At 54.1% G+C, this 51095-nt stretch overlaps 1 protein-coding gene across 1 annotated transcript; it reads right to left on the bottom strand.

Moving 5' to 3' along the window:
• Positions 1-20885: 20885 nt before the first annotated feature.
• UBAC1 (UBA domain containing 1) lies at positions 20886-44735 on the bottom strand. Its single transcript, XM_063082436.1, has 10 exons — positions 44402-44735; positions 39280-39400; positions 38308-38381; positions 32312-32419; positions 31066-31168; positions 30664-30772; positions 29784-30006; positions 26917-27003; positions 26301-26439; positions 20886-21428 (listed from the first exon to the last, which is right to left on the bottom strand). The coding sequence occupies exons 1-10, from the start codon at positions 44537-44539 to the stop codon at positions 21313-21315; spliced, it is 1218 nt and encodes a 405-aa protein (XP_062938506.1). The 5' UTR covers positions 44540-44735; the 3' UTR covers positions 20886-21312.
• Positions 44736-51095: the final 6360 nt, after the last annotated feature.

The following is a 51095-nucleotide window of genomic DNA, read 5'->3' as shown; positions in this document are numbered from 1 at the left end:
GGAATAAAGGCACTGAACTCCTGAAACAGAATGAAGCACCGACACGTGCCACCGTGAGGATGAGCCTCAAAACACCACGCTTGGTGAGAGCAGCCAGACGCGACGACCATGTACCGCATGATTCCGGTTGCATGAAATGTCCAGATCAGGCAAATCCGCACGGACAGAAAGCAGCTGGTGCTTGCCGGGGGCTGGGGGTCGGGGGACAAACGGAAAGAGGCTGCTTCATGGGCACGGGGTTTCTGTTTGGGCTGATGAGAATGTTCTGGAACTAGACAGTGGTGGGGTTGCACAGACCCGTGAGGGTACTAAAACGCACAGAATTGCACACTTTAAAAGGGTGAACTTTACGGTATGGGCATTATGTCTCAATAAAAATTTTTTAAAAACAGCAAAACTGGTCTCGGTGCCAGAGTCAGGGGAGAGGAGGTGGCTTGAGGGTCCACGAGAGGCTTTTAGGGCCCGGTGCTGCCTGTATCTTGGCCTGCATGGCAGGCACGTGGCACTCGCTCTTCTGGATAAGCCACGTGGTGACGATCAGGCACTTCTCTGTAATTAATATTTCCATGAAAAAGTTAAAAAAAAAACAAAAGCATGACCACAGAGCCTAGTTTGGGCTGTTTTAATTGTAACATACTCGGGATAAAAGGTACAGGTTTGCTTTTGGTTTTCTGAGCCTCCTTCCTGACTCCTAAACTAGGGCAGACCCCCCCCCCCCAATTTGTCCCTTGGGCACTTGGGCTTTGTTAATCGTGACACAATTTCACTGTTAACCGCTGTTTACTGCCTGTTTTCTCACTGAGCCTGTGAGGGAGAGGCTGAGGCAGTCCTGCTCACAGCGCTGTGCCCTGGGCGAGGCCCTGGGGAAGAACTAAGCGTAACAGTGACAGAGTCATTTCTCAGCAGGAAAGGGGACCGGCACAGGTGCACCCGTGAAAAAATGCACCGAGCTGTTCACCCCAGACCTGCACCCCTTCCTGGATGTGAGTTGACTTCAGTACAAAGGAGAAGACAGAACTGGATCTTAAATATCCCTAAATGTTACAGAAATCATTTCCTCAACACAACTTGAAAAAAAAAATCGGAAAATCAACACCACCTAAAGGCCAGCTCGCGCCGTGGAGCGTCCAGTGCCGCTCAGGAGCCTGTGTCCTCCTTGTTAAATGGGACTGGACCCGGGAAGGGAGGAGGTCCGGGTCCGCTCCAGGATGTCCGGGGTTGGCGATTGCAAACTCTGGACACCAGAGTTGCTACCGAGGAAATCCCATCTCGTCCAGCGTCTCCAACTAACCAAAAAATACCCTTGACAGAAAATGGGAGAAATGCCTTTGCTCCTGCAGAGCAGGAAGGATACCAGCCTGGACCCCGTGGAACCTTCCACAGGAGCAAGGCCACGTGCCAACGTTCATTCTAGCATCTGGGCATGATTCAAGGGCATCGAGTGACAGAGCAAAGGCGAGAGCATGAAAGTCCACTGTGTCTGGCTGCCCTTGCTCCTTGCGGGGTGGCCTGGCTTTCTGGGGCATTGCCTCAGGCCGGTCCCCCTGGAGCTGGGTGCTGTCCCCATGGCAGCTCCAGAACCATCCGAGGGGCCCCCTTTCCCCTCATGAAGAATATAATTGATGTAATTAAATAGGGACAACCACGGTCCCACTCAGTTCCCAAGATGCGGTAACAGGTGTGGGGAAGCAGGGCTGGAGTTGGGCTGATGCAGGCAGAACGCAGCTGGAAAGTTCCTCCTGCAGGATACTGACGAGGGCTGTTGGAGGTGACTCTGCTTCCCCATGTGTCCTGGGGCAACATGAGATCCAGGGACAGACTGTGGTCCTCGTCTTGGCCTCTCTGCTGAGATGCAATCAGGGTCTCCTCCCCGTACAGCTGTCCCCAGAGTGGACACCAGGACTTCTAGAGTCTCCCCCACACGCGTCTCATGGACACCCCAAAGCTCACAGAAGTGACACCACCAGCCGGGCGGCCCCTTCTGTCTGGAAGCCACCTGTCCCCTATGCTGGGGAATTCCGGTGGATGGTCACCCCAAGGTGGAGGAGCCTGCAGCTGAGGCAGGCTGGGTGGGGCCCCCTTCCCTCCTGATACTGTGAGAGGATCGGGCTGACCAGAGTCCTTCCTGCCAGAGTGTCCTCTCTGCAGCCTGGGAGAACTGGGCACTCGGGACGTGACCCCAGACCCTGCAGCCCCCACTGAAAGTCTGCACAAGGGAGGTAGGGAGAGGAGACACCACCGAGCCCCTGGAGTCAGCCAGGCCTGGATGCTTCTGCTGTGGGGAGCTGGAAGCCTCACACGATCGCCAAGGCACAGGGACATTTAGTCCAGGGACACGGTGATCCATACGATGGCTCCAGCCACGTGTGTGCTCTGAGCAGCTGAAACTTGGCTAGTGCCATTTCAATGTGCCAGAAGTGTAAAGCACATGCCGGATTTCGAAAATTCGGAATACAGAAAAATGTAAAATAGCTCATTAATCATTTTTATATTGATTACATGTTGAAATGATAATATCTGGGATATATTTGGTTAAATAAAGTATACTATTAGAATTAACATCACATGCATCTTTTCTTTTTGTACCTGTGGCTACTCGAAAACTTTACACATGGACCTCGATGATCACAGTTCCCCCAATGATCAGAGGACACACGGTGGCTTAGGGCAGGTTGGGAGGCGTGGCTGGAGGGCGCGCACTTGGGCAAAGGCCCCCTACCCTCACCAGCCAGCGCCGCTCCAGAGCCCCTGTGGCCCCTCCCAGCCCTCCTTTCCCTCACTAACAACCTAAGCCAGGATTTAGGTGAACCCTGAGTTCGCCATGTGCTGAACCCCAATGGTCCCCCAGGAGCCTCCTCCTTCCAACGTGTTCCATTCACCGCTGCCGGGCACAGCCTCCTGGGCCACTTCTCACCTCCCCCCCAGAGAGCTGTGGGGGCTGCACGGCCTCCAGAGGACCAAACCCTGTGCACTTGGGCACCGCAGCCCGTGGGCTGTGTGGACAGTGCTGCCCTCACGGGCTTCCCGGCAAGGAGGTGCCACCGAAGCCCCCAGACCAGGAGCGTCCTGGAAAGGGCAGCTCAGAGGCAGGTTTCTGTCCCCTCTGGTCTCCATCAAAGTCACTCCAAACAACCACACCCATTAAATAAAAACAGGGGGACAGACCCAGCCAGCATGCTCCTTGGTGTTTACCCAAAGGAACTAAAAGCACATTCCACACAAAAACCTGCACACAAGTGTCTATAGCAGCTTTATTCATAATTGCCAAAATTTGGAAACACCCAAGATGCCCATCGACAGGTGACTGGATAAACAGTGGCCCATCCAGACAATGGAGTATCATTCAGTGCTAAAGAGAAATGAGCAACCAAGCCACGAAGAGACACGGAGCAACTTTAAGTGCACATCACTCAGTGACGGAGGCCAGTCTAGAAGGCCGCACACCGTGTGATTTCAACTCTATGACATTCCACAAGAGGCAGAACTACACAGAACATAAAAAGATGGGTGGTTGCCAGGGACTCGGGGGGAGCGAGCGGGTGGAGCACGGAGGATTCTTAGGGCAGCGATACTACTGTGCGTGACCCTACCATGATGGACACGTCGTTACACACGTCCAGACCCACAGAATGAACACCATCGAGTGACCCCCAATGCCATCCATGGACTCTGGATGACAAAGGTGTAGGTTCATTGATTGTAACAAATGGCCCACGCCAACACAAGGTGTTAATAACAGGAGCATGAAAGTTGGCTGTTCAAATCAGGTCATTCTTGTCAAGGCCAAAGTAAGTCATAGTCAAGGGGCCAGCAGAAAGAGTGCTCGGGGCACATCACACCAGCTCCTCGGCCAATCCACTCCGGAGGACAGACTGTGTCCGGGATGTCCTCCTGGTCCCCGGGACTCCAGCTGCTCAGGACGCTCTGCATTAACTGGCTGCCACGGCTGAGCAGTTTTATCAGTCAGATAACCACAAGGCAGGCAACACCATGTGGGGAAACTTGTCTGATCCAAAGTGGCCTAAAGGAGGATGCACTCACTTGCTGTCCCTCTAGTGAAGACCCCTACACATGCCCTGGCCGGCTCCTACCTCCAAGTGCTGCACAGCCATTCCGGGGCCCCAGGACGCTGCCCCCGGTCTCGGCCTTAGATGTGTGCAGGTCTGGCCCACGGTGTGCCGGGCGTCCCATGCGTGCAGGGTTTGCTGCAACCTCCTCCCAGCCCCGCTGTTCATCACAGCACCAGGAGAGGTGGCAAAGTGCCCCGACACACCCCTCCAGCGTGGGCACCGTGAAGGCCTGCGAATCAGCAGGAAGGGTCCCAGAGGCGTCAAGGCCCCCCCATTTCACAGATGAGGTCTGAGCCATGAAGGGGTGGTCTGCATGACCCACTGGGGAGTATAGGAGCCTGGGACCCAGCTTGGCCCCCAGCCCTGGCTCTGTCCCTGACCAGATGCCCTCCCTCTGTGTTATGAATCCGAAAAGACTGTCCAGGCCCAGATTTGGTTTTTCCTGCATCGGCTGATGGAGGTGGGGGTGTCCCTGAACTTGTCACCTCTGGGCATGCTGGTTGTTTTCGTCCATTTTGTGTTGCTATGACAGAAATACCTGAGACTGGGTAATTTATAAAGGAAAAGAGGTTTATTTGGCTTACGATTCTGGGACAGCTGCATCTGATACAGGCCTCAGGCTGCTTCTACTCATGGCAGAAAGTGGCAGGGAGCCGGTGGGTACAAGCAGATCACATGGTGAGAGGAAGTAAGAGAGAGAGGAGGTGCCAGGGTCCTTTAAACAATCAGGTCTCACGGGAACTAATAGAGCGAGAACTCACTCATTAATCCCCCCTCCCCCAGGGAGAGCATTAATCCATTCATGAGGGATCCGCCCCCTTGACTCAATCAGTTCCCAACACTGCCACGTTGGGAATCAGATTCCCGCATGGGTTTTGGAGGGGACAACACACCCAACCTCCACCACTGGTGATCTACACACACGTGTTCTGCCAGGGAGAGGGCGTTCAGAGCCTGGTGAGTCAGCCTGAGTACCCGAGCAGGGACCCGGGGAGCAGGGACAGCCGGGGTGAGGCTCCTTGGGGACCCGAAAACTAAGCTATGCCAGGGACTTTGGAGGTGGCCTTGCTGGCTGCCAAGTTTCTCTCTGGATGAACTCCACTCTCTACTAACTGTAAGTATGGGGTCCTCACTGCACTGGGAGCCTTGGAGGCCAGGGGCACCTCCTCCTGAACTCTCAGGCCAGCCCAGAGCCTGGCACATGGTAAGCGCCACTGCAGTGATCTCTGGCTGCTCATGGGCACTTACCGTCTGCCAACCCAGGCTTCCTGGGAGCTATATCCAGGCCCCAGGATGTCCCCTGCTTTGCAAATGTGGAAACTGAGGCTCAGAAACTCAGAAATGTACCTGCTCCGTGCCTGCCTCTGCTGATCAGCAGGGCTCCCTCCCCTCGAGGGCTCGGCCCTTCTCCTGGGGGCCTGGCCAGGCCCGCAGCCGCTCCCGCTGTCCAGATGGCAGCAGCACGCCCCAGCAGGAGAGCTGGATGTGGGAGGACCCAGACATGGTGGGCTCACGGATCCCCCATCCCACGGCTCAGCCACCGCTGCGGAGAGAACCTGTGGACGTTTCCACTGAGGGGTGTTGCTCTGGATGTGGGCAGGGGGTCAGACCATTTCCAAGTCAGACCCAGCCGCCCACCCAACACCACGGCACCCAACGCTCCTCCCAGGACGCTCGCGGGCCACACTCAGCGGGGCCTCCCCACCTTCCCGTCACGGTCCTTGCCCCAAGGAGAAAACACTAATTTCATTTAAACTCAGTTAAGTGGATTGATTAATTTAAATCCAATATCGCTCTCTTCAGAAAAATCAAATTCTGAGGAATGAGATTGTGTGGGGCAGGTTGAGATTTTGAGCCATCCATACTTGGTGGGCACTGAGTGTCAACCTCACACACGTTCCTCGCGAGAGAATGGCCACACCTCTGTCCTCCTGTCGTCCCCAGGACGCCACCAGGTCCCCTGGACCCCTTCCCACATGCCACTCTTTGCTCGCTCCACGGCTGTTGTCTGGCCCTCAGGCTCCTGGGACAGGCGAGCCCACATTTGGGGCCCACGTTGAACTTAGCACACTCCCTCAGTTCCTGAAGGGACAGTGTAACCCGACAGCCAGCTGGGCCCAACCTCGTCCCTGGGCAGGCTCGGCTCCAGTGCTATGTGGCCTGGACAAGTCACTTCTTTCGCCTTCTTCTCCATGGGCTGTCCAGCCTGTGTCCCAGGATCGACCCAGAGACTGGCCGTGAAGAGCATGGGGGACCCTCACAAGCTCAGAGGACGCTCAGCACCGGGGTCATAGCCTCTCGGCTGGAGGGGCCTTTGGGGTCCAAACCAACCCCTTCTTTAAGGAAGAGGCCCAGAGGCCCAGAGGGGAAAGGGCCAGTTTGTGGTTTAAGACCACACAGTGGCTGGGGGGTCTCCTCTGTCTACCCCAAGGGGTCTACAGGGCACTGGGACCTCACACCTCCTGTGTCCAGAGGCCAAGAAGTGAGCAAGGTGGGTGGGGGGACTTAAAGAACGACCAAGCAGGCAGATCAGGGCGGACCAGCCCCTCTTTGCTGGCTGAGCTGGAAGCTTCAGGCCCTGACGCTGTGGAATCCACACCCAGCCCGGCCACGTCCAGCAGGGGCCGGGCCCACCACCCACAGGGTCCTGCATTGCTCAGCCCCGCCCAGCCAGGCTGGGGGATTCCCGTGGGTGCCCCCTCAGGGGTGGGCACCCTCTCACGCAGGGGGCTCCCTGCTGAACTGGCAGCCATGCAAGACAACAGCCTGGCCTGCCTGCATAGCGACATTGCCCCGGCCCCCCCTAATCTGCCGGCCCTCCAGGACGCTGACACCGTTCCTGTCCCCAGGGAACACTACCATTCGCCCTCAGCAACCCAGCCTCACCCAAAGGAAACAAGTCCCCGCGGACAAGGCTGCCTCCTGGGCACCCGCCTGTGTGACAGGGGTCTGCTGCAGCCACACCCAAGCCCCACCGCCCTGGGCCGCCCCTCAGTGCCCAAGTGTCACCAAAAGAGAAGGCAGGGAGGGGCTTCCTCTGCTCCTACCGCGGTCACAGAGGTTTCCAGGTAGAAGGGACAGCAGCACCCCGACTTCTTATTGTGGTAAAATACACTCAGCATAAAGCTTGCCACTCAGCCGTGTCAAGGCACAGCTCAGGGGCATGGAGCGCCCTCCACTGTCATGCAGCCACCAACCCCGTCATGTCCAGAACCTTTTCATCACCGCAAACTGAAACTCTGTCGCGTGAAACACCCGCCTCCCTTCCCCTCCCCCTGCCCCGGCACCCACCCCTACCTCTGTCCCTATGACCCGACTGCTCCGGGGACCTCACAGAAGCAGACTCCTACAGGGCCTTCCCTTTCGTGTCGGGCTCATTTCATCAGCACGATGTCCTCGAGGCTCACCCAGGCTGCAGCACGAGTCAGAACTCCCTTCCTGCGCAAGGCTGAGTGGCACCCCTATGCAGACGGGCCGCCCCGTGTCATCTGGCCTCCTCTGATGGACATATGGGCTGTCCCCCTTAGCTACTGAGCAGTGCTGCTGTGAGCACGCGTGTGCACGTGCCTCTCTGACACCCTGCTCTTGGTTCTTCAGGGGATGCACCCGGCAGCAGGCCACGGGGTCACACTGTGTGCACAGGGCTGCCGTCACCCTCCCCGACACTCGCTAGGTCCTGTTCTTTCGCATCCCTTTTTCATAACACCGGGTCGTGGAGTCTAACAGCCCTGCTGACGGCTGTGCCGGGAAGTCCCCCCTGCTCGTGGGTGCCCTGGGCCTCGGGTTCTGGAAGGGGGACCCTCACCCTGTCCTCCCGGTTCCTCTTGTCTTGGGCACTGAACACTGGTCCCTCTTTCGTCACCCAGCCTCCTCCTCCACCCCGGGCACTGCCCGTGCATAGGTGTGCAGCTGTATCTTCCTCTCTGTCCCCCACTCCCTGCAGCCCTGGTCCCCCCGGGCGGCTCTGCAGGTGGCGGGGGCACCTCCTGTCTGGCCTCCCATGATCAGGCGCATGTGGGTGCTCCACATCGGGTCCATCCGACCAGCAGGGGCCTGGCCAGCCTCGGCCGGATGCAGCCAGCTGGACACTGCCCTGCTGGGCTCACAGGGGGGTGCAGAGGCCCAGGGCTGCCCAAGACCAGGGCAGTGAGGACCGGGAGGCTGGGGCTGTGTCCGTAGCAAGGACAGGAAGCTGATGGACCAGCTGAGGCAGGAGAAGGATGTGTGGGCCCACACCCAGTGGCCTCAGGGATTCAAATGGCATCGGGGGGACATGCCTCCCCTCCATCCTTTTTCCACAACCCTTGCAGCCCACTGCTCTGCTGCAGCTCCCAGCCCCTCACAGTACCTGTGGTGACATTGGTCTGTCCTGCACCCCCAGGTGGGCGCACCTGCTCCTGGATGGGCCCTGCCCCTTCCTGGCCTGGGGGCGGAGGGTCCACGTTCCTCTGTCCTTCCCTCCTTCCCTGCGGCTCCTGCGGTTTCCTGGAGATCCCTGCTCAACCCCCCTGACCTGCATGCCCCTTCCCTCCTCCACCCTTGGCCCAGCACAACCCCCCACCCGCACCCCGCTCCTGGCCCCTGGCTTATCTCCCACTTGGCCTGGGTGCCCGGGTGCAAGTGCCCATCCACAGAGCTGTCTGGCCCCTGCTCTGGGTCACCTCCAGCCCCCTGCAGACACCCCCTGGGCATGGACCAGGAGCAGGTGGGGAGCCGTGACAGAGCTCCAGGAGACCCTGGCAAGGCTGTGTCCCCATGGCCCTCACCTTCCCAGTGGCCCCAGAATGACTGAGCTGGGTAGAAACAGCCTGTGGCCTAGATGTCCCTGGTGGGCCCACCCTTCAGACCCTCACCCAGCAATGGTCACTCCAAACCATGGTGAAGGTTGCACTGTCCAGCCTTCAGCCTGGACCTTCCAAATGGGGCCATGCACTCACGCAGGAGCGTGCCTCGGACTTCTCCCCGGCTGGTCCCCAGGCCTGTCCAGAAGCCCAGATGGGGCTGGGCCTGTGCTACTGGGCATCCAGCCTTCATTCTGGATTCTTCGAGTCTGTGGGTAACTAAGGCAGGCCCTTTAGGAAAGACAGGCTGAAGCTCAGTCACCTCCTCATGAGAAGGCAATCTCAATATATTACCATTTTTTCTAATATAGTACTTTAACAATATTAGGCAAGTGCATTCTTGGTTTGAGTTGTGCTTTTAAGGGAACTGAATCAGGTCGCTGGAGACTAAATGCGTTTCTCATGGAGCAGGCAGGGCCTTCCCAGAAGCACGAGGGGGGCCAGTCAGCACTCGGCAGCTGGTTTGCCTTAGGAATCCCCTCGTTCTCTCTCTCTGCGGCATGTGGGTTGGGTGGCTGGCTGCCCACCCTACACAGGAATGCTGCACAGCTCCAGGAGCCGACACCCCATGATCTCCTGCACCCCAGAAGCACCATGGCAACGTCTCTATCTCCAGTTACTTCCAAGTTTGAAGGTGCTGAACCCCAACCAACACATGCCTGCCTGATACTCTTAAAATACCACTAATGGGAATGTATCACTATGTGGAAATTATTATTTTATCATGAAACACAAAGATTGGTTTTCCTAAATAAACTATTCTGATTGTATCGGTACCACAGGCCCAGAGTGGAAACTTGGAAAAATCACAGATGATAGAAAGAAAAAAGAGACCAGGCTGCAGCGTAGCCCTGGAAGCCACCGGCGAGGTGCAGCGGCTTCTCTCCAGACTCTGCTGTGCACATCTGTCCCTCCGTGCAGAGCGGCCCCGCACCACGTGGGCCTCCCAGTCTCCTCACTGGGTGTCCTCCACTCTGGACACAGGCTGCTCCCATCTTTCAGGACAAGTGACTCAGCGATGAAAAGCCACATGTGGAAGATTTCAAGGAGCGATCCCTGGACGCTGCATCCCTGGGTCACGGCTCCTCCCAGGGGCTTGGGTCTGACTTTCTGCTCCTTGGCATTTTTTTTTCATAAACTTTCTGGGAAAAAGAATCTATTAGTTTGGTGGCAGCAATAGAGCAAGTAAAAAAAGATGGAAAAAATGGGATAAATGCTTTAAAAATCATAATAGTTATAACTGGAAAGCAACTTGGAGGCCATTTAGGGGATGAAGCACATGTGTGTATGGGTGTGTGCATGTGTGTGTACATGCATGTGGGGATGCAGGTGTGTGTGCATGTACATGTGAGTGCACATGTGTATATGTGTGTACATACATGTGTGTGGTGTGCATGAATGTGCGCATGTGAGTGTGCAGGTGCACAAATGTGTCTGTGTGTATGAGAGTGCAGATGTGTGTACATGCATGTGAGCATGCAGCTGCACATGTGTGTACATGCATGTGAGTGTATAGGTATGCATGCATGCACATGAATGTGCAGGTATGTGCATGCATGCGTGTGTACAGGTGTACACACGCATGCATGTGAGTGTGCAGGTGTACTTGTATGTACGTGCATGTGAGCATGCACTTGTGTATGTACGTGTGTGTACAGGTTTGCATGTGAGTGTACACATGCTGTGCATGTGTGTGTCCATGCATGTGTGATGTGTGTACATGCATGTGAGTTTGTAGGTGTACATGTGTGTACGTGTGTGTGTGCATGCATGTGAGTGTACGGGTGTTTACAGGTGTGCAGGCATGTGAGTGTGCATGTGAGCATGCACGTGAACATATGCGTACATGCGAGTGTACAGGTGTGCGTGCATGCATGTGTGAGCGTGCTCACAGGCAGCGGACTCTGATGGAATGGAACAAGCATTCCCAGGATGCTAGAGAGCAGAGAGCTCATAAGGGCAGCGGGTTTGGTTCAGCTCTGAGGGTCCCCGTGGTGTGGGGGGCTGAGAGCCACTTTATGGGTGACACCTGGGCAGCCTTATGCGGCAGCATCACAAGGTGCAAGCAGGCGGTGGGTGGGGGTGCCACTCTTTGGGGACAGCGACGTCCTTCTGCAGCAACTGCCTCCAGCAGGAGCACTTGCGCATGTATCTCATGTGCTTTTGTGCATATCTTCACGAGAAAGGTCAAAGGCTTCAGAGAAAGTCCCCAGCCATAAGGGGCACACATTGAGGCTCCTCTGCCCCCCACATCCTTACCTCACCCACTGATGCATCTGCCTGGAGAGCCTTTGCAGGGCCCACCCAGACCTGTTGGCCCAGGCTGGCTTCTCCCCTCCCAGGGGCTGCAAACCCTCACCAGCCTCTGAAGGGCCTGGGAGCACAGAGGCCCCTGTCCCCACCTCACTAGTAACCAGGGCAGAGAGCTCCAGGGTTGTGAAGGCGGGGGAGTGGCTGCATCATGGGAGGGGTTGGGGCCAGCCTCAGGCAGGGAGTGGCTGGATGGAGCGCCCTGGTGTCTCTGAGGTTCCCCCTGGCTCAAGGCTGGCTCCCAGGGAGGGCCTGTGGAATCAGAGCCCCTTCCATGGGGAGCCCCAGCAATGACACAGGGCTCCACTGTCTCCAACCTGGGACCAACTTTGGAGGCCTCAGTGCTGGGTGGGCAAGGGAAGCACTCAGGGACTCTGATTAATTCAGGAGCAGAACACGTGCGTGGGCGTTGCCAGGAGCCTTCGGGAGGTTCAGGAGTTTGGGGGTGGAGGGAAAGTAGCTCATCCTCTTAAAAAGCAACAAGAGCCCCTCAGCCCCTTCCTCAGCCATGCCACATGCTCTCCCACACTCATCTTGGGTCAGCCCCACCCCGTGCCCCAGGGTGTGCCAGGCGGGGCTAGTCTGCAGATGCCCCTGAACTGTTCCAGGCTAATAAAGTCCACAGGAAGTCGCTGCCTGTTCCTGCAGTCCGGGACACCAGTTGAGAGGCTCTAAGTGGAGCCCAGACCTTCCCTCCTAAAGGTCATGCCTAAGCCTGGTGCTGCAATGACGCTGAGTGACCAGTGACCCCAGACACAGCAGCTTCAAACAGCCATCATCACGCCCAAGGACTATGGACAGGAGCTTGGAAGAGGCCAGTGGCAATGGTGGTCCCTGCTCCACCAGGGGAGGACAGCTGGTGGCCCCATAGCAGGGGGCTAGAACATTGGAACTTTCTCCACCCCCATGTATGGTAGTTGGTCTGGCTGTCACCTGAATGCCTCCACGTGGCCTCTCCACATGGTCCGGGCTTCCTCGTGGAGTGGCCCCATACCCCATACACACAGGCCATGCAGCAGGCAGAGCCCCACAGCCTCTGGCAGCCAACCCCCGCCTGGCCTGGGCAAGCCCCCTTTGGAACTCACCTTAGCCAGACTGAGGAGAAAGAAGCTTCCAGTGAGAGAGAGCCAGAGCTGGGGACAGGCTGAGCTGGACGATCAGGCCCTGGGTCCAGGCACTGCCTGAGCACCTCCTACTCGGTGGCACCGTACCCCCGCCCCGGTAAAGTTGTTTTTCTTGATTCTGACACCAGACCCTGGAAGTCAGACTCATGTGACACAGTAGTCCCTGCTGCAGCAGGGCCAGGACACTCTCGCCCCGCACCCATCTCCACTCGAGCAGGAGTTTGTGGAGCTGATTTCCACCCAGCCTGCTGCAGTCACAGGGCTCAGGGTCCAGGTGCCTTCCCCATTGTGGTCCTCTGTGGTGGCCCTGACCCCCTGATCCCTCTGATGCGCACAGCTCAAACCATGGCAAGTGCTGCAGCCACCTGCACACAGCTCTGCAGAGCAGGCTCACATTCCTGGAAGCAGAAACCAAAAAGGAATCCCACCACCTGGGATCTGGCCCCTGTCATTCAAGAACCCACACGGGGCCAATCAGAACCCCCAAAGGGAAGGGGACATGCCTGGGCTGTGCGGCCCGCAGCCTCTGGCCTGGTGAGGGTGTGGCCAGCCCAGGCAGGGACTCCCAACGATGCCCCACTGCAGTTCTCAGGAGTGGGGGAGGTGGCACAGGAAGGGCAGGTGACACCAGTGTCATCCCCGCCCACCCCGCAGAGAGGCCAAGGGCTTGGCGCGCGGGGCTGCTGGGGCAGTGGAGGGCATAGCTGCCGGAGGTGAGAGCAGAGAGCTGCCCAGGGGAGGCCCGGTCCGAGCAGGGCAGGACCATCCCACCGCCAGCCAGGGAAGCCAAGCTCATGCTCCACTAGCCTCTGACTCGGGCCCCAGCACGGCCTGGACTCACTCTGAGCCCTGAGGACAGACCGTTAGGGAGGGGCGTGAGCACCCCCTCTTGCAAATGGGGAGAAGAGAGTTCAGGGCACCTGGTGTCCAAACAAAGCCCTCACCCAGTCCCGGGGTGCCTGGTGGGGACGAGAGTGCGGGACAGGGCACTCAGCCATGCCCCCTGCAAGACTTCTGACCGTGCTGAGCAGCCTAGGCTCTGGTCCTACCAGCCTCAGAGAGCCCACCGTGCCCTGCCGGACGTGGGGCTGGCAGCCCTGGGGCCGGGGCAGGAGCCATCCCTGGAGGACCTGCGAGTCTAGCGTGGTGGGAGGGTGTGCAGACGGGCTCCCCTGGAGGGAGCGGCCCTCAGGAGCGGGGAGCTGACCCCGCCTGCCAGCACTCCCAGGCCCCCCCGCACAGACACCCTCGACTTGCGTACTCAGGAGTGGGGCTGGCGCTGACCTCACCCTCTCCAGGTGATTCATAGGGAGACTCAGGCCTTGAAGGGCCACTCACCTGTTCATATGGGCTGTGGAAGTCTGCAGACACCCAGGGTTTGGGAAGCACCCACCCCATCCCCAAAGGCTCTTGTCCCCAAGAGCCACACGCCTCCTTCTCTGCCCTGCTGGTTTGTGGCAGCCACACCCAACCCAGCCCCCATCCCAGGAAAGAGCCCTGGGGGCAGATGGGAGTGTGGCCTGGCGCAGGCTGTCTTGGGAAGTGGCCCTGGCCGTGGGTGGCACGCTCTGCACAGTTAGGGGCCTTGGGACCAGCTCGGGGTCACTGCGTGTCCTGTCTGCAAAGGCACTTCCTTCTGACCAGCAGCCCCCCGATGCCCTGCCTCCTCAAGAGGCTGCTCTGCCCACCCTGCACCCCACAGACAGCAGTACCCTCCGCCTTCCCACGGGCCTGTGGGGCAGAGAGAAGACAGCAAGGGCACACCTCTGAGGGCAAGGCCGCCACCCGAATGTCCTGCCTCCACTCCTGCACCGGGACTGTCCTCTGGGCAACAGGCCAGGGCCCTGGTGGATCTGGAATGCCACAGCCCATGGCTCCCACGTGCTCTTGGTATCACCCCTCCTCCCACTGTCCGTTCCCTCAAGTGTTTCCCAAACGGCCACCCCAGCCGGCCAGTCCTAGAACTGGGAGCGCAGCAGCAGCCCTGCCTCTGAGAAGGCTGCGTGCCAGGGACACCCAGCCGTCCCTGAATCCAGTGCCCTCCCTGCCCCACCAGCTAAGAGTGAGCCCTAGCCTCGCCCTCCGGTACCCGGGAGTCCCTCTGGCCGGACCACCTCGCTTCAGTGGCCGAAACAGCCAGGCCACCTCCCTCCATGCCTGAGAAAGTCACCCCCAAACGGCTGAGTACTGTCCTGAAGTCTCAGCTTTCTCCCAGTGTCGCAAGGAAGCACACATGTCACCGCTGAGAATGGCCACCTGGGCGGGGAAGATGCTGACCAAGCGAGCCACCTTGTTCCCTCTCCACTTGCCCAAGTCCACACAGGACGCGCCTCAGCTGCCACATGGTGGGAGTGCCACGGGGCCCTGCACAGGGAGGATCAGTTCCACGAGCCCCAGGAGGAAGGAGAAGGCTTAGCAGCAGCTCAGAATGACACCGACGGCCATCACCGCCATGGCGTGAACGCGCAGCAGCACATCTGTGCTCAAGCTCGGGCCCCGCGTGCCTCAGTGTCCCCAGAATCAGGCCCGTGCCTCACCACCAAGGGCCATGACTCAGAGCCGACCACCTGCCCACACTGGCTGGGCAGTCACCTGCCAGTGGCAGTCAGAGTGAAAGGGACCTTAGTCAGAAAAACAACCATCTTTGGAGTAACTAAGACCAAGGAGAGTGTCTCAGTCAGCCCTTAACTTGGAAACTGATAACCATCGATTCCTTGAGGCTGGCAGAACTGAGACCCCGCCGGGAGATGAAGCACCCCTCTTACGCTGAGTTACTCCAGAGGGGGTGCACCTGCGACTAAGGACTGGAATCAAGTTCCCTGTTTTCCTTACCTCTCTAATCGGCTGCAAACAGGAGGAGATGAGAGAGAGGCAGGCAGCCGAGCGGGCTGTAAACTCCCCCCTTACTTACAGGAAAACTGCATCCACGTTAATTAGAAGTCCAAGGCAGGTATATTTATGATGCTGGACTGAGGTTATTACCCTTGAGCTCTCCCTAGGAGACAAGGACTCCAACCTCGAGGTGACATCAAGGACTTGAAGCTGACCACAGACTGTGATGCTGAAGTTTCCAGTCCATCGTGGGACCCCGACATTTGATTCAGACCGTCCGCTGCTCCCACTCCCCCGCTTTTCTCTTTAGAACGAAGACCCTCACCTCATCCTCCTGCCTCGTCCCCTTTATAAACCAGAACAGGCATCAGAAGTTGGGACGATATTAGCCTGGTCACCCCCCAGATGCTGGTATCTAAATAAACCTTCTAATCCTTGCACCAACTTCTGGACTTTCGAGTCATTTGTTTAATGCGCGAGGGCAGCTGAGCCTGGTCTGGCGGTCACAAGAGCACCAGCGTCAAGCCAAGCTTGGGCGCTAAGGCTCCGCCTCTTCTGCAGTCACTGTGACGGAAGCACCTGGAAGCTAACAGTGTGACTACTGGTCACTGAGCTGAACTCCTGACTCAAGTCCACGGGAAGAAATATGAATTCCAGAGTTGCCGGTTGTTAACTCTCTAAAATATGACTTTAACCCTAAAATGTGCATGTCAGACACAGACTATTTTCATGTGAGAGGCTCTGCACACACTGTGGGCCCAGGGGGCCTGGCACCCAGGAGCAATAGGACCCTGACGTCCCTAGCACTCCCCGGCGGCCAACGCTGGTGGGGAAGTCATGCCCCCAGCAGCCCCAGTAGCAGCAGCAGCAGCAGCAAAGAATGATTTTCTAGAATCCCGCCTACACCCTGCCTGCAGGTGCTGGTAAGGCCTTGACGGGCAGATGCTTATTCACCGCTGTGGCTCCTCCCACAACTCCGCAACCAGATTCGAACCACAACCGGATTAAAGCACAGATCCACACTTCTCAGAGGACAGGCCCAGGGCCTCTGGGCCTGAGGGTGGGCTCCGGCAGAACACCAGGCCCGCAGAGGAAGCACAGACGGGGAGAAGCTGCATCCTCAGGACCAGCCGGCAGGACAGGAAAGACGCGACCTCTGTAGCCAGCATACGCCTAACTCCTCAGCAAGCCACACTGCCAACCTCGTGGGCACTCAGGTTACAGTAGGAAGGCCCGAGCCTCAGACGCCACCAACCCAGATCCCAGAAAGCGCAGGGTTTAGTCTGCAGCGTCGGCGCCACCCCGAGCACAGGGACGCGCCCCAAGGACTCTCTGCAGAGTTGCTGGGTGGCCCGCCGGCAAGAGTCGGTCCCTCGGAAGAATTCCTCAACTTGACTCCTAAATCTACTGAGGCGAAAGTTCTTTTTCCAGGTTTTTTTTCCAGTTCTCTTTTCCAACCCAAAATCTGCTAAGAGGGCAGCAGAGGGAGTCTGAGGCCCCACTGGTGTGGGGTGGCGACAGGGAAGGAAGCAGCCTCGCTGACGGAGCCTGGATCCAGGCCTGGAGCAGCAGGCCCAGGGCTCACGGGAGCAGCTGCACCTCGGTGCCTCCTGAGCAGCCCCTGCACGGGGCAGATGACTGCAGGCAAGGGTCGCCGGCAGCTTTCTTATCTCTCCTGCTCCCCTGACCAAGTAACCACAGTTTGGTTGGAAGATGTCACTGGGTTTCCACATTGGCTGCATTTCTTTAAAAGCAAGTTGGGGTATACACGATGTTTTGAGGGGAAAACTCTGCAGAGAACATTCCTAGGAACAAATGCCAAGCGTCCTGACCTGGAAAGCGGAGGATCCACCTGTCGTCATTGACAGGCCTCCTCCTGAGGCCCACCTCTCCTGGTGTGTGCTGCACAGCAGGGAGGTCAACGACTGACCCACTGCTCTTGTCCATCTTGCTTCTTCCAACAGATCCTCAGCAAGCCTGGCACTGCCCTCGGGCATCCGACACCTGGGTGCCACTCAACAGTGCCGAGCGGCCTCCCTTGCACGGCCTTCCAGGGCCTGCCCGGCCCTCTGGTACCAAGACCTTGTAGGGCACCATGTGAGCCTAGGACATAACTCCATTTTAAACAAAATCTTTTTTGCACACAGTCTTAACACTCACTGAGTTTCCTAGGGTGCTACTTACTAGGGAAACTGAGAGAAAATCATACTGTGCTGTGTTGGAACACTGTCCAGACTGATGCCCACTTCTGAGCACCCAGGCACCATGGCAGTGCCCCCAGAGTGAAAGTCCCAGTCCATTCGCTGCCTCAGCCTGAGCGTAACCACTGATGTGGCGTGAGTCCACTCGCAGGGACGACAGACTGCCGACCTCACTTTTCCCTCCACGATGCTGGTGCCTGAGAATCCGCATATTTAAACGTACATTTTAGGGCCGAGCCCGTGGCGCACTTGGTAGAGTGCTGCGCTGGCAGCGCGGCGACGCTCCCGCCGCGGGTTCGGATCCTATATAAGACTGACCAGTGCACTCACTGGCTGAGTGCCGGTCACAAAAAAAAAAAAAAAAAAAAAACGTACATTTTATTAACATTGCTTTCTTTTATATTCCTGTCATGATTTAAATTGATTTTTTAAGTTGGACATGTAACAAAATCATATTTTCTCTAAAGTTCACAGCAAGATAATAAAGGAAGCATTAGAGAATGTTTGCTATAAAGGTGGGGGAGAGGGGGCGGAGAAGCCCAGGCCACGGCAGCACCAGCAATGGCCACACACGGGCACCTGGGGATGTAAACCTCAAAACAACCCCTCACTCAGGACAGAAACCACCTGTAGCGGACGTGCCCTGAACTGCCGGCCTGGCCCCAAAGACTACACAGGGCTGTCTTTCCCAATACCGCCAGCTCACCTGAAACCAGTGAGGCTACATCAAAGACAGGGTCCTACGGTACGAACCACAGCAGAAAAGGGCCTCAGAACGCAGGGCTGGCTGTCACTCCACCGAGCCAGGCATGGGACAATGCTGGACACTCTAAACAGCAGGCACAAACTACAGCTGCAGACCGATAAGGAGGGGACCACGAGGCTGACTTTACCCTTGGTCCTAATCACAAGGACTGCAGCTGTTGATACCATATTTTGGAGGCAGCAGCTGCCAGGGGTGGCCACCGCTGCGGCCCCATATGGGAAAGGAAACCTCTCAGGAGCAAGAGCACCAGACACTCAGTGGCCACTCTGTCCCGTCCTTCAAATCGAACAGGCAACTCATGAATCCTGTCAGAGGCTGAGGGAGGCGGGCTGCCCTCAGGGCCAGATGCCCTGCGCTGTCCCCAGGTGTGTGGCAGGCACCGGACTGCTCCAGTCACAACCGAGGGCTTGGGCGGCTTTGTTGGCCATGGACTTTGCTTATTGAGGGAGCTCCTCAAACATCTTGACAGACAAGACGCATCCGGTTAGTGTGGCGCCTGCTGATGGGCCAACTCGCCCACCGCACCTGCACCTGCCCAGGCGGGGACTGCCCCAGGCCAGCCCCTGGGATGTCACCACTGGGACTTTGCTTCTCCATAAAGAACATGAAAGCACAGAGCCCTTGGCGCTGGTCTGGGCTGTACTTTAAGTTTGGGGTGCATGGGAAGGCTGCAGCCTCTGGGCCCCACCCAGCTTCTGGAAGGAGCCATTACACAGTTTGGGAGCAGCGACACTCAGCAGCGCAAGAAAGGAGAAAAACAGAATAAAGACATGAGGCACAAGAACCATGTACTTTCAATTGCAGAATACCCGACTTTAGTTACACAAAACACAGATGATATCACGGTGGGAGAGTGCAGGGGAGATGCGGACACTCTCGACGCTGTGCAGCTTTGGGAACATTTACAGCCACCTTCGTGTGAGGCTTAGAAGTGGGATTAGTACCTTTAAAGTACTTTTTTATGGATCAGCACGTGTCACAGGCCTGTGACGACTTCAAGTAGGTCAGCCTCTGTCGCTCTCTGACTTGCAGGGAACATGGGAGCCCCTGCATAGGAGGGAGGATGCTGGGACACCCAGAAGCCAGGAAATGGACTCAGTGGCCTTTGAGGATGTGGCTATCAACTTCACCCTGGAGGAGTGGGCTATGCTGGACCATTCCCAGAAAAAAAAACTCCAGAGATGTCATGGGGGAAATCTGTACAAACTTGTCTTCTATAGGAAAAAAATGGAAGACCAGAGCACCGAGTCTCAGCACAAAAACCGCAGCAGAAGTCTAAGAGAACGTCAGTGAAAGTAGGGTCTTCACAGTGGAGACCCTCAGCCAGATTCCAAATCTCAATGTGAACGAGAGAAGTCCTCCTGGCGTAAAACCGTGTGAGTGTAGCTCATGTGGAACAGTCTCCGTGGGTCACCATCCCCTACGAGGCACTCCCATCACACAAGGGACCCGACCACATGAGAATCAGGACTGCAGGGAGCCACATGAGCAAAAGCAGCAGGGGAAGCCTCCGCCTCCCCCTCCTATCGATGCACGGGAGGACTCGCGCTGGCGAGGGGCCCAGGCAGTGAGCAACGTGGTGGAGCCTCCACTTCTCTTGCAGGTTTCCAAAGACACAGGAGACACACCCTGGAGATGGGCCCTGTAAGTGTCAGGTGTGTGGGAAAGCCTTTGGCTGTCCCAGTCCATTTCAAAGGCATGGGAGGACTCACGCTGGAGGGAGCCCAGGCACGTGAGCAAGGTGGAGAAGCCCACGTGCTCCGGTTCCTTCTGAGAGCACAGACACTCGCAGCCGACACAGATGCTAAATGTAGGGTGTGGAAAAGCCTTCAGCTGACCCATCAACTGACAAAAACGTGTACGAATGCACACTGGATTGAAACGTCCTTGGTTTTCAAAATATAGGAAAGTTTAAAATTTTAACAAATACTTTAAAAGTCATGTGAAAACTCACACTGCGGTGAAATCCTATGAATGTCAGTAATATGGAAAGCCTGATGGCAATTAATTCATGCGTAATGCTCTAAAAATTTACAACCTGAAAGAAATGTATTAAAGTAATAAATACATTATGTTTATCAGTTCTAAAAAAAGTATTTTACATATTTCTGCCTTGACATTTTAAATCTAAATCTCAAGAACAACAGAAAAGCCTACAGCTGTGAGAAGGAACATTTTCTTAAAGCATTCTCAATCAGCAGCAAAGGGATCAGAGCTCAGCTAAGGTTCCCACGCGGACGGCCACCTGCAGGGGGGTGGCTCCCACTCAGTGCCCACTTACCTGGGGCCAGCAGCCGAGCAAGCCACAGGGAGGGAATGCAGGTGGGGCAGCCTCAGAAGAGACGTTAAAGAGACAGCTGAGAATTAACTGCCTTAAGCAATAATAATGAGCAGAGCTCACAAAAAAGGAAACTCATTTTCTCATGTTAAAACACAGATAATGTTAAAAAAGAAAGAAGGAAAGGAGGCTAGAGGCCGGTCGGTGGGCAGCCGTGCTCAGTTCAGCCATCTGTGACCTGGGAATACAGGGTTGGTTCCAGCGAATTTACTGTCCCTCAAATCCAATTACAACCAAGTGAGATTTTGCCAACGAAACGTGTCTACAAGATCACCGAGGCACTGAGGTGGCAACAGCACCAGCCGCAGGTACAAGCCGTGAGCACGTAGGCGGCTCCAGGATGCACACATGCAGAAGGATGTGCACACCTTTTTCCACCCTGAAAGAGCACTGAGACAGGAGCTAGGAAAAGGGGTTTTATTTATTAAAGAAAAGTCATCTGTGAATTACTCTCGTTAAATTAGTATGTTTGCCATTAACACTCTGGATTGAAACATGCTTTCTTTCAAATAACAAGTGCTCTACAAGCAAACGCCAAAGCGTCACCTCAAGCAGCACTTCAAGAGCCCAAAGGAGCACCCTGGGGAGGAGGCGACCATCACTTCCCAGTGCAACAACCTCATTTTTGTAAACACCTGTCATTTGCTAAAATCACGGCTTTACAAACTACAGTCACAGAAGTTCATAAGCAATAAGGTCAGAATGAGGACAGCCGCGGTGCCTCTGACAATCCAGGTTTGAGGCGCTGAAGGTGGGTTTCCAGGTGGGTCCCCTCTGGCCCGTTCCTGGGGAGGCTGCTGCAGCCAGGCCGCCAAGTGGGACGGCGCCACCTACGTGCGGTTCAGCGTCTGGAAGATTCTAGAGATCTGCAGCATGACCGGCCCCGTTTCTGGATCGTTCATCCACTGGGTGCTGTTCAGTGGGTTCTCCAGCATGTCCTCAAATGCTGTGGAGAAAACAGAGCAGCAGTGAGTGTCAGCACCCCACTAACGCCAACAAGCACAGCTTCTTCATGAAAAGGGCAGGCCCCAAAGAGCCAGGGGCCACGCAGAACTCATGGCCACATGCTAACTCTCAGCCTCTAACCACCCAGCAACGCCTGATCTGCAGATCTGAAATCAGTACATCTGATAACAGAAAATCGAGAATTCGGTTCTGGCAGGGTGGGTGGCGAGCCCGTGTGTGCGCTCATGGGCACACCGGTCCTGGAAAGTCATCTGGCGGCAGCTATCGGCCAGCTTAAAAATGTCTCAGCATAGTCCCCCTTCCAATCCCACCCTGAGAAAATAACCAGGTGCAGAGAACGCTCACGTACAAAGCTATCGTTGCAAATTTAATATCATCAAATTGAAAAATCTCAAAATTCAATCTTAGGAAAATAATTTTTTTTTTAAGAACTAGCACATTAAAAATGTAATGGGGGCTGGGTGGTTAGCTCAGTTGGTTACAACGTGGTGTTATAACACCAAGGTCAAGGGTTTGGATCCCCATACTAACCAGCTGCCAAAAAATAACAATAATAATAATGGGAAGACCTTCCAATTGAAAATTGTGGTTGTTTAAACAGTTTTACAAAATTGTTTCCCCAAAACCCAGAGGTGCCTTTTAGCAAAAGGCACTCAAATCCAGGCCATCGTGCAGGAGTACCCCTGCAGGGTGCCAGACCCTTCTCTGTCTGGTCTGGTTCACACTAGGCCTGGCCATCTCAGCACACACTGACCACTTCAGCAATGGTGGCCCCAGGTTCACAGCTCCAGGGACGGCAGTTAACTACACGAGTTTGTGAACAGGACCCTGGCTGAGCATAAAGGCTCAGGGTGAATCTGACTTAGTTCTGTCCATGACATGACAATCCCCAGGCCCTAAAACAATCATCTGGTGTTCTCCTGATTAAAACCCTCTGAAAACCAGTTTAAAATCTCAGAAAGAGACTCCAGAAAGACAGCTTGGTAACTACGAGAACAACCTACACAGTAAGGGCAGCAGCACAGAGAGGTGAGAAAGAGCTATTTCACAAACAGGGTGGGACCCAATTCCTATTTCCTCCTGGTGAACATCCAAATAAATTCCAGAAGGATGAAAGAATTGAAGAAAAAGATGAAAAAAGGAGTTAAATATGAAAAATTTCACAGATGAGTATTTATCTGAGGAAGGACTTTCTTCTGCATGTCTTAACTTCTGTATTTCAAAAAAAAGCCATACAAGGTAAGGTAAAAAGTTTGCAATGTGGGGCTGGCCCATGGCTCACCTGGGAGAGTGTGGTGCTGATAACACCAAGGCCACGGGCTCAGATCCCTATATAGGGATGGCCAGTTCGCTCACTTGGGAGAGTGTGGTGCTGACAACACCAAGTCAAGGGTTAAGATTCCCTTAACGGTCATCTTTAAAAAAAAAAAAAAAAAATGTTTGCAACGTGATGTTCTTAACACATAACAAGGTATTAACAAAGCTCTGAGATCAATGTTGTAACTCGCCAGCTGGTTGGCTCAGCTGGTTAGAGTGCAGCCTGCTAACAACAAGGTCACGGGTTCAGATCCCAGTACGGGCCAGCCACCAAAAAAAATCATATTTGAAAAACAGACACCAGACATGCATAGGGAATATGTAAAAGAGGAGAGGCCAGTGGCCAACAGAGAAGTATTCAACTAACAACCAAAAGGAACACAAATGAAAACAATCAGGCGTTTGTCTATGAAAGGAGGGGTAGGTGGGGTGGGGTGGGGTGGGGTACAGATGTCACTCGGATGGTGGCACCATCAGCTGGTGACATGGGAGAGCAAGCTGACAAGATATTATCAAGAGTTTAAAATGCTCCATGTCCTCTGCCTTGTCAACTGACTTCCAGGAAGTATGAGCTGCACCCAGAGAATTAGGTACAAATTAGGTCTATTGCAGCAGTAAGCCCAAAAGCAACGAGAGGAAAAACAGTTTGAACGACCAGAAATAGGGGACAGCACCTGTTAAATAATTTGCAGCATATCTAGAGGATAAACTCCCTGGCACCCATTAACACCTCTTGTTTTCAGAGTCATAGGGATAAGAGAGAACCATCCGGTGTGACACGAAAGCAAGCAGCAAGGAGCGACCCGCAGCGCGGAGGGCTGCAGCCTGCCAGGTATGCCCAACGCAAAGGGACCAGAGACGACTTCTACATGCGTCTTCATTCTTGTCTGCATTTTACACATTTTCTATAGTGAATGTTCTATTTCTTTTAAAACAATAAAGGTCATTTTAAAAAATCATATTAGATATAATTAATACAAGCTTGAGGGAACTGTGTAACTGAAGACGCCCAGTACAGGCGTGTCAGCCTGGTGACGGCAGGGAGGCCTGGGGCACAGGGTCTGATCAGGGCATGATCATGGTTCTGCAGGCAGAGCTCCAGGGCAGGGGGAGCCTCAGGCCCAAGGCCACTGCTATCCAGTCCTGTTGTCCCAGAGGAAAGTGCTTTGGGGCTGCAGGTGCACAGACTCCCAGCTGCCAAGTGCCAGCCAGGAGGTACTCTGTGCTGTTGGTTAGACTCAACAGTAGCAAACCACGTGACAATCTCGATAGAAGGGGATAAAACTCTTAGCCACTAAACTGAAGGGAAAGAACTCCCTTAATCTGATCAAATACATCTTTTAATAAAAACTACAAATAGCAATCTCGGTGGTAAAATATTACAAGAAAACCTTTTAGAAAAGGTTTTTTGGCAGACCCCAAGGCAGCACGTATTAGTCTCCTAAGGTCTACAAACAGCAAGAGAAATGGAAGGAACGTGCTTTCAGTTGTGAAGGGGACTGCTGAGAATGAAAACAAACTCACAAAAGACATACCCTCAAGTTTTAGAGTTTCGGTACAAGGTACAAAGAGGAAAACTCCCTACCTTACACATCCCCCGCCCCCATTTCCAGGTAGATTACAAACTTAAATAAGAAAGGAGAGGGCCGAGCCCGTGGCGCACTCGGTAGAGTGCTGCGCTAGCAGCGCGGCGACGCTCCCCCCGCGGGTTCGGATCCTATATAGGAATGGCCAGTGCACTCACTGGCTGAGTGCCGGTCACGAAAAAGACAAAAAAAAAAAAAAAAAAAAGAAAGGAGAAACTATAAAACATTCAGGAAAAAATAAAGGAGAGTGTCTTTCTGACCCTGGGATAGAAGGATTCTTTTCAAGGTTCATAAACACAAACACACTCAAATACATCAAAACACAGGCCTTCTGTTCATCAACGTAAGACACCAGAAACTGAGCAACACTCTCAATACAAACAGCTGGTAAAGGACCAATGTACGGAATGCGAAGCACTTTCCCAATGAGTAAGAAGAAGAGAAACAATCCAATAGAAAAAGAGGCCGAAAGAGCAGAAGGCCTTTCCACAGCCGAGGTCCCACGAGTGGCCGATACGCTTCTGAAAGCAGCTCAGTCCTAAAGATCGCAGGGCTCGGAGACACTTTCTGCACCTGCCCGGGCGGCAAATGTCCTGCCCTGACTTCAGGGAGCTGTTGCTGGGGACAAACAAGGGCCCTGAGCTTTGAATGAAACTCTATCCTCTCAGCGGGTAACGAGACTATCTCCAGCAGCTGAGAGGCCTAGACAAAGGGCACCAGCAGGGGACCTACCTGCATAGGTCCCTTCAGGGTTTCCCATCCTTCAGGGGTCAGACTGTGGTCAAGGCCTCAATGACATAGTCACAGTGTGAAAGTTTAAGAGTTCTTAGTACTTTCAGACCCTGGGGGATACACAGCAAGCTTGGGGAGGCCACACCCATGGAGGTCAGGGAGTACAGGCAGGGAGACAGGGGACCTGTGGGCCAACGCCCTCTCTGGGTCCAGGGCATTAGCCAAACAGGTTTCCCATGGGAAACTGGTGGATTTTTAACTGGTGTATTTAAAGCAAGCAGGCACAAGTTCCAGGTGGTCACACTGTGACTGAGAGGTGGTCACTTCAAGTTCAAGGAACAATGTCCGAATGGTCCATTTAAAGGAAACAGCAGGGAAAGCGGGAGCCCAGCCTGCTGGGTGGGAGAGATGCCTCCAAATCTTTATCTCTGGCCACCAGCTGGAGCCACTGGGGTGGAGTACAGTACTGGAAACTGTGTCAAGGGTGACCAAACCCTGCTGCTCGTGTAAGTTAAACTTATAAGGTACCAAGCAGCACCATGTGTGAGGAAACCACCCCAGTGACACTGGGTGGCAGAGGAGAGAAACCAATAGTGGCACAGTCATTCAATGAAACACTGCACAGAACTTTACAAAAGAATGCAAAAAGTTAAGTCACAGAAGCCTGCCTAAAATTCTATTTGTATAAAGGCAGGGACGGATGATAGAAAGTCTGCAGATACACATATATGTGGCCAAACTCCACAGGAACACAAAGCAGCGGGAAGCCCTCAGGGCCGTGAGCACTGGGCACCCCCGCCACCATGGGGTAGGGGGAGGGCATGTGCATGGGGGAGAGCACCAGAGGCTCAGAGGGACAGGAATGCTCTGTGTTTTAAGCTATGTGGTGGATACATGGCTACTGGTTTTATTACTGTTTAAAGTTGCAAACATTATGTACATCTCTGTATCTGTCCTCCTGGACCTGGGTAAGCCACCAGCTCGGGTTTTTCCAAAGCTCTTATAGAGTCATCAGGTAGGAGACCGCCACACCCCAAGCAGAACCTGACTTTCAGGCCCTACGAGGACTTAGATAGGAGCTACGCTGCAGGACGCTGGCTGTGTGCCGAGCCACCGAGGCATGGTGCCTCTCGACACCATGTCATGCTGGTAGCATCGGCGTGCTGCGGGAGGGCGCCCCATCATGTTGGCAGCTGGCATGAAGCAGGTGCACGTACCTAGCAATGTTTTCGGGTTGGTCAGGCCCAGCTGCACCACCGGGTTATCCAGGATGGCCTGAAAGAGAGGGCTGTCGGGGTCGATGCCCTGGTCCAGCTCCTCAGGGGAGGGCCTCCGGTCTCCCAGCAACCACTCGCACTGCAAACCCAAGAGCACACATCAGGGCAGGCCTTCCCGACGATCCTGCAGGTCCCCAGGGCTGCGCTCCCTGGACAGGACCTTAATAAGACCTGCCCAGATTCAGAGCTCCACGGGTTAGGTGGGGTGGAGGGAGGGGCCACGCTGGGAGCTTCTCAGTGGACCTCGGTGCTGCAGTTCAAGTGACTGCACTGCTTCCTGTCACAGAACGGGGGAGGCAGCACAGCCCCCAAGGCACTGGGAGGGTAATTACCAAACGCACCAGACGCCCAGTCTGTGCGGGGGCAGGAACCCTGGCAGGACCGAATGCCTGTTGGCTGGTCCTGAGTCTGGAAACGTCTGGACGCACAGAACCTTCTCAGTATATTTAAAACTGTAGACTATTTGAACCATCTACCCGTCGTGTCACTTGGAAGTCCCAGAAGCAACTGCGCATGTGGGAGTAACCAGTGGCAGAGGGGACAGGATGCTACTCACGGCAGCGCTCTGCTGGTTGTTGTTCACCCGGAGGGCGTCCACCACCTCCTTCTCGTCGAAGCCCATCTCCATCAGGGAAACGACGGCCTGCACGAGGACACAGCCCGTTAGCGCCACGCTCGCGAGTCCCACAGCAGTGCCCTCTCCCTGTGGCCTGGCTTGGCGTTTCCTGGTTGTCAACGTCCTAAAGCCCAAGAGACGCGGCCAAGGCTGCAGCCAGCAGAGACCTGGAGAGTTGGCACGGCCGGGGCGGCAGCTGCATGTGGGCGGACGGAGGGTGGGCCAGGCCCACTGCAAATGCTTTGGGTTTGTCGAGTGACTGTGCAGGTGACACTGTCCTCAGCAACCACATGCCAGCTTATCCCAGAGGGCCTTGCTATCCAGGAATAAGTGGCATTAGAGGAATGTCATGTAAGAAAATCCAATTTAAATGGAGAGTAAAGTGTCATAGTAACTTGTGAAAAGGGGGGTTATATTCAAATTTTATCTTAGGAAAAAAAATTAAAATTAATTTTAAACATCCAGAATTGAGCAAAACTGAAGCTGTGTGAACATATGCTAATTCTTAGAGCAAACAATGACCCAATCAACAATGTTTTGGGGGAGGGATGTACATTCTCAGGACAAAAGTCATGTAACAAGATAACACATCCTGTACTTTATGCTGGACTTTCATAACACCATGCTTAAAAGGGTCGATTTTGCAAAATAAAGTTGAGTCCCATCAGTCCCCATCCATCTGCTGCAGTCAAACCCTGGCCCTGCAGCCCCTCCCGGCCAGGCAAGGGTCCCTGGTGTCGCTGTCCCGCGTGGCTCTCCAGCGCCCTGTCCCTGACTTCCTGAAACGTTGCGCCAGTCTGGACCCGACTGTCAGATGGTTCGGAGAGAACCCAACAGAAGATACCAGTTGGGGGTGGGCATCAGGAAGGACACTGGCTGGAGCCAAACCATGCATGGTTAGTTCCCAAGCCGAGCCCATGCCTCCTCTCACAGGCGACCTTGCCTGCTTGCCTGGCCGCTCCCTAACCACAGGGACTTCCACAACAATGGCACATAAAACAGCCTGTAATCTACTGCTCAGCTCAAGAGTAAGTGGTCTTTCTGTCAGCTTCAATAAAAACCTTTCTCTCTCCTCATTTCTATCACAGCCCCAATACTTCTGGGGTGACATTCTGGCCCCTGGCCCTCCTTCCCAGCCATGACAGGAAAGCCTTCCCATGGGCAGCAGTGGGGAGGTCCCGCACTTGCAAGCACAAGAGCTCGGGCTCTGCCTGCTCTGCGCCCTGCGCAGCGGTCATCCCCTCCCCAGCGGGGGCAGCAGAAAGAGCGTGGTGGCGTCAAGCCGAAGCCTCGCTCTGCAGTCCTTCCCCAGGAAGCAAGCTAACGTCGCATCCTGATGGAGTCCTGCCTCGTCTCACAGCTGGTACAGAAACCAAAGGGCAGAGAAGCCGAGAGGCTGGTGCCCTGAGCCCTGACAGCCTCTTACAACAACTGACGTCCTACAGGACGCTCTAACACACAGTGACAGGAAGGAGCGTCAGCAGAGAAGCACCTCAGGAAAATGGGTGAAGATAGCAAGAAACAATATGAAGTAACCAGCAGTGATCCTCATGAGCACCACAGACTGAGACACAGGAAAGCACAAGCCGACCGCGGAGCACAAAGGACTCCACCCAGGAGCCACTGCTGCATCCCCAACAGGGTCCACACCAGATGTGCCCTCAGCTCCCTCCCGGGGAGCTGTGATAACGAGACCAACCTCCCACCAAGCCTAGCAACACAAGCAAAAGAACAGAAAGACTTTTAAATGCACAGCTAAATGCACGAGAGAGGGGAACGCCAAGTGACAGAAGCAAAGACAATGAGAAATCCAGCCTGGTGACGGGTCAGGTGGGGCCGCCCAAGGTGGGGGGCAGTAGCAGGGCCTGAGGGTCAGAGTCAGAGTCCCCACACAGATGGAAGGTGGGGCCCTGGGGGGATGAGCAGCCGCACTAGGAAGCGTGTGTCTCCGCAGAGCCCCAGGCAGGAAGGAATCAGCGGCGGAGCCACAGGTCATACTGCAGGCGCTGCAGGTCTGGGGACCCGCGGGGACAACTGACATAAAAACTGGGGTCCCCCTCTCCTGTGACCCAGCCACATGGGATTCCCACAGGAAACAACAAACCCCATAGGGGTCCATGATGAAAACCCATCCACCCTGAGAAAATACTCTATACCACCTGCTCGCAGGGATCAGGACAGCGGAGCTCTGAGCGAGTAGCTCTAGGATTTGGAAAAAAATATGAGTATGTTTAAAACAGTGTGAAACATCAGAGAATTAAAATCCTTATCAAGGAACAGGACAGTGAAGGCGGTGGTGAGGCGGGGCCATGGAAACCTGCTGACGTCAGCTGGCCACGCATAGCCGGAGACAGCTCAGACCACAGGCCCTTGACCTGCAGATGGCAGTGAGAGATGGCCAGCCAGCCCTGCCCACAAGGCAGTCCCACAGGCAAGTGACCATCCAGGCCTCCAGGCCAGGCCCCCACCCAACCCCATGGAGGGGCCACAGCAACAGGTGCAGCTCACAGTCATGTGCAGTACGGACAGAACTTAAAATTTTGAGTTTTTCAGGAATGACAGATATGTCAACCAATTACCAAGTAAATACAGCCACCTGGATTCAAGTGAGGATAACTTAGAAGTGAACTTGGGAACTCAAGTCCACCCTCCTGGCCTGTCTGCAAACTCCTTCCCCAGCCCCACTTTCTCCAGGGATGCAAGCTGCCCCAGCTCACAGTCAGCGACAGGCCCTAGCTCCCTTACACAATGTGGCCTCAAGTGAAGAAACAGCAACTCTACCTGGCGACAGGTCCAGTAACACATACCCGAGCGTCAGCCCGAAATTCCCTTTTCCTCCGAATCCTCTTGAAGATTTCCGTGAGCTCATCTCTGGCCTCCTCGTCCTCTGTGCTAGTTCCAGCAGCAGCCTCGGGGGCAGCCGCCTCGGCCCCCGCCGCCCCTGGCGGGGACTGGCCTGGCAGAGGAGTGTCTATGGCTGGGTCTTCTGCGTGCTCGATCAGCCACTCCATGGCCTGAGGTACTGACATGCTGCAAGGGAACCAGAGACTGTGTCCAACGTGCCTGGGCTAAGTCACAAGGGCCCTCTACCTCCTGCATGTTGCCAAGAAAAGGCTCTATTTAATGGCTTCTCTAGCCATAGCTGATGATCCCTGGTAACAAGACTCTTCAGTGAAACTCCCTGAGGCCCAGCAGGACACGGAGCCCACTCACAAGCAAAGGGACCACATGTATGGTGCATGGTGAGAGTTCAGGTCCAAGGCACAGAGGAACAAACCATCGCCAGGGGCCATGCTTTGGTTTATGGATCATTCCTTTTGGATCGGAACACAGAAGTAGAGGCAATTACTAAAGATGTGAATCTAAAGAGACTATTAGAGACTCGATGTCCCTGCTAAGAACAGGCTTGAATTTGTTCTCATAAACGACAGCCCAGTGAGAATTTACAGAATGACCCCTATATATCACATTCCCTAAAAGAACGAGATGATTTAAAACTCTTGAAACTCTTTGAGATGATAAATTAAGATACTTCTGGAGCAAACATTTAAGGTTCCTCTTTAAAAACTCACACATATTAGAAACGATTCAATCAGAGTTTGGGAGGAAGGATGCCACCCACGGGGAAGCCACAGGACCAAGCCCCCAGTGTCTCCAGCAAGGGAAGGAGGCGCCCCCGTGACATACTGGTTCAGCCGAAGGGCCTTGGTGGCTCTGGTCTCGGGAAAGCCCATCTCCGTGAGCTGCCGTAGAGCCGCTTCGTCCACACGCTCATCCTCATCCTCATCCAACATAGCTGCAGGCGAGAGAGGAGACGGCCACGTGAGGGGCCTCCCCGAGCCCCTCAGAGTTCACCCACCTCATTTCAGCACCCAGTGTTCCAGCAATGATCTGAAACCTCAGAAAAGCTGAGGTCTAGCCATCAGCTCTCAAGTGTGCACGCAGGGAACGGTGCGATGAGCAGACCAGCAGCCCCTCTACTGCAGGAGAAACCCACAGCGCGCGACTTTCCCGGGGGCGTGTCTGCGGACGCTGGGAGCAGAGGCCGGGTGAGTGCAGGTCGTGCGATGTGGCTGCGGGTGTTCGTACCATTTGCCTTCTTAAACAGTTCAACCGCGTCGGGGTTCAGTGCTAACAACTTCTGTGCCACCTCGATGAGAGAGACCAAGATCTTCCGGAGTTCTGTCTGGAACTGCAATCAAAAACAAACAAAAACAGGTCACTTCTCTAAATGTCCAACAAACCTACCTGAATCTACTACCTCACTGCCTTGTCCTAGAACCTTACATCTGAGAGAGTCAAAATTACGTAACTTTCCTTCTGGAGGGAGGGTCAAGATCAGCCAAGGAGGGGGAGTGGGACCAGCAGAGCCCGCCTCTCCTCAGGAGGGCCGTCTGTCTGCACAGACGGGCTGGCAACACACAGGAAAAGGTCCAGTGACAGTCACTGAGGGCCAAGTTTGACACTCATCCCAGTCCCAATGAGGACAGCATCTGGCCATCTGGTGCTACGCTGGCTGAAGACCCTCCACGGGTGGGCTCTGCAGCTGCGGGTCTCTAACTGTCACCAGGCTGAAACATGACGGCACCACTGCATCTTCTAGACAAGAAGGGCTGTGCAATGCCGTCAGAGGTCCCCTCTGGACCAGCACCCAGTTACAGGGCCTGGAGATCGGGGAATCAGCCGTCCCCTCTCTCCCACAACAAGCCTCAGCCTTCATGTGAGATACCACACTGGGACAAACACACCTGAGCTGAACACACTTGCAGGCCAGGGAGACACACACACCAGCTGCTGCAGAAGACTTACAATGCCCTGGTCAGTGTGGAGATCTCTGGAAAAGATCCCAAGAGAGGCCTGTTCCTAAAATGAACCAGGGCTCACGGCAGTGATCCAAGGCCAGAGCGGCACCAGGAACAGTGGAAAGCCAGCCCCTCTCCCCAGTCCTGCACAGCCCGTGCGTGCCCCGTGCCCTGGAGCAAGCCCACATGAGATCTGCACATGCTGCTCTCTTTCAACTTAGAAATTTCCAACTTCTTAATTAATTTCCAATAACTTAAGAGTTCAGATTTCTATCTAAAAGCTTTTGCCAAACTCAGGGCAAAACGCTTACATTTTCTATGAGTAATTTATTCTTTTAGTCCTGCCTTCAAATGTCTTTTAAACTTCTTAGTCTGAAATAATTTCAGATTTATAGAAAAGTTGTAAAAGTAGTAAAGGGCTCCTGTACATCCTTCCCCAGCTTCCCCAAATACTCTTCAGGAATCTCTTCAGGTAAGCCCTGCCCCGCTGGGGTCCACCCCACTGGGGTCCACCAGGCTGGGCCGACACTCACGTCTCTCAGGTTGGTCTGGACCACAGCCCGGTCCATGTTGTAGGACGGCAGATTTGCTGTTGCTCGGAATATAGCATCTCTGTCTGGAGCTTTCTGCTCTTGTTTTTTCTACACAGAAAAGTAATCAGAAAGTGAGAAAGAACTAAGAGCAATAAAAGGCAAGATTATGCAAATGAAACAGACAACTGTAATCAGGCAAAGAATCCATTTCCTTGGGAAGCTAGAGCTATAGACTCCTCAATGAGTCGGGGGGATTGCAAAGAGTTCTGTGCACAGTCTCAGGGACGGAAGACTGGATGTGACACTTAGGACACAATTCCTGCCTGCTGTGAACCAGAGCGTGGCAGTGAAGGAAAGAGGAGAAGGTGGCCACAGGGCAACAATCCCACAGGGGCAGTGGCAGGGCTGGGGCTGGTGCTGGGATGGGAGGCGACCTCAATGGAACCACACAGACCTGCAGTCAGGCCTGGAGGCCAAGAATAGCACCTGTGTGCTCCTCCCAGAAGCCCCGACGCAGCAGTAAAGGAACAAAGATGGCAGAAATGGAGAAGAAACAAAATCAGGAGAGATGGCAACATGCTCTCAGGAGACAAAAAGCAGACAGGAGTGGATAGAGCTTGAAAGGCTGATACCAAGGGCCTGCAGAGCAGAGACCTGGCTGAAGCAAGGCCATTGCCACCCTCCCAGAGCCCAGGGGGTCAGAGGCACCAGCTGTCACAGCAGGTGGAGCACGAGCTCTAGGAGCAGGAGTAGCCTTCCTCCACCACCCTGCTCAGCCGGCCAGCTCCTGGAGAAGCTGAGCCTGAGAAGCCCTGGCCAGGATCTGCAGGCTCCACAGAGGAAGAATGGCCCTCTCCTGCACCCCGAGCATCAGGGGTACTGGGTGGGGCAGACATGGCTGGGTCTCTACGCCACAGGGAAGCCCACCAGCTAGCACAGCCCAACCAGGCACAGCGAGCTGCCCACAAGCTTCCAGGTCCTCTTAAAGGTGACAGACAGCCAACAACAGCTGGCCAGATATTTAAGGAATGCTTCCAACATGAAAGACAAAGACCAAAATAAGAACAGGAAAAATAAAAAGAAGCATGAAGGGAAGAAGACAGCATGAAAACCAGAAAACACGACAGCACACTAGGACAAGGAGCACACCAGGACGCTATAACAAACAATCTGAGAAGAGGAATCTGCTCAGGAAATTCTAAAATGTTACAGCCAAGGGCTGGCTGGTTAGGTCTGCTGATGACAGTGTGGTACTGGTAACAGCAAGGTCAAGGTTCAGATCCCCCTACCAGCCACCGATAAAAAAAAAAAAAGAAAAATCACAGATAAAAAAAACTACAGAATGCTTAGAAGACAACAGAAAATCTCTTAGAAAGCAGACCTACCAGCCAACTAATAAGACTTGCAGAAAGAGAAAACAAGGAGGAAATTATCAAAAAACAATCCAGAACAATTTCCAGAACTAAGTTTCCCAGAACTCAAATACTTGACTCTGCAGAGCCATGTGCCAGGCACAGTAAAGGGAAAAGACCCACATCAGAGCACATGATGAGATTCCAGAGCATTAGGAGATGCCGCTGTTCCAGCTGGAGTGGGGATAGGGGACACGACCACCTACGGAGATCAGAGCTGACCCTGTGCATGGCACATGGCTGACACTCACTCCACAGCTCCCCAACACTGGAACACAAGGCCTCAAGACTGACTTCCCTTCCTAGATGCCAGCGGAAGTCAGGCTCCACCACACCAGGGAGCAAATAAGCCAGAACAGGACATTCAATCCTGCAGTCGGCAGGACTGGAAGATGGCGCACACTCCCTGCACCCAGCAGTCACCCTTGCATGACTGCAGGGTATTGAACAGCATGGATTCCACTCTGGGGTTAGGTTACATCATATGGCATAGCCAACTTTAGGAAAAGGACATAACCTTGGGTGAACCTGACCTAATCAGGAGAGCCATCAAAAAGGATAGGGCCCTTTCTGGCAAGAGAGATTCAACACACAAGAAGTTCTGTTGCTGGCTGTGCAGATGGAGAACACGGGCTGCCACCAGGGGTTGAGAGTGGCCCTGACAGCCAGCAAGAAACAGGTCAGCCCTACAACTGCAGGAGCAGAGCCCCCCAGAAGGAAGGCAGCCCTTCAAACTTGACTTCAACTTGAGACCTTGAGCAAAGAAACCAGCTGTGCCAGCTGCCTTCTGACCCACACAATGGTGAGCTGAGAGATGAGTGTTGTTTTAGGTGGGTAAGTCTGTGGCAATTTGTGAGATGGCAGCAGGAAACATATAAAATCAGGAGGTTCTAAGAGAATAGAGGCAGGAAAATTCAGGCTGTGCAGTAGGCCTGGAAGGCTGGATTCAGAGAGATGCAGAGGCCAGAGGTGCCCAGAGGAGTATCTCCAGGAATAAAGGGAACAGGCAGATACCTAATACATGTGACCACTTTTCAGAATGTTTGTCAATTCTGTTGAAGAATATGAAAAAATAAGTGATAAGCTTATAAAAAAACTAAGCAAGCAAACAAACAAAACGATAAGGCATTAGTAACTCCAGGAAAAACAAAGCTGTGTGAAAATAAAGCTGGAGGCATTACACTACCTGACTTCAAGTTGTATAAAAAAGATAATTCTTTTTTTTTTTCTTGCTGGCCACTACAGGGATCAAGCCCCGGACTTTGGTGTTATCAGCACCACGTTCTAACCAGCTGAGCTAACCAGCCAACTAGGAGAGAAAATCTTAACACACTTTGCTCACAGCAGAAAACAACACTTAAATAATAATAGTATCTTCAGCCAGCATGATGACCCAACAGGAGGGAGGGAGGGAAGGCAGGGGAGGAGACACATCCTTATCATTAAAAAAGCCAATCAAGTCTAAAATTGATCATTTGGGAGTTTCCGGTCAAGATGGCGGAATAGACAGTCCCCGGCATCACTCTCTCCCACAAATCAACCAATTAACAACTATAGAAAAGCAACAACAGCCAAGCTGGGGCAGCTAGGGCTCAGGGTAAGAGGAGGAGAGACCTACGAAGTGCATGAAGGCAGGAGAAGCCATGACAAGAGAAAGAAAGAACCACTCTGACCATTTCATGCCGCAGCCATTTTAAGGCTGAAGCTGCTGAGTGCATGGAGCAGGAACCGGCAAAAGCCACAGCTGTGCCCTCTGGATGGGGTTGCTTGGAGGAAGCAGGGGAGAAGAGGGCCTTGGTGGTCCCCAGGCCAGCAGAACCACTAATAGGGTTCCCATGAACCCACACAGGAGCAAGGAGCCACAGACAACTGAAAAAAAAGAGCCATTCGGAAGCTAGTGAGTCATCGCAACTGATCAGCACACTGCCCGTCCCATGGGAAATGTTTGCAGCATGGGCAGTGGGGGAAACGGGCCCACTAGGAGAACACTGGGACACAGCAAGGATAGCTGATATGCCCCCCAATCAGCATAGGACCACTCAGAGGAGACCGGTCAGGGATATAGAATGAAAGCGCAATGAAAGCGGCTAGATATCACAGCCACCATGCAGATGGTCCACCAGTCACTGGAGTGCATTGACACACAGAGAGTCACCAGCAGAGACCAAAGAAAAGAAGAGGATGTCTCTCTCCACAAAGCTCATTCCAGAGTGACAGAAGAAGCATTTGCTCTACAATAATATTGAGGGACATGAACACACCTCTCAGCATCGGACAGATCATCTAGGCAACAAATCAACGGAGTAACCATTATTCTTTCAGAAGGAGAGAAGAAATCTAGGGTTATCAGAGGGGGAGGGGGAGGGGAAGGGGGATGGGGAGAGCTTGGACAAGGGGCATAAAGAATGAATACGATTGTAACTATATGCTAGTAATATTGATTTGATCAACATATCTCAATGTTGAACCCCAAAAACATGTATAATCAATTATAATTCAATAAAAATTTTATATTTTTTTAATTTTATTTTATTTTATTTTTTTTTGTCTTTTTCGTGACCGGCACTCAGCCAGTGAGTGCACCGGCCATTCCTATATAGGATCTGAACCCGCGACGGGAGCGTCGCCGCGCTGCTAGCGCAGCACGCTACCGAGTGCGCCACGGGCTCGGCCCTCAATAAAAATTTTAAAAACAATAATAATAAAAAAATAAAATTGATCATTTAACAAATAGTAATTGCTATAGGTTGGATGTCCCCCAACCTCACTGAAGCTTAATCCCCACTGTAACTGCTGAGGGTGGGAAATCCTATTATGGTAATTGAAAGGTGGGACCCTGAAGGGGTGATTGGATCATAGGACCATGCGTAATGAATGGATTAATAATGGTGGTCAGGGACGTGGTTCTGAGGGCTTTAAAAGGAGAGCACACAAAGAGTTTCTCTCTCTCTGCTCTGCCATTTTTCTGCCACATGAGACCCCTGGGTCACTGTCACCATGACCAAGACCCTCACCAGATATGTTCCCTGGACTTTGAACTTCCCAGACTCTGAAACTGTTAAGTAATAAATTGTTTTCTTATAAATCACCCAGTTACGTGCATTTTGTTATAAGCAACAAAAACGGACTAATACAGTAATACACATGTATTACTTAAAAATCAGGAAGAGAACTGCTAAAGATAACGGTTATGAGTGGTCATCTTCAGAGAGTATGACTCAGCTGTGATAGGAGGCTGGTGATTTTTATTACAAGATTTGCAGTATTATTTGAATTTTTAAATTCATGTGTTATTTTGACTTAAATATGAATTGACATCTTACAATGTTTTGTTTTACACGTATGTGAAGGGAAAGGTGAGCTCTTCAAGTGAGCTCTACTGCATCCTGTAACTACCATCCAAGAGGCTGTGGCGGCTGTAATCAGAATCCTGCTGTTTATATTAGATACAGGGCCTCTAAGTCTGAATGCCAACTATCAAAACTGTAATTTGAGAACAGCCGATGCTGCCCGCCAGTTTTCAGAGCAAGCCTTGAGACAGGCTGGGGCAGGCCCAGCTCTGTCCACTGGAGATAGGGTGAGGCAGCTTGCCCGTGTGCCACCTGCGCCTTGACCAGGTGTGGCTGAAGATAAGGAAGGTGCCAAAGCCCAGGGCACTCCTCCCACCCCCCTGGTCCCAGATGAGACCCTAAAATAGCTCATCTGCTATCAAGCCATGGGCCCAGCCCTAAAGAACTACAGCCTGGCTCTTTCTCTGGGGTGAACACTCTCCCCAGCATTTCAAAGAATGAGTAAGAAATGCTATCCCTTAGGATAAGTAAAGAAAAAACTGTTGAATGAAGGTGGCTTCCCTGTAAAATAGCACTTGGGCACAGGCATGAAGTCTGGTGTAAGAGCAGGAAAAGGACCTATTTACAGAGCATGTCTTATACTGCGCAAGAGGAGCCTCTAAAGAATGAGCTTTTGGGACAGCCTCTAAATGATAAACTGCACAGTCTTCCTAAGGCACCCAAGTTAAGTGGAAGATGCGGATCATAAACGATCCCATCAATGCACACTCTGACGACATCCAATTCTGTCTTGCAAGAAACAGACAAGACAGACAGGTAAAACCCAGCCCTGCTAAGAATGAAGAGCACAGAGCCATGCATGTCGCCCCGCACGCCTTCGCCCGCCGCTGTCTGCGCTCACATTCCGTATTCTGTGTGGCAGTCTGTCAACAGCTGTCTTCCACTCTGCTGGCAGGGCTGATCTGGCTGCTCAAGGAGGAGGGACAGAAGGACATGCAGGTTGGGTTGTGGCAGTGCGAAAATGAAGTCAAGACTCAAGAATGTGCCGTCGTTCTCTCTGCATCTCAAAAGACACAGAGCCAGGTTTTCTGTGTGCTGGTCACATGACCAGGGACCAGGACTGACACGGGCTAAACAGGCTCAGCCGTAACACAGAATCCCTTCCCACCGCATCTACCGTAACGGAGAACACACCAGGTTGGTGAATGACTCATACACAGAACTTCTTTTTATCAGTTTTAAATGTAGGAGACACTACCAATAAAGATCTCCAGTTGCAAACTTTGAAACTTACCTTTTCTTCTGCTGAGACATCAGTCATCTTAGGGAGCGGAGATGGAGCACGCTTTTTTATCAATAACAGGACATCTAGAAAAAACATTTATGTCCACCAAGCTGCTTATAATTTCATATCCATAAAACTGCACGAGGATGCCAGAGGAGCTGAGGACAGAAAAGCAGGGTTCCCTCTGGGTCCCTCCTAACCTGAACGTCTCCACTGGCTCATCCTCCCTCAGTTTTCATGATGTGTGCACAGCCCTGGCTGAGGTACCAGCTCCCGGGCCTGGCAAGAACCCAGCTATGGTCACCACAGGTGGCCCAGGAGGCACACACAGCACGGCTCTGATGGCCACACAAAGAATTGGTGGGAATCTTGCAAATGTTCTCATTTTAATGGGCTCAGTTTTGAAAACCTACGAGCTTGGAAGTTTGTTCTTAACTCTCGGAGCTAAAAACCTGAGCTGTGGTTAGTCCACAGTCCACAGTGGCGGGTCCCCTCCCATCTAGTTTTGAGTTTGATGATCATACTCAATACATCTAGTATTTTCAAAACAGATTACGTCAAGGAATTCTAGGATTAAAGTCATTATTTGAATGACATACAGAAAACTGAGGTTTTCTCCCCACGTGCCTCCCAACACAAGACTACAAATGATTAAACAGATGCATGTATCATAAGAACATCTCACGAGGATGTCAAAAACTACCACCACCACGATCATATCCAACCCCGAAATAAAACCTGCAGAAGCCCTGGAGCCTCTGGCTCTGCTCTGAAACAGAATTAAACATGAAGCTCACACTTGGCTTCTCAGAGGTCCGCTGCTCATTCAGTTTCAGTCTCTGTGGTTTCCATCACACACGCTTTTTTTAATAAAGGAAAAATAAAACCCTTTTAGTCGCCCCAGGCTTCTGCTCATTTCCAGCTCGGAACACTGGCCCCCTGGAGGCGCCGTGCCCCACGCTGCCGGGTGGGGCGACCCACCTTTGTCCTGGATGTTCTCCTCTGAGACCATTTTGGCATCACTCAGCACCCTCTCCGAAGCAGCATGTATTAATTTGTGATGAGTCACACTTTTGGGGTCTTCTAAGCTTCCATGAGCACACTGGGGGAAAAAAAATCATAAGATAGAAAATAAATAAATCTTAATACTAATAATATAAGACCTGACATCCCAAACCACAAAAGGAATTTACTGTTTTTTCTTATATGCTAAGAAGTAAAGCATTGATGAAATCAAAGAATTCCCATTAATTGTGAAAACCGAGTGAAAAGCCCTAACACTTGATCCCTACCCACTAAACACTCCTGAAACAGGCTCACAGTTTTGATATAAAATCTCCTGCTGATAATTAGTGGCAACCTGAAGTGCTTCTTTAGTCTGGAAAGATCTGGAAAGTAATTTTTAAATGAAAATAGCAGGTCCTTCATTTCCTGATAATCTAAAGATCTAAGTATGCTTTGTACACTTGTTTTTCTTTCTTTCACAAACACATGAAAGGGAGCTGGAGACACAGCAAAGAAAGACTGGTTCATAGAGAGCAAGAAATCAGGACCCGGCCACTGAGTGCCCTAAAGTCCCGAGAACAGCAGTCAGCATGACCAGCCTCGGCTTAGCCCCTGAACCACCCACGGTACGTCCACAGCTCATGGGGCCCCTCCTGGGGCAGCCAAGAGGGGATGGATGGGCACACAGTTGTGTCTGAGTTACCCTGTAACACCCAGGCAGGGAAGTCCTCACCCCCACAGGGAAGGCAGCCCTGGCAGCAGTGGGGCGCACCCCCTCACACACACAACACAGCCACTCCCAGAGGCATGACCTGGGAAGCCACTTCCACAGCTACTGACTTCAGCTCTAGGAGGAAACCCAAGGAGATGCCCATGAGATCTCTTCCAATCCTGTAATTATAATTTAAAGATCTCACAGCAAATTGTTGGCAGGTGGCCTGCTAGACATGGCTCATCATTCCACCCAGGCTCTTCTGTGCAAAACAATGCACGGCTGTCCAAACTCATATACACATATGCTGGACTATACAGAAGTTCTGCTCTGCTGTGGACACAGCTATCTGATCATAAAGAACACTCATCACCCTATGGAGACCCAGCAAATGATGCCAGCACCACATGATGAGGACTGAGGTGATGTGCACCAAGCACACTCACCTGAGTTTGTCCAGAGCATCACAACAACACGTGCTGTCTGCTTTAGCACCTCACAGCCCCACAAGGCCCACACACTACGCGTCACACAAGACAATAGTGCCCACCTAATCAGCTGTGGCCTCTACCCATGAGCCAGAATCTTGGGGAGGAGGGAGTGGGGATTGTACTTGTATATTTCAGAAAAGACACACAGATGTTCAGTGGCCTGGGCTGAAAACTCTTCAAAACTCAGAAGAGAGGGAAACTTTTTCTTGCTCCTTTCAACTCCTTGAGGTTAAATGGCAGAATTACCTGGAGATCAGGAAAGGAAGACGGCCTCACTGGTGCTTTCTAAACACCTGGTAGTGGGCTCGGCCTGGGGGTGGCGAGCATAGCCTGGCCTGGAAGGGGGCTGCAGCACCGCTCCAGGACGTGCCCACCCCAGGCCCCCCAGCACACCAAAGTTCTAGCAGCCTTTCTTGGACGTCTCAGGTGGCTGGGCACAGACCCACCTGGAAGCTTGCTCACCACATCCCTCTGCCACCACCGAGGCTCAAAGATACCCAGCACACACAACAGCTTATCAGAAAAGAGGAAAAACTCTAAGCAAGTACTTCACCTCTCAACACCGGCATTTTAAGAGTATCCAGAATTTTCCGCTCCTCTCAAGATTGAGAATAGTTTTGAAAAAAGGCTCATGAAGGCTCCAGGGGCCATCAGATGTTCACACAAAACCAGCATGGCCAAGGGGGCATGAGGCAGGTGCAGCTGATAGCAAGTTACACTCTCACCGTTTGCAACAGAGCAGAGAACCCCCAGCTTCCCTTCAAGTCCACAGTTCTGCTCCCAGAAATACTCGGTATGCTTCTTCATAATTCTGAAGTTTGCAGGCTAGCTGATCTGTCAAGTTTGGAATATGGTCTACAAAACAATTTTATAAAACAATCCTCACACTGGCTCCAAAAAACACTGTTTTCCACAGCATGGCCACAGCACGTCAGGAAAAAAACAGAGGCACGATCACCCACACTGTGCACGAGTGTCTCATTCTGCTTCTCTGTTCTCAGCAGCAGCATTTCGAACAAGCTGGGTGCAGCAGTGAGAAAGCCCCAAAGGCCACCGCCAGGGCAGGGCGCTCTAACACCTCCCCAGAAGAGCAGTGACTTGGTCTCCACTCATACCTGACGTAATCTGTCATTTGAAGACACATCTTCATGTGATCTAGCAAATGTTAACAGCCATACTAGCAAGTATTGTACTTTATTCTGGCAATTTCATAAAAGTTTAGCGTGCGCAGAAAAAACTCGGCTACATCACAGATGTAATTTTCGTAAAATCGTTAACCGCCCATCACACAAAATGGTTTACTTTGCCCCTCTCTCTGCTCCCAGGCAATGGAAGCTAGAGACCACCATGGAGATCACAACTTGGATAAAACAAATAAGGAAAAACAACAAAGGTGATCCATGTCCTTAAGAGTCATAACAAAAACACTCTCTTTAGCAGAGCAGTACAGGCTCAGGAGAACTGTTGGGGGAACCTCACGTTGTCCCCCCTCAGGGTAGAGGGAAAAGAGGAAGGAAAAACCATGCTGTGTAAACATGCACAGGGGACTGGGACGGAGCAGCACAGGCTGAGACACACACCGGGCCTTGCAGCCAACAGCAAGCTAACGTTCGGGGACCAGTTTCCAGGGTGACATTCAAGCACACAACTTGAAAATTCCCTTTTCTAACTAATGTATTCTGACTCTGCCTGCAGAACAGAATGGGGCATGTAGGTAGGAATACTTTCTGATAGCTCAGCTCTGCGTCCTGTGATTCATGTGGGCTCTTACAGTGAGAAATTGGGCTGCTGGTCAGATCCTCCACACTTGAAGAAACCACAGAGCAGAATAAAACCTCAATTTAAAGTAAGATAATGACAAAAAAAATCCCACGATCTCAATGCCAGCTGGAATAATAAATATGAGGAACATAATAATTAGCATCATATCAAAACTAGCTGCCTAACTAACCCCAAGTGCTCCTGAAATTCATTAGTAAACATCTGTGGATCAATCATTTCCTATTCCCCTTCATAAAACAATATTATGATGGTTATGTAAATCCATACCATTGGTGAGTTAAACTAAATGCCAGACCAACGAAGGTAACATCCCACCGAGATGCAGTTTTGGACTGACAATATATTTTTATCTATTCCATGAAGCCATATGTCTGTTTTGGTGCCCGCTCTGAGCCTGGCCCCGCCTGGGCTTACAGATACAAACCAAGCCCTTGAGGAGCTTCTGTCTGGGTGGGGGAGGACTCAGCACCTCAGGGAGGTTTTTAAAAACACATGCAGAACTTGACAAGGACCAATGCCTGGCTGTAACAGTCCAGATGCCCACGAAATCCTGGCCTTTTAGCCTGGTGTTGTCCTGGTGGTTTTCTAGACGGTGAAACCACACGGATGAGCCAGATAAAAAGCAAAAAAAGCAGCCAAAACATACCTGCCCTTGAACATGTGAGCCTGGAGCCCCTCCTCCTTGATGGGATCATTGAGGCCAAGACCTTACAGTTATTCACATCCAGGGTGTTCCGGAAGGGGCTCGCCCACGAGACCAAGGGCTCACCACGCCTGCCTCTGACAACTGCAGAACGACTCCACAGAACCAAACTCCGGAACGTGACTTAAAAGTGCTCTTCGTGGGCAGTTACTACAATAATAACTGGACATTTATCCTTGGAGACGACACTTTGCTATGTTTTAACACAAACAACCTGTCACACCTGTAGATATGGAACTTCTCGCACGGAGTTCCCACTAAAAAGGTGCGGCCTCCTTCAATCCAAATTCCGACAAGAAAACACCACATCACGTCAAGCACAGAGCTTCCTCAGGCCACCAGGGCCTGACAGACAGACATCTCAGTTGACCTTACTGAATGAAGTTTACAGCAATGAAGGCCTCAAGAACTAGTTCCAAAGATCAGCAACGTAAGGTACCCACTACACAGAGAGGATTCTATGTGAATAAACTTGAAAAAGAGACTCCCTCAGTGAGGAGAGCCTTCTGGACCTTCCCCCTTAACCAATTTACCTCAGCAGAAAAGCAGGGGTGCTATTTTAAGTGACTCTAGCTAAGAGGGACAGTGACCATAGCCAAGCCCAGGCCCACATGCCAGCCAACAGGAAACAGTTCCAAGCAGCCAGCTCTGCAGGGACGGGGAAGAGACCTCTCATGAAGGGCCTACGTCAATTCTCAACTCTTGGGAGAGCTCCTGAAAAATGAAAGCTTCACCCCTACAGCATTTGCGTTCAAATGCTGGAAAACCATGAGGCTCTGCTTCCCTCGGTGCCTTCGCCTCTCCCAGCCTCGGTTTCCCGATCTGTCCCTACCTCCCCAGGTGGTTGTGTAATTTAAAGGAGAGGGTGGCTTGTAAAGCGCTGGGCCTGGTGGATGACACCCAGCAAATGCTTAATAAACCACCGGCCAGCCGGCTCCGGCAAGAGCATCTAGAAGGTGTTGGGGTCGGGAAGGGAGATAGTTGGGAAAAGGGGTGGGAGGTGCTGCCCCCACCCCCAGAGAAGAGGGGATCCGGGGCCGGGGTCCGGGATAGAGGCGGGGGTCCAGGGTCAGATCCAGGGCCGGGGCAGGAGTCCAGGGTGGGGTCGAGGAGGGGGCGGGGGTCCAGGGTCGGGGGCGAGGCCCGGGGTCGGGGGCGGGGGTCCGGGGTCGGGGTCCAGGATCGGGGGGGGGGTCCGGGGTCGGGGGCGAGGTCCGGGGTCAGAGTCCAGGATCGCGGACGAGGGTCGGGGTCAGGGCGGGGATGCGGAGCCGAGGCCCAGGATGGCGGGGAGGTCCGGGGGCGTGGCAGGGGTCCGGGGTCGAGGTCCAGGATCGAGGGGCAGGCCCGGGATCGGGTGGTGGAGGTCCGGGGTCGGGGTCCCGGCGGGGGTCGCGGGCGCAGCCTTACGTGCTTGAGGCAGCGCTCCTTGAGCTGCTCCACCGAGGTGTCCTCGGTCACCTCCTCCAGCCACTCGGCGCCGTCGGCGGCGCAGATGTGCAGCCGCAGCACCTTGCCGGCGAAGATCTTCTCCTCCTGCACGAACATCGCGCCGCCGCCGCAGGGGCCTGCGCCCGCCGCCGCGCCGTGAAGGTCACCGGGGCGGGCAGGCGGGGCAGGGGCGGGGCCAGCCCTCCCGCGCGCTCCTCCGCTGGGCCGCCGCCGCCCCGCCCCGGCTCCAGTCGGCCCGGCAGCCGACCACTCGCCGCGGCCTAAGCGGTCGCCTCACTCCGGCCGCCGCAGCCGCCGGGGGCGCGCTGTCGCCGCCGCGCCGGAAGTGCGTCACTGGGCGCCCCCCGGAGCATGCCGGGAGATGTGGTTCTCTGGCAGGCGCCCCGCTCCCGCAGCAGGAGGGCGCTGTCGCCGCCGCGCCGGAGGTACGTGCGGGCGCGCTCGGAGCATGCCGGGAGTTGTAGTTTTCTGGCCGCTCCTTTCCTCCTGCACTTGCCTGCGCTTCCCGCGCGAGGCCACTAGCCATGTGGGACCGTGGGGCGCTAGCTGGTCCGAATTGAGGCACCAGATCTCAAAGAGTCAGCGGGAAAAAACAATGTAAAATATGTCAGTAATGTTTTTACATTAATTACATGTCAAAAGAATATTTCGGATGTGTTGAATTAAGTAAAATATTTTATTAAAATTAATTTCACCTGTTTTTTTTACCTTTTTATGATATGGCTACCAGAAAGTTTTAAATTGTACTCGTATATGTGGCTGATAAGATGTCTCTTTTGGACTGCACTTCTCTGGTGCAGAGGTTCTTAAAGTGGGGTCCCCAGACCGGCATCCGGGCAGCACCCAGGAACTTGTTAGAGATGTAGGTTCTCAGTCCCCCGCAAAGCTGTTGCGTCAGAGACTCTGGGGCACAGCCCAGCAATCTGGTTTTAACAAGCCCTCCAGATGGTCCTGACACACACTCGGTTGGGAGAACTGCTGGTCTAGGGGAAGGCTGGGTTTGTGGGGCGCCCGTAAGGGAGAAAAGCTGCTGTTTGGGCGCAGGCGGTGCCCAGTGGACGCATTTTATGTGGGGTGTGGAAGAGATTCCTTGCTTGGCCAACTTTCATCAGGCTCCTGAACCGCCTCCCAGGCTCATCTGTGGACTTGCTTGTAAAACCCAGTTTTAGCAGAAAGCCCTGCTAGGTCAGTTCAGAAGAGGACACCCTCATCCTCAATTCTCAGTTACTCTAGTGTCAGATCAGATTCCTCAGATGGTCACCCTGGCCTGTCTTCAGAAAGAATCCTGTTGGTTGGTTTAGCCAGAGTCCCCCTGCCCTCGATGTTGCCTCTTACTAATTTCCATCCACCGACCCCACCCCGTTCCTTGGCTATAAACTCCCCTTGCCCAGGCTGCGTTCAGACTTGAGCCCGGTCTCTCTTCCCCACTGCGAGACCCCGTTGCTGTGGTCCCTGTGTCTATCATGATGGTCCTGAACAAAGCCATCCCAACTGTGGCTTAGCAGGTGTCACTGAATATTTTTTCTTTAACAGGAGGCGACTATGAATGGTCCAGTTTGGGCCAGACCTAGAGCATTGGCTGACTCGCTCTCATTCATGTTATTCACTCCCAGAATCTCTACTGAGCGGAGATGACTGACACACGGCTCCTGTTTTCGGAGGTGGGCGGTCTACATGGGGAAGTGGTGCCCGCATCACTCACCTCCAGGCTTTTACTCTCACCACACCACTTTGCGGATACTTCCTCATTTCTCTCCTGTGTGATAATTCCAGTCATGTCAAGTTCCATCTGTCCAGTCTAGCATTTACTAATTTCCCCTCACAAGCTGGAGCTTCTGCTACTTGCTGAAAATGTAGGCATGATTATGACCAGAGACCAGGATACAGTCCTGGAAATGGGCATTTTTGACTCAGGAAGTCAAGGCACTGGGTGTTAGAGATCCCAGGGCAAGCAGGGCCGCGGCGGAGGGTGCGGTGATACCAGGGGAGCTGGCGGCCACCACGACTGATGCTGACGGCTGCGGGAGGAGAGCAGGGGAGGCCGGAGGGCTCAGGTGAGCCAGTCAGCCACGTGCACCAGAGCGTTCAGACGTCATCGTGAGAGCCGCTAAGGACAGGACCAGCTGCAGCGGGAATGGCAGGCCTGACTGCAGGTTAGTGGGGGGGTGAGGAGCCGGCCGCAGGTGGAGAAAATCGGGCACTACCGCATCCTTCCAGGGCGCACTGCAGAGGCCTGAACTAGAGGAAAGGACAGATTCAAGTGGCCTCTGGGGAAGTCAAGGCAGTGGAACTTGGTAGTGCTTCTGATGGCAGGAGGGTGTCAATAGGACAGTGAAGTCGAGGGGGTCAGGCGGGCTTCCAGTGTGGGTGACAAGGTGCAGGATGGTGCCATCCCTGAAGTAGGAGGCGGGAGAGGAGGAGGAGCCAGGAAGGTGCTGAGGTCCATTTGAACACGCGGACCTGGGTGTGCAGGGAGATGCCCACGTGGCTGAGTTTCAGGAGAGTGGCCTGGGCTGGACACAGACCTGACAGCCATCTAGACGGTGGCGGTAGCTGGAACTAAGATGGTGCCCCACTCTCAGCCCCTTTACAGGGGAAGCAGCCCGTGAAGAAAACAGGCAAAACAGTGCCAGGTAAGTTCTGGGAGTGCGGCCCTGTGAGATGCAAAGGGACAGATTTTGAGGAGACAGTGGGGCTGTGGGAGGAGAAGAGGAACCGTGAAGTCATCTCAGTGGGTCTCTGGGGCCCAAGCCTGACTGGCCAGGGGTCCGTCACCTACAGCCACAAAACTGCCCCAGAACTCAGCTCCTGCAACAACAGCTGCTCGCCACTACTGTCCCTGGCCGAGCGCTGGGGCCGAGCGCTGGCAGGGGCTCTGCTGACCTGGGCCGGGCTGTTCCCACAGGAGCGTCTGGGCCCCATGGCAGCACTTTCTCCAGCCTCTGCTCCTGCCACACTGGTTGACATCCTCGCAGCCAAAGCAAGTCACATGTCCAAAGTCAAAAAGAGGGGGACAAAGTGACAGGGTAAAGTGGGGACTCAGGAAAGCCACCACTGGGACCGTGCGTGCCCCCTCCACCCACTTCAGAGGCCTGGAGGGAGCTGGGCAGCTTGTGGCACCCACTCTTCCAAGAAGAGCGGGCGGGGAGGGCTGAGAAGGGAGAGGGTGGCAGCGGTTGGGGGAGGGGCACGTTTCCAGAAGGAGGGGAGGGGGTGAGGACGGAGGAGGAGGGAGCAGGGCAGAGGTGGCAGGGGACCGGGCCAAGGCCAGGACCTCAGTGGCGTCTGCGTCCCACAGGAAGAGTCCAGTCCTCGTCGTGGCCTGTGAGCCCTCCGTCTCCCTGCTTCCCCCCAGCCACGCACTGCACAGCGTGGGGGCGGCCGCCACAGGGCACGTGTCCGTAAAGGCCACCAAGGCAAAGGCTGAGCTGAGCCCCATCAGACACCTGTGACCCAGAACGGGAGGGCTGTGAGGCTGTGCGGCCAACCCCGCCGGCCTCCTGTCTCCCCTGGGAGGCTGTCACGGGACAGGTTCCTATCACCTCCCATGTTCTGACCAGCTCTGAAGCTGTGTTAGTTTCCTGTAACAAATTACCGAAAACGGGCGGCTCAAATCAGCAGAAATGCGCTCTCCCTCAGTCCAGGAGGCCAGAGGTCTGAACTGCAGGCGAGGGCGGGACCGCGCTGCCACCGAAGGCTCTTGGGGAGGCTCCTGCCTGCCCTCCCAGCTGCTGGCGGGCCCAGGAGCTCCTCGGCTTGAGGCGCATCCCTCACCTCTGCCTTCTCTCCTCTTCTCCCGAGGTTCCTCCTCTGTCTCTTATAAGGACACTAGTCATTGGTTTTAGGGCCCACTGTAACCTAGGATGACCTCAGCTCGAGATCCTTCACTTAATTGCATCTGCAAAGACCTTTTTCCCGCATAAGGTCCCATTCACAGTCCCGGGGTTAGGACACAGACATATCTTTGGGGGCACCGTCCCTCCCCTGCACGGACAGCTGCAGGCTGCAGAACCTCAGCTGCACTCAAGAAGGGGCTCCTCAGCAACCGGGTGTCCCCAAACTCCTTTTGAAATTTCAGCTATATTTGTTCTGATGTCCTTCTGGCGTGGGGGACGGGGGCGCGGGCAGCGAGCACCTGTGCTCCTCTCCCTCGTGCTTCTGTGTCGGTCATGAACGGAATCTCGCTGTACCTTTATCACAACATCCAAGGCCTGGCGTTGGCCTCACCTTGTCCCGTGTGCCTAGTGGCTTCGGTCCTGAGTCTCAGCAAAAACTCCCCCTCGCCAGCCCTGGGCTTGCCACAGCCACGCCGTGGCGCCCATGCTCTCCGCATCTGACCTACTGAGTCCTGCCTCGATGACTGTGAAAACCCAGCCCATGCCTCACAGCACAGGCCTCCTCCTCCAGGAAGCCCGCCCTGGCTGCGCCTCCTCTTGGACACCACTGGACACACTGAGTGTGTTGGCAAAATATTTCTGAGCCGCCTGAAAGGTGACGGGCAAGTAAGTGGTCTTCCCGCTGGTGGCCGCTCCCCACCAGGTCAGAGGCCAGTCAGTGGTAATCAGGAGGTGCTTAGCGAAGTGAGTCCCCTCCCCAGTGACCAGGTGCTGTCCCCAAGGGCCCTGCCAGGCCTGCCTCTCTGGGGTTCCCTGGGAGGAAGGGTCACCAAAGGGAGGATTCCGGGGTTAAGTCAGCCGGGTTGGCATCCACACTGCCCCTTGCCAGCCAGGAGACCTCGGCAACTTGCTACCTTTCCTCCTAGATCACACAAGGCGGGCACGTTCAGGGTGATGTGGCCGTAGACAACTTCCTACCTTACTGAGCCTCCATCTCCTCTTCTGTGAGGGCCAGGCTTTGGAGTGGACACGGAGACGCTGCCCAGAGCGCCCCGCAGGGGAGGACCTGCTGCCCAGCTGCCCCCAGCCCTCAGCCCTGCAGCATCAGCCTCAGCAGCAGAAGCACCTTCCGGGTGGCTGAGCTAAGTGGGGTGTGAAGGCCCTTCTCAGGGGTCCTCCTCACGGGTCCTGCCACGAGGCCCAGCTCCTCTCTCTGCCCGAGGCTGCCTCCTGCTCCCTGCCTTCGAGGCGCTGCCCCCTCGTGCACCCTGAACTCCACCTTGGCCTCCGTTTCTGGAGAACCTGGCCCGGCACCCCTGACCCGGCTGGCCCAGTGGGTTCATTCGTCCAGCGTGTGTTCCTCAGCACCTACTGTGCACTGGGTACCACTTTAGGCCTGGGTGCAGCAGGAAGAAGACAGACGCACGGCTCCCAGCCTGGTGGAGAGTGAGCATGTGCCCCCAGGCTGGGGCAGAGAGGCAGTTAGGAGGCCCAGGTGAGGTTCCAGGGGACTCCTGATTGCAGACACAGAAACCTGCTCTGGCAAGTTCAGGCAGAAAAAGAATTCACAGAGGGGTTCTGGGGTGCTCTCAGGACTCCCTGCGGTCAGGAGGACTAGGCTGGAGCCCTGAGATCAGCCACAGAGGGGATTTCCAGGAGAGCCCACCACCACCTCCAGACTGGACACCCCACCCGGAGCCCCAGCCCATGCACCTCTATGAGCAGGGGCCTGGTGGCAGGTGGTTTTATATTGAGCTCACACTGTCAGCCCTCTGAGATGCTCTCACTGTCCCTGTTCTCAGGAAGAGGACAGGCTGAGTGGGCCCTCCTCCTGGCCTGCAGGTCCCCCTGCTTTGGTGGGTCTGAGTGTGGCAGGACCAGGGCCTGGTAGGAGTCAGCGAGGGCCAAGGTGGCTTGGGTTTCCTCTGGCCCGAGGCCTGGAGTGAACTAGCCTCCCCCTCAGTCGCTCCAGCCCAGCCCGGCACAGAGAGTTCCCTGAAGGAGCCTGAGCTGGCCTAGGTGGTGGCTGCCAAGAACTCGACCGTCCTTCCTATAGTCTCCCCACCCCTGCCCTGACTCAGTTCCCTGGGTAGATGTGGCCCAAGCCTGCCAACCCCTGCGTGGTGTCAGTGTACAAGCCTGAGCCGGCACTGGCCAACGAGGGCAGGCTGGGGAAGGCCTCCCTGCACAAGGGTCCAAGTCTGATGGAGCCACGGCGAGCAGGGGCATCTACTGCTCTCCCTCCTCACCCTCAGGGTGGCCACGAACAAGCCCCAAACCTTTCAGGAAAGTGGTGGCCTGGCTGCGGTGCCTCGAGATGGCCACTAGAGGGCATGGGTGAGCTGTCATCCTGCAGGGGGTGGGGGTGGGAATGTGGGGTGTGTGGGGTGTGTGTGTGTGTGTGTGTGCAGGTGTGTGTGAGCACACGTGCAGATGCGTGTGTGCGTGCATGCAGATGTTTGTGTGTGCGTGCAGATGGGGTGTGCATGCATATGCATACATGTATAGGTATGCATGTGAGTGTGTGCGTGCATGCAGATGTTTGTGTGTGCGTGCAGATGGGGTGTGCATGCATATGCATACATGTATAGGTATGCATGTGAGTGTGTGCATGTATGTGTGTGGGTGTGTGTGAGTGTGTAAATGTGTGTGTTACCTAAAACCTCTGGAGCGTGGCATCTCTGCCTCCCATTCACTGACACTGCGGGCTCCGCGCTGGAGCCTGGGCTGGGAGTTGTGCCACCTGCTGGGGTGGGGGTGCTGGTGCTCTGAGGACACAGCAGGCTCAGGCCAGCACCTGCAGGAGGGCTACTGAG

This window comes from Cynocephalus volans, chromosome 17, assembly GCF_027409185.1.
Source record: "Cynocephalus volans isolate mCynVol1 chromosome 17, mCynVol1.pri, whole genome shotgun sequence".
Lineage (NCBI taxonomy): Eukaryota > Metazoa > Chordata > Mammalia > Dermoptera > Cynocephalidae > Cynocephalus > Cynocephalus volans.
Note: the sequence above shows the minus strand (reverse complement) of the source record. Positions and strands in the feature narration are given on the sequence as shown.

Excerpts from the sequence above, each read along its gene's own strand:
- UBAC1 (XM_063082436.1), bottom strand. The coding sequence starts at position 44,539 with ATGTTCGTGCAGGAGGAGAAGATCTTCGCCGGCAAGGTGCTGCGGCTG. Across the intron at positions 32,420-38,307 it reads ATGTCTCAGCAGAAGAAAAG|AAAAAACAAGAGCAGAAAGC; the intron begins GTAAGTTTCAAA and ends TTTTCTGTGTAG. Across the intron at positions 26,440-26,916 it reads ACAACCAGCAGAGCGCTGCC|TGCGAGTGGTTGCTGGGAGA; the intron begins GTGAGTAGCATC and ends TTGGGTTTGCAG.